The 72089-nt window shown below is 35.0% G+C and overlaps 1 long non-coding RNA gene across 1 annotated transcript; it reads left to right on the forward strand.

Annotated features, from left to right (window-relative positions):
- Positions 1-2379: 2379 nt before the first annotated feature.
- LOC107286027 lies at positions 2380-33001 on the forward strand. Its single transcript, XR_001548844.1, has 3 exons — positions 2380-2413; positions 2771-2863; positions 32408-33001. It is a non-coding gene; the product is annotated as an uncharacterized LOC107286027 (long non-coding RNA).
- Positions 33002-72089: the final 39088 nt, after the last annotated feature.

Raw genomic sequence — 72089 nt, forward strand, 5'->3', positions numbered from 1 at the left:
GTTTGTAATATGTAAGGAAATTTTAGTTATTAGTTTATATTATATTATAACATGAAGTTGTATCTTATTTTTGTCTTATAGTTTCTTCCAATGCATTTTCATTTTTAAATGAAATTACCCAGAATTCTTCCACTTCAGACTATCACTTTTTCACCTATATAGTGTGAATGATTATCATTATTTGTAGTTTCAGTTCTGCGACAAGGATTTTGAAATATTTTACTCAAAAAGAATGGCCTCTACAAATGGTCTGAATATATGAATATATATTATGAATATACCATAATCCACATATTTTATCACTGCACTTTTTAATCAGGCTTAAACATCTACCCCAAAAGGAAGTCATGCAATCAACAAAGGTGCAATCAACAAATAGAAACATTTAAAAAAAATAATGTTCTTATATGTTGTTTTGACCCAATGCAGGCATTATACAGTGGCTATATTGACAAATATTTGCTGGGTAAGGCAGAAGACGGTTGCAGCCTCAGGGCCCCATTTATGGGTTTGCTTGTTTTTTTGCAAGACTTAGCTGGCAGTTGGGTAAGAGCCTAGTTGGGTTAAGATGACTATTATGGGATTACACAAGTACACACAAATCCACAAAGTGTCTACTCAGCACACATAGAGATTATAATATATGTGTACCAACCAAACTGCCAACAGTTAGCTTTGATACTACAGACACCTATTTTTGGTGAGAAGTTGAATCTAAGGTGCTCTTTGTCCTGACCAAAAGTGCCTTTTTTTTTTGGCAAGATAATAGCATAACCTTCGGCATGAAATGGCTAATTGCTTTATATGGACTGGTGGATCAAGATAGTACTTTATTATCTGTAGAAACTAACCATTTCTCCTCTGTAAATAAATTGGTAATAAACTACTTTATCTGAGACAAAAGAGATTTAAAATTATTTCTAGTATTTACTCATAATAAAGGAAAGAGAACCTTTGAATGCCTCCACACAATTTATCAGCATATAATTGGTGCAGAAGAGGCACCAATAGCATGGATATCTTCCCATATTATGGACTCTCATCCTTTTTTTCTATACGCCTCAAAACTTAAAGAGGATCAGTACACTGGCATTAACTACCAGTGCTGAATGATTTGCACAAGAACCTTTTTGCACAAGTGCTAGCCCAGGGTATCTAATGCCATTTTCACAAATGAAACCCCACATCAGCATTTTAATTGTCTTGTCTTTCCAATGCAAATGAAAAATCTAATATTCGCAAGAATGCACATTCAGCTTAAGCATGTCTGATACTAGCATTGTGCTAACAGTATTTAATAGTTTCAAATCTGATGTTGATGTAGTAATGTTGCAAGACTGCTTTGGGCTAATATATAAATAAGGTGCACACTTCAGTGGGTAGCAATGTGTGGGAAAAATAGGAGAGGACACCATCATGATTCTTGGAGGATGAACTTGGAGCTCAACAGAACTTCTGATAAATGAGTTCTCTCCCTGTTCTTGGACTGCTTCACTGCAGGCTGTAGGTGGGGACTCAAATGATTCATATTTTCCCGTTTTTTTAAAAAAAAATATTTCACCTAATAAACATAGGTTTGGGGCCTACTGTTTACAGACCAAAACGGTTGCAGCATTTTACTTTTTTGACAACCTTCTTTAGTACTTGAGACAAATCTGGGAAAAATGTAAATATGTGAGACCAGATCAAACTGTATTTTACCTTAGTGAGCCATGACAACCCTATCTGTCTGAACGTAAGAGAATTCAGATCCAGGAGCAGTGCTTCTCTTCTGCACCCATCTCTGGTTTATTACTCCCCCCTCCCCCGTATGGCATCCTTGGATTGGTTCCAACAGAACAGGGAGACCTAAAATTCTTAGGGCTAAAACGAGTAGCCCAAAATGCGCAGTATTTAAAAAGAACCGAACTATAGATGCCATTCGATGATGATCGAGCGAATTGACAAGGTGCCTTGAATGTTAAGTAGTTTCACAGTTAGTGCTGCAAAGTCTGTGGGTGGGATACCATCCGGCGCCTCCACTTTGCAAAATCTCTTCACAGCAACAGAGCGAGACCAATTATCATTTCCCCAGCGACGCTCCGCCGAAAGAGACCTTTTGTACATGCCGCATTTACACTACGACCCCCCCAGGGGAAGGGATGGAGAGAGGGCTGCGGTGCGTGCCTACGTGCGTGCCTGCTTCTCCTCTCGCTCGCTCTGTTCCTCTTTTCCTCACAAGTTGTACAAATCGACTTGGGAGATACCAAGGCTAGCCCTTTTAGGGGATCCCGCGCGCTTTCGGCGGCTGCTTCGCGTTCGCTTTTTCACTTTTACCCCCCACCCCCCACCCNGCGCGCGCGTGTGTGCGCTCGCTCGCTCGCGCGGTTCCGTGCGCGCCCCCGCCTAGCCTCCCGCGCAATATGTACATCGTGTAATTTTATTTTCTTTTATTTCCCTCCCTTCCTTCCTCCCTTTTGCATTCTTGCAGTTAGTACGCCCAGTTGCTTCCTGGTTAGAGCTTGCTGGATGGGGGAGGGGCGGCGCAGGCAGCAGCGGAAACTCGGCGCTTCAGATAAGAGCGCGCCCTGCACAGCCGTCGGCGACAGTCTTTTTGCACTGCAGCTGCCGGAGGTTTTAGGGCGACGAGAATGCCGCTGTGACAAGGCGAGTGGCGCGTCCCATCTCCCCCCCTTTTCTCTCCCTTCCCCCCCTTTTTCCCCCAGTGCTTGATTTGGTTCTATTTATTTATGCTTTTTTGTTTTTTTTTTGTTTTTTTTAAAAAAACAAGGTTTGGGAGGGTCATCCTTTCCCCGAATACCTCCAAAATGCCTTGGTGGACCCGTCCAAGATCTGATGGTTGCCTCTGAAAAAATGTTGAGAGGTAAGACGTCTTTCCTTGTTGTCGATCAAGACTGGCGGGGAAAGGCGGGGGGGGGGGGAGAGGGAGAGAAAGCAATGCTTTACGTTTCGGTTGGACTGCGCTTTAGATTGGAGCCGCATCTGCCGCCTTGGGCTCTCCACGTCCCGGGGCTGGGGGGCAAGCGGAGGAAACGAGAGCTTTGGAGAGCCGCCGCCGGTGGAGACTCAAGGTCCCCGCCACAGTTTTAAGGATTTCTTCTCGCTCCCCTCGCCGAGCTTAAAAAAAAAGAAAAGAAAGGCAGAAGGTCGCAGTTGCAGTTCTGCTTTCAGCCGCCGTTTCCTCTCTTGCCGCGGGTTCGCCGTGTGTGTGTGTGTGTGTGTGTGTGTGAGTGAGTGAGAGAGAGAGAGAGACAGAGTCAGCGGGTGCCCCTGCTTTGCAGGGTCGTGCAGTTTTGCAATCTGCACAAACGCGCTCACGCACACACAAACACGCACACGCACACTCGCGCCCAAAGGCTGAGGCTAAGCAGGTGTACGAAAAGGCCCCCTTCCCTCGCTGACCTTTGTTTGGGGCTTATATTACTCCTGAACTTGGCGTTGTTGCTGCGTGTCCCTTATTTTAGACCAACGCCGCTCTACTTGGCTGTCGGAGTAGGACACTTGACTTTGACAGGCCTCGCGTATCACAGCGCTCCATATTGCAGCCACCCCTCCGAGTCTCAAGCGTTACCTCCCCTGACAAAAATTAGAAGCACGATTCCTCCCTATTTTTTTTTCCCTTGTTGGGGGAAAAATAAGAAATATTTAAAGTGTGCTGTAAAGCGGGAGCCCACTGTTTTTTTGTGTTTTTTTTTTGAAAAGCTGACACATTGCCTACCGCATTTAGATTAACATGTGACATGTTTAGTTGTACTTCCTTATATGGAGAGCACTATAATTTGGCATCCAGAGGGATTTGCCCAGGTTCACAAGTTCTGGAGAGCCCTAGATTATATGCAAGTGTTATGAATTTGCTTGTATTTTGATTGAGTAAGGCGCAGATAATTGTGTGGCTTTTACGAAAAATGCACTTAATGTGTGAAAAAAAAAACCCCCCGGTGAAAACGTGGTGATTTAGGTTTTTTTCTGGGAATGTTAAATGTGGTGCAGTGTATGGTAGCGTCTGCAAAGTAGATAACTGACACAATTAAGGTTAAAAAAAAAGCCAGCTCACTTGCTGTTTACCCAGAGCTTCTGAATTCTCAAGTGAGTTGTCAACAGGCATTTGGTTTTAGTTAACATGAACAAAACTCCAAGGGAAAAAAGTTAGAGGGGTTCCCCTCCCCTTTGAATGCATATGTTTAGGTAGAGTATTCCATTTGGATTGTATACAAACATATAAGGATAATTTGCAAATGTTTGTGACTCTATAGAAACAAAAAGTCTTATACTGACAGTTTATATGTGTAAATATCTTTAATTATAGGGATGAATATATATTTGATAAATAAACATGTTATAATATATATTGAATGGCTGTACTGCCTGGACATATGCTTCCAAATATATAACGGTGTCAGCCAGATGGGCAAAGAAGAGTTGTCAGAATTTTCAAAATCCAGAGAACCCTTTGAGACACAGAAAAGTTAAGTGGCTAAGAATATGGAATATGTATTAAGAGAGAACAAGGCAAAAGTGAATATAATTAGTTAATGGTTGCTATGTAAAAGGTCCGATTTGGATTGTACAGGTGTCAAGGGATGGATTGTTTAAAGAGTTTTCAATGGCCTGGAAAGGAGTTTGTTGCAAAATGTAGCATTGACCACCATGACTAAAGAGGATTAGAGAAAAGCTCTTGAGGGAGACTTAGCAAAGGTAGACAGAGGCTGCAGCTTCCAAAACGTGAAGTATGCTTGCTACTGCTGTGTAGGATATTTTAAAAATAATGGAAAGTCATTTGCAAGTCTGATTTTGAAGCAGTATAAAGTAGCAAACCCGTGGCAATCTATTTGTAAGTCTAATTGAATTCAGTGGGTTCTTTTTGTAGAGACACGTAATATATGGTAAATAGTATTTATTTTTGTTATATTGTTATATATTATTTTGGTAACAATTCTTGCACTTTTATAATAAATAATTTATTAGACCTGGCCAATATTCGGTAGATCTATAGGAGAAAGGCAAAATGTTTAAATTTAGATAGCAAAAAGATAGACGTCTTTCAGTTATTAAGATAGGTCAAAAGTGACAGAGCAAGAATCTGGGGGAAAGGAAGAAAAGATGAATGATAGGTATATTAATTATCAGCAGACAATAAAGTAGTTAATTATCCAGTAGAATATATGCTGATTGCTTTGTTGCACCAATCAAATATTAAGTGCTTCCAGAGAAATATCAAATTAAAAACCTAGTTTTTTATGAAACAAATCTAATAAGGTAACTTTGGCCTAGTCTAGACATCACACTCTGCAATTGCTAAATCATTGCTAAGAGTGAGTCTGCCTTCTTTTTCTTTTCTTGTTCTTCTTTCCTCTGAGCTTGTATATTTTCTTTTGTTTTCTGGCTGTTGGCTCCAATTGTGATTTATATATATCATACTATAATGAGATCTGGTTTGGAATAATTATATTCACTAACCATTATTTATTGATAAACCAGAATTTGAAATTGGGTTTTGGATTTAAAACAAGAGAAATAAGAAACTTTTTGTAGTTGTAACTAGTGTACATTAGTTTAAGCTTTGCAGAAAGGTGTCTTGACTGCTTTGTCCAAAAAGTGTTTGTGTGTGTGTGTGTGTGTGCTCGTGGGGGGGAGGAGAAGCTGTATTTGTACCAATTAAGGTTGAGTGTTACACTGTAACATTTGATCCTGAACATTGCTTCTTGGTATACAGTAGGAAGAAAAGTAATTAAAATTGACAAAATTTGGAGTGCTATGTACTCCAAATACAAAGCAGATTGTATTTAGCCCTTGCAAAAATCAAATGATACAGGATATGGAGAGATATATTCCTAGGATCCATGGCTAATTTATGCAGAAAAGAGGCCTGACATTGTATATATGTTTGACCTGTGCAATATCTTGACTTTTCTAGTTGAGCATATTGAGTTATATATGTTAGCCTTGGAAGCTTCTTTAGAACTATTGAACATCTTAATTACTTAGAAAAAGATTGATATAAAGAAGGAGGTTGGGAAAGCTCAACTTCGTGATGTATTATAAATGTGGCAAACCACCATTATTACCTTAAAACATTTTTTTAATGTAGCAGCTGTTTAAGCATTCATAGCTAACCAGTTCCTTCTTGAATTGTTAAAGGTATAAAGTATAGGGCTGCCATGCAAAACTACTTTTCTAAGTTTGAGATCTTGAATATCTTGTATCTTGAGCAGATTGTTTGAAAAGGAATTCAGAAAGCTGATATATAATCTTAAAGAGGCCATTTGTTGGTATTTACTTTTCACCACAACAAATTATTATGTGATAAGACCATCTTCTTTGGATCAATATCTTTAATATCAGTGATATTGCCTTTGGCTACCTAATTTGTATCATCAACCTAGCATCCTGTGACTCACAACTAGAGAAGTAACAGGATCTCTATATTTGGCCTACCTATTGAGTGCTGAATTTTTTATACATGTTGGAAAAGTATTTCTTGACTTTTATTTATGATCAGAATTCAGAATTCACTTTCATAAATTCTAAACCATGGTTCATGTCTTTTATGATATTGGGATGTTTGTTTTCATTTAAACCAGGCATGTCAAACTCGCGACATCATGTGACGTCGCACAACGTATCGGGCTGGTTTTGTCATTGCCGGCAATGGGGTGGGCGCGGCTTCCACGTGACGCGTCCGGCCCGTGGGCTGGCAGTTTGACACCCCTGATTTAAACATACCTTATAATAAAGTAGTTTTGAAAGATCCCATTTTCCCACTGTTTGCTGTTAAATGAAAGTGTATTTGTGTGTGTGCGTGCGCGTGCGCATGCTGGTTAGTATTTTTAACATACAAGTGTTAAACATGCCTTGTTAAAAACATAGTTGGATATATTTTTTAAAAAATCCTATTGTACAATTTAGCTTTGGCAATATTTTATTTATTTGTAGCATATATGGCTACTAAGTAACAAAAAATACTCAATTGCCAAAAGAAAATACTACAAAGCAAAAATTATATTGTCAGTGTATCTGATGTGTGGCTGTTGATTTCTTTATGAGCTTAGTCCTTACAATGTTTTCTTTTTCATAGGAATTTAGAAATAAATGTGAATGTCACATTTAACACAAATGTTAATGTCCACCATTAAAAGGGATTTTCATTATTTACAGATCAGCAAAATAACACTGGATTCACATAGCATAATAAGCCACAATTTAACTGGTTTATTGAATAGACCACAGTTATTTGAGTCTTCACAATTGTGAAGTCCTAAATCTAGTGGTTCTCACATGATGTAAATGAACCACATCAAGGTTTGTGTGATGTGTGAACTTGGTCATTCTGTTCTTCATTGAAAAAGAATTGATTGCAACATGCTATTTATTGAGATGGATAGAATTTCATTTGATTTGGCCTAATCTATAGAAAGTTTATTTAATAACATTTTGGATAGCATGTGAAAACCTGCCCTTCTTTGAAAGGATAGGAGAAATTGTTGCATCAGAAACACAAAGCTCTTTAACATCCCCTTATTTTGGAAGTGCTCAATGTTTCTTCAGTTCTTCAAGATAAGTTGGGAACAAATTAAAACTACTTTATGGATATACTAAATATTAGACAATTAGTATATGTGCTTTAAAGTTTTTAACTGTGCACAAAAAGTGCAAATGATCACATTACTCATTAGTTTTAGGATTTAGTAAACATCTTCTGAAATAGCATTAATTAATAACAGCCTGACTGAAAAGCAACTATTTTGGGTTGCTGAGAAATGTCATAGATTATGGATTGAAATTTGAGATTCCCAGAAGAGATGGACTATTGTACAGAAAACACTGCAAAGAGTTTTAAATAAAGAAAGCTGCACCACTTCCTTCTTGGGACTAAGAATTAGCAGGCATTCCCTAGGCTGCAAGTACAAACATACCTTTGGCTGTCTGTTTTATGTACAACCTTTAGTTGCAAATTTTAAGAGAGAGGTAATGGACAGTGCAGAAGATGGGGAAGCCCAGTAATTTGCAGGATGGCCCTTAACACCTCCTGATGTTCACAACTCTATGTTAGTGCCAGTTAGATGTGCTATTTAGTTGTCAATTATTGTCATTCTGAAAATAAGTAGGGAGAAACACACACGAGAATAGTAACAGATGTAAGCTTTAAAATATTTGCCATTAAAATGTTTATTATTGCTAGAGATGCAGTACTATGCCTTACTCTTAATGTATTTGCTACTGAAGATTAAAATATGACCTTTACGGTAAAGAAAAGAATTATGTAACATTTTAAAGGTAAGCAGTTTACAAGATGAGCTTTTGTACAGTACTTTGGTCTATTTTCTAGAGAACTATCAATTGTTCTCTATGGTGTATTATTTGTGTTACTGGATATTGTCTGTTAAAACTGCCATATTTTCACAGAGAATATTGATAAATATTTAAGCTGTTGCAGTCACATTTCCCAAAGCATAATTCTGTCCCTATTTTTCCTGGGTTTGTTCTTTAACTGATATTCAGGAACTAGTTTTTGCCTTCCATTTTCCTTCCATTTAAGTTAAAACAATTAGTTTCTTAAAGAGTGAATAATGTGACAAAATAAATACTGTTTCCTTGCACAAGTCCTAGTGATTTGGAATCTGACTGCCCTTTAAAATGCTCAACAAGCCATTAGAATGTGCTCTATTAAAGCCTGGAACAATATTCCTCATTTATATCGCTGTATGTGGAATTGCAGAACCCATGCAAATATATCTAAATGTCACATTATAGAATAAGGAAAAAATTAGGACCCTTGTGATCATTATGTGCTGAGAAGACACTCTTGGTGTTTACATGAGATAAAATAAAGTCAAATCTTTATTATGGCCAAAGAACAGGATCATACATGAGTATTAGGTGTGAGCAGTTCTTTCTAATACAAAAAAAGTAACATTTAGAGCTGCAGTGCAATTCTTAGTGTTGCAATAATTGTCCAAATAAGACTTTTTTTTCTTATCTGGCTTTAGAGTTACCGTTGCTTATTGTACTATGTGTTCACTACAGACCTCATGGTGAATGCTTCCTAATATATTTTTAGGGTTCACACATGTATGCTGGCCATTTGTGAATGTCTGCCAACTCAGAGACATTGATAGATGTGGCACGTATGTGGATACAGATCTCAGCTATTTTATATGTCCAGAAGTGAAAGGGTAAAATTTCTTCTTTTTCATTAAAGAAAAATTCAGTTGTATATATACATATATATATAAATCAATTCTTCCCAGGAGTAACATTTAACTATTTCAAGGCTTGGGGAAATAAAATGGCAGTGATCTTGTATATATGCTCTGAAAGTGTAGGGAGGTGTAGGGAATTCAAAAACTGAGAGCTGCCATGGAGAAGGTCTGCTGTCTCATCCATGACTTTTCATTATAGGTAGTTCTTGCTCAATGACCGTTATGTTGTTTGCAACTGTTTGAAGTTATGACAGCATGGAAAAAAGTGCATTGCAGACCCCCAGAGCTGCCTTATCTATGAGAGGATGGCATATACATGTAATAAAATTAATGACTGCCACAATTATGACAATTGACTGTCATGGCCCTTTTTGCACACTCTCACACCTTCCTCTCATCTTGGTTAATTGAATTATATGGTTTTTATTGTTTTAATATTTATATCATGTTTTATTTATATAGCTTTAAGCCACCTAGAGTTGCCTCGGTGACATGGGCATTATAGAAGTGGAAATAAACCCTCCCCAGCCACAGCCAGTTAATGAATGCAGAAGAACCACAAAATCATGCATCAACTAATTCAGTGGGAACTAAGGAACAATTACTGGGACCAACGTTCGTGAATATTTACTCATTCGTGGAGAATTACAGGTTGAGTTTATTTTGCCCCTCCTACAGCCAGACTGCTTCCTGGCACCGCCCCGGAATTTCCATGGCACGAGGATGGCACTGTTCAGCTGAGTGTCATCAGTATAAAGTAGTGCTTCAAAGTTTGTAAACCTTTTTGAACTTTCAACAATTTCTGCATAAATATTGGCTTGGGGATATGACTTCAGATTAGGTTAGTAGATTAGGAGATGATCCCAATTCCACCCTGTTTTTGTATTAGTCCATGTTATCTACTCTCAGTTAATTTTAATGTTTTTATTCTTAATGCTGAAAGTTTTTAATGTTCTTATCATTGTTATATTGTGTTTTTATATTGTAAGCCTTCCAGAGTTGCTTGACAATGAGATGAGTGGCACATTAAATAAATAAAACCTAAAACATGATCCATTTTCTACACAAGTCTTAAAACCAAAGAGTATCCAAATAAGCAAATGAGATGTTATTATACTTGTTCATATTTATTGAGGAAAATACATCTGTGCTACATTAGAAAGATACTCTTTTATCTTATTAAAACACATTTTCTGAATTGTGAGTAAAGATATTTTGTGTTTAGAATTTCAGGCTTCATGTGCCAGAAGATAAATATACTTAAAGTATTGTTTGTTTAGCTTATTTGGAATAACAAAGTGATTAGTCACATGACAAGCATAAATCTGACAAAGTAATATCAACATTGGGACTGTACTCCCATAATTTTTTTCCTGAAAGATAAATAAAATATTATAAACATATCCTGACTGTCTTCAGTAATCCTTGTTGAGCTGACCTTAAAAAGGTTTGATGAGGATGTCATGCATTTTTGAATACACTCTGCATTAATTTTGACTAGAAAAAAAGTAGATAAAATTATATATGCATTTATATAAAGCACGTGGCTCAATCTTCAATCTATTTCTACAAAGAATTAGTTTTCATTTATTCAAAGGAAAATAATATGTAATTTCAATGGTGTTGACATAACTGAGAAATTTGTGTGTGACACTGAATAGTGTTTTAAAGGTGCAAACATGTTTTATATCAAATGATAAAACTAAATTAAATTCTGAAGCCTTCAGAGAAGTTGTATTGTTACTTGTTATTTGTTAATAATTAGATGCCAGCAATTTTTTTCATAGGAGCTATCATTCAGTATAAACTACAGGTAACATAAATGGTCATATATGTGATTTCATTGCAAATGAGATTTTCATGTAAGCTACAGAGAAATCATACATCAAACAGATTATTTTCTTCATTTGTGACTGTGGACTTCAGAAAGACAAGAATGCACATCACTGGGTCTGCCCTTAATGCTGTAGTTTTCTGTCTTCAACATTATTGCAGTTATTATGACAATTATACACATGCACAAAAGCTTCCATGTTTGCTGCTTGTTAAATGGTCTAGAATGCAGGATAACGATTACACACAGATGTTATCACTAACCCAAGACATTGATACAGTATTGATCACTGGAAAAGTCACGTGGAAATAATTTAAAATCACTTTCAACCATATGTTAGCTGGAAAATATAGCATTTATATACACAACAAATTCAATTACCATAGCCAGAAGAGGCAGACAGAGCTTGGAACATTTGTATCATCCAAAACTCAGTGCTATGAACAGCCATGTTCAATTCTCTAAAAGTGTTTCAATCCATCAATAAATTGTGTCCACCCAACTCGCAAACAAAAAATAAATAAATACAAAAACAAAACAAAACCTAGACTCTAGATACTTTACTATATAATAGTAGTTGTATAATAATACAAAGAATAGATAAGAATATTAATATAGGAACTTACAGATTTTATATCACTAGCTCCAGAATCAATCCCAAAGGACTTCTGGGGTACGTCTCCATAAGTGTGTGTCTGCATCCTTGCCTTAGGTGATAAGCTATTCCATAGGAGGGGAGCCTTTGTTGAGAACATCTGCTTTTGGGCCTTCTCGTGTCATATGTCCTGCTAAGTGAGAACCCTCAGCATGTATTCTTTATTCAGGTCAGAGGGACAATTCATTAGAGAAAGGTGGTATTTTAGGTAAGAATGCACAAAATCTTGAACATGAAATCAGTGGACCCACCCAAGTACTATAATTGTTATGTGGGGTTTCAAATTATTTTTTTTATGGGGAAGATTGTCTAGGATATGTGATTGTATCTTGCACTTGGTATTTGCTGACCTCTGCTTTAATAGCAAGTCTCATGTCTCTTGTTTGCTTTTATGAACTGCATATCTGGGCTTATGGCTTGGCTTTTGAAATAGGCAGTCCCAGATCAAGAACAAGATCCATTCCTGAACCTATAATGTTTAAATTCCCTAAGTTTAATTTGTATTTAATTAGAACAGTGTTATTTAGTGTCAGTTAACCAAATGCTTTTCTTAGTATATAGTATTTATTTTACCTTCGTATGTATGTATATAAAATATTTAACAAATGCCTTTAAATGCACAACATCTGAAACATAGTAATACAGTAAATAAACCACTCTGCTTGGAATTGCTTATAATCTTAAGACACTACCAAAATAATTCCTAGGTCCTTGGTTAGGATTTGAATTATTAAATTTCCACCAATGCTAAACGGTGAATCTTAAGATTACCTATATATAATAATAATGGAAGGACTTTATTGATGGATTAAAATCGCCAAATTCAATCAAACATCTGGCTGACTGTGAATAACCATAATAATAATATCCATTAAAAAGTCTGGATAAATAGACATTGCAATACATGGAGAGAACATAACAGAAACAAAAGAATTGGAGAAAATCACAAAATATAAAGACCTGCAAATGAAAGTATGATTGTGGCAAAAGAAAGCGAAAAACAGGTTCCTTGGGCGTAATTCCAAAACATCTGAGCACTGGCTGAAGATCATCAGCACTGACAAATTGTCAGTCAATTGCAAAAGGCAGCTTTACTCAGAACAGCTTACATCTTGTGATGATACTTTTAACATTAAACAACATCTGCCTATCCCAGGTCCATGTAGACATTTGTCTATCCCAGAATGTATAGACAAAATGCCAGATCCAGTCTAAATGTCTGGCTGACTATGCAACCTATAATTTAAATAATAATGAATCAATATAATAATAATAAGTTGGTTTAGATAGAAAAAAGAAAAAGGATTGTCATTAAAGATTAATAATAACACTCAGGAAAACATTGAACACCTTCAGCTGTTTGTCGGCAGGAGGAAAAAGAACACTGTCCACCATTTTTAGTAATGAGCAGTCAATTTGTAAATACAATATGAGTTGTTTGCAAGTCAGAAATAACTCGGGGCTGTCTGTAGTTATCAGTTCATCTTTACTTCATTGTGAAAAATAAATTATTCCCATTAATAGCAATGTTTAATGATTGCACTGTTCTTGATGATGAAAGGAAGCACTTCATCTTTGCTGTATTCCTTTTTTTTTTTTAATGTGAGCTTCAGCAAAATAAGTCCTATTGTCTTTTCTCTTGGTGTTCCTCTGATGACAGACCAAAATAGAGTAAAAGTTTTTGACAGAGGTACACATAATGTTTCTTGAAGGAAGTTGAAAAAGAACCGTTTTAATTTACAGATGACTAATTTAAAATATTACTTAAACTGACTGGTATAAAATATGATCAAACAGTTGCTAATTATATTAAGTCAGTTGAGAGGAAATTGGAAATGAGGACACTCAGCAGGGGAAAAGAAGAGACTAATGCACCATTAAAAGCTTTAGGAGACTTAGTTAAGAAAACAGTGAAGAGTCAGGTTTGTAGATGAACTAAATTGAAGGCTTTTCCACATACTTGGCTTTATGTACTTACCTGGTAAATATACTATACACTCCTCCCTTTCCCACATAGTAGAGTAAATGATCTTTAAACAGAAAATTTACTTTTATACAGGTAGTCCTCAACAATAACAATTCATTTAGTGACAGGCACTGAAAAAGTGACTTATGACCATTTTAAACACTTAACGATCATTGCAGCGTCTCCATGGTCACATGATCAAAATTCAGATACTTGGCAACTGACTCATATTTATGGCAGTTGCACAACCGTGATCACATTTTGCAACTTTCTGACAAGCAAAATCAATGGGGAAGACAGATTCACTTAACAACTATGGCAAGAAAGTTTGTAAAATGGGGCAAAAATCACTTAAAAATTGTCTCACTTAGCAACAGAAATTTTGGGCTCAGTTGTGGTTGTAAGTTGAAAACTACTTGTAGTGTAATTGTTGCCATCCTCATTATTTCTTGTTCTTTATTTAGTATAAATAATCCAGGTCATCTTAACCCAAAAAATAGCCAATGAAATCCACTTGGAGGCAAGACTTTATGATTCCATAGGGTACAAGATTAAGTGGTTGACTCGGTCCTCTCCATTTCCAAGGATAGTGATATATGGCGACACCTAACCATACCGGCTTGTAATTTGGGGAATGTTTGCTCAATACAACTGAAGAACGCCAGGTGAAGGAAGATTGCACAGAATTCTTGAGAGTAAATTTAAAACTTACCTTCTATGATCATCTGACATTTTGTTATGTTTTTACTGAATTTACAGTTTTCATATTGGGAAAAAATAACAAAATATGGCAAAAATTACTATGAATTCTGACTTCAGATATGCTTAAATGCTAACCATGTCACATATTCTAATGTCTTAAACTGCCATACAAAGTTGTACTGAAGCCAACTTGAGATTTTAAAACAGACCTACCCAAATGTTAGGCTCATGGAATTTCTAGAATTAGTTTACAGTTTCACTAAGCGACCAATCTAAAACTTACTAATGGTAACAGTGAGGCATCTATTAGAAAATTAATAGCTCAGAGTAAGTCAGTTATCTTGAACACTTCACAAATCCGACATAGGAGTGACCATAATATGTAGTGCAAACTACAACTTGTAGTCATCAGTCATTCAGCTGTGTGGATCACTAACTGCATCTAACTTACTGTTCATCTAGTATTCTAAATTTGAAAATGTGTGAATGGGTGGGTGAAAAGCCTTTAGACTATAGCTATCTGCAAAGTATGTAGAGAAGATACTGATCTGCTTGTTGCTTAACCCTGGTTTAAAAAGAGGGTGATTTATATATACCCTCAAGAGGTTTTGATAAGTTTGGAGTAGTTGCCAGGCATTCTGCTATACAGACAGTTTACAAAATCAGGTCTGCTAACTTCTACAGTAAAACTGCATTAGATATAGTTATATCCACTTATAATTCATTTTATAAAATACCAGAAGAGATTCTTATGGTTAGGATTTTTTCTGATAAATTAATACTTTAGATCACAAATCCTTAGAAATGGATCCTTGGCAAAAAGGACAATTTATTTTTATGCTACTTTTAAGGCATCACAAAATTTGAAATTCTATTCTATATTAAATACATAAGTGGTTGAAAAATAGCCAAGCAAGGAATAGAAACACAACATTACAATTAGAAATAAGAATTTAATCAGCTTACACTAATAGAAAAAGTATAAAAAGTGTTAAATATTAGCAATTAGGAAAAGATAAAGGATCTTAAGAAGTAGGAAAAATGGGAATAGAACATTTTCTCTGCTTGGGGCAGGTTTCATTTAACAAGTTAATTTTTTCATGCTAGGTCATTTACATATTCATCCCCAAAATATAAGGTATATATTTTTTCTGCTTAGTTACTGGGGATGTTGTTGAACAGTCTGTATAAATGTATCCGTGTGTCTGTGTCTGTGTTAGGTATAAGAAAGTTTAGTAATTTAATTTGTAGATTATATTTTTATTAGGGTATTGGAGTTTCTTTAATTGTGTCCTAAGAGAAGGGAGTGTAAAATGGTATGGTCTGAAGTTGAATAGGACTTCAAGCCCAACCTTTGGACTTTGCGGATTGGTGGCAGGGAGGAGGGAGAGGAAAGGTGTGAGTGGCGGGCAAGTACACTCAGCTCCATTTGCGTGAGCCCATTGCTTGCACAAAAGGAGTTGCATGCGCTTTCACCCACTGCTTCTGTGGCCTGGGGGTATGGGACCCCTGCTCTATTTGATGAAGTTCAAGAGAAACATTTCTTTAAAATTACGTCATGAAGTAATGTAGTCTTCTGTTGGTAAGCAACAGGAGCTACAAGAATCCCTGAAATCGTAAATTTTTTTGACAAGGTGAATTATATAATCACTGCAAATTGAGAAAGATTGATGGTATTTCTGCCTAAGTTTGAAGCTTGTAAACCAGAAAACAACATAGCCAGCTAATGTCAGCCTAATATTGAATGGTGGAAGATAGGAACCCTTTCAATCAATGTATTTCACATATGTCAAATAGTATTTTATACTACAAAAACTCTTGTTGTCATGACTATTAACTGAACAAAATGGTGCATCGTAGGGCAATAATTTTTAAACATGGGAACCTCAAATGGGCTAATTTATAGAATGTATCCAAAATGCAGACCCCCATGGCCCCAAGGGAATGAAATTTGAAAACGTTGTGGCTGCTGTGCTCCTACTGTGTTTTCCCAAAAATAAGACCCGGCCTTTTTTTTTTTTGCCTCCAAAAGAGGCACCAGGTCTTATTTTCGAGGGGTGTTTTTTCAGCTGGCCCACTTCTTCTGCAGCCGAAAGAGCAGCTTCATTCTGCAGCTGAGAATGGAGCTCCGGCCTGCATTTTGCACTCAGAGGCTTATCCGGAAGGCCTCTGAAGCTGAGAACCGAGCTACAGATTGAATCCATAGCTCGGTTCTCGGCTGCAGAGGCCTTACAGAAAAGCCTCTGTTTGTGAAATGTAGGCCGGGGGCCGCCGCAGAAGAAGTGGGCCGGCAAGGAGAGACAGGTGTCGATTCATGGGAGGCCTGATAAGTGGGTGTGTGGCGCCCCCCACCCTAGCTTGATTTTTAGGCATGCGCCTTACCCCAAAACTAGGGCTTATTTTGGGGGTAGGGCTTATATGAGGCTCACCCCCCAAAATCAATCTAGGGCTAATTTTGGGGGTAGGGCTTGCTTTCGGGGAAATACGGTAGGCTGCTACTGAAGTCATGTGATCTTCACTTTCAACATTCTGTGACAGTTTCCCAGACAGTCTTGCAATCACTTTCTCCCTTCCCCACCCAGCAGCAATAACTTACCTGTCTGCTGGGGTGGAAGGAAAGGGGAAAGAAGGAGGGGTGGAAGGAAAGGGGAAAGAAGGAAGAAGGAACCATCATGCTTTCTCAACCCTTGCCACTCCCCCTCCATATTCCAGCAACTTGTGCTGTCCCTCTGCGTGCCTTCCCCAAACCACAAGATATCTCTGGTGCACACCACCCATCTTTCCTGACCTATGCTGTTCACCTACGCACCCTCCTGAAACTGTGTGGCAACTCTGGTGCATAGCCATATACTCTTCTCAACCCACATGGCACCTCTCACACACCTTCACATATCATTTCTGACTTGCACTCCATCCATTGGTTTCTTTTCTCCTCACCTGGCAGCAGTCACTTACTTGCCTATTGGCCTTGGACTTGCAATTTCCTGTTGGTTTTTCTCCCTGTAACATACCCACAAGAAAAATAAATGGGCTAGCTGCCAGGAAGTTGACAGAAGGAGAGAAAGAAGATGGATGGATGGATGGATGGGTGGGTGGATGAAAAGAGGGAGAGAAGGATAGGAAGGAAGGAAATGACACAATAACAGACGGATGTTGAGACTTTAGAAAAGGTGCAGAGAAGAGCAACAAAGATGATTAGAGGGCTGGAGGCTAAAACGTGACAACAGAATAAAGCAAATAAATTCAATTGAAAATTTGTTCCCACTACTTTTTTGCCTACCTATGATCATTCTGTTTCAATATTTAGATAAAGAAATATCTCTGAAATAATGACCCAATGGGCCACTGGATGTCTAGTATTAAATTAAAACTGATTAAGGACATTCAAAAGGGAAAAAGAAGAAAATATTTATAGTAAAGTATATTTTCCTCTATTCATGGATAAATGGAATTCCAGCTTCTCCGACAGATGGATCTCCAGTTTCTGCTTAAATACAAGACAGTCTGTTCTAGTGTCAAACAGCTTTTATCATTAGGAATTTTCATTAAATGTTTGGGGCAGCAAAGAACAATTTTTTTGTATCTTGTGATTGATAGTCATTGATACATACAGAGGTAGAAAGAATAATTCGTATTCCTAGCTAATCATAAAAAGTGTTTTCCCAAGAACTGAACATTTACTGAATGTGTTACACAGCCTTCAGGAGCTATTTTATAAGACTTCAGTATCTTCTTCTTCCTTACTCTTCCTGAGATGTTCCAGTATAACCTGTATAAACCCTAAACTAAGTGGGAATAAGAATATTTCCTCTGTCCACTGCACACGTTTTTGTCATTTGTTAATTTATGTGAATGCCCACAACAATAGTGAACTAGCATGGAAGTAGTTAAGAAATTACATCTGCAAAGAGAAGAGTGGCCTGGAGCATACTATCTTTAAAGAAATAGCTGATGGAAATATGGAACATTTCTGAAGCGTGAGCACTAATGGAAAATACCTGATTTAAAGAAAGAGAGTGCAATTCTTGAAGTTTTACATTTTCTATGAAAGACAAATGTACAATGAAGGTTGAGCATGGAATGATGGGGAAATGGAAATGTTATTATACTTGTAGCTTTATGAATTAAATTACAGATCTCATGTCTGCCAACACTAAGATGTTGATAATGTCTTGAAATTGGAGTGAAAAGCATTCATAGGGAAATGTTCTATCTCATTTAAATTAAGTGTAGAAAAAAAATGAACTTCAAAAGGAAAACTTTTTAACATTAAGGTTAACATGATATTAAGAGTTTTAGCATAGATAAGTGGCAAGACAGTGGTTGGTTATTAAAGCATGAGAGGACAGTCTTAAAGTGAATCAGATATGAGCATAACATAATTGATTCACTGAGTTTTCTATCCCTAATGGGAAATAATGAAATGGGTTACCTGTGCTTCCAGTGTGCAATCTCTGACCCCCTTTTATATGATCCCCTAGAGTCCCCTGTAATCATGTTTGTTGCAAATTGGTGATGTAATGTTTTCACATCTTTGAAAAAATAAGTCAAACAGTAATACAGTAAGATTTAGTATAGAATTAAGTAACAACAAAAATGTTTATTTATTAAATTTTTATTTATTAAATTTTTATTTATTAAATTTTTATGCCAGCCATCTCTTATATATACAAGCTGACTCTGGGCAGCTTACATTGTTTAAAACTCTTGTTCTAATTCCGGGTAAACAAAATCACCCACTGTACTATTTCACTCTCCCTTCTCTGCCGTCCACTATTTGTTTAAGGCAAAGATTTTGAGCATGTCTCTATCAATTCAATTTAAAAAACACATACATTTGCTCTAAACCTAAATAAGGAATTGTAGTACATAATAGCTACAGATAAAACTGATGATACACTTGATTTTTTTCCACTGATTTTTTCAATTTAAACTTTAATGGGAAATAGTATAGAAATCAAATAATTAGCTAGTTAACTAATTAATTGAAAAGGGAAGGAAAAGGAATAAATATGGTCCTTCATGCCAAACCTCTGATTGCTTTTCTTTTTGGATAATTAATTGAAGTTGCCTGTATGTATTTCTTGGTTGCTGTACAAGTATCTGGATATGGCTTGTACTTTAAAACAATTCCATTTGGAAATTCATCTAAAGAGGAACTTTTCAGAACACCTGTTTTACATAGGAATTGTGGTACATGTTTGATACTGAATTAAAGATGAACACTTGATGGAAGCATTCAAATGCAACTAAGAGCACAGAATAATTCATCTATAAATAGTATCAGCTTTTAGTATAACAATAGATATGCCTTCGCCTATCTTTTCATGGGAAAAGTAACACCTACAAGCTCAGATTTGAGAGGAAAATGAATTTTTAAATCTTAATAAAATGTTTCAAGAGAGATATATTCAGGAGGTTTATTCTACAAAATTATTAAAGCAATAGCTTAGTACGCTGTCTAAATAGATTTCCAGTTTTAAGCATTGGTCTCAGACCTGGGTTCTAAATCACAAATTCTTATTATTTAAAATTATAAATAAAACATGAATAAAAACACTGCAGTCTATGCCTAATAGAATGGGACACAAATGTACAATTGAAGGCTGAGATTTGACCCAGTACCTTCTTGTTTTACAATTTACTCATTAAGGTTGATACATCTTTCACACTTACCTTGAAATAATATCCATTTAATGAATAGAATCTATTGCAATCTTGCGAAGGGAGGGAGGGAGGGAGGGAGGGATGGAACTCAGATATATCTATATAAAGTATCTCTGTCTATAACTCTGTACAGTATCTATTGGGGCAAGGGTAGCCTCAATTTGTTGCCAAAAAAGTATTTTTATACAGACCTTTCATGATATAGATAATCAAGCAACAAATCAGCGAACACCTAGAGGCAAACAAAGTCATTACCAAAAGCCAACACGGGTTTGTCAAAAATAGATCATGCCAGGCAAAACCTATTGCATTCTTTGACCAGGTGACAAAGTTAGTGGACCAGAGGAATGCTGTGGATATAATTTACTTGGACTTCAGTAAGGCATTTGATAAAGTAGACCACAACCTACTAACTTGATAAAAATGTGGGTTAGACAGCATCACCACAGATGGATTCGTAACTGGCTGACCGGCCGTACTCAGCGTGTGGTCCTCAATGGCACTGCATCTACATGGAGGGAAGTGTGTAATAGGATGCCCCAGGGCTCTGTTCTGGGCCCAGTGCTCTTCAATATCTTCATCAATGATTTGGATGAGGGGATAGATGGGGTATTTATCAAATTGGCAGATGACACCAAGCTGGCAGGAATAGCCAACACTCCAGAAGATAGGCTTAAGTTACAGGAGGATCTTGATAGACTTGAACACTAGGCGCTATCTAACAAAATGAAATTCAATGGTGAAAAAAGTAAGGTTCTACATTTAGGCAAGAAAAAGCAAATGTACAGGTATAGTATGGGGGGTACCTTGCTCAATAGTAGTAACTGTGAGAGGGATCTCGGAGTCCTAATGGACAATCACTTAAATATGAACCAGCAGTGTGCTGCAGCTGCCAAAAAAGCCAACACATTGCTGGGCTGCATTAACAGAGGGATAGAGTCAAGATCTCGTGAAGTATTAATACCACTTTACAATGCCTTGGTAAGGCCACACTTGAAATACTGCATCCAGTTTTGGTCACCACAATGTAAAAAAAGATGTTGAGACTCTAGAAAGAGTACAGAGAAGAACAACAAAGATGATTGTTGCTGAAGGCTAAAACATATAAGGAACGGTTGCTGGAATTTGGGTATCTCCAATGAAAAGAAGGACTAGGGGTGACATGATAGCAGTGTTCCAATATCTCAGGGGTTGCCACAAAGAAGAGGGAGTAAAGCTATTCTCCAAAGCACCAGAAGGCAAGACCAGAAGCAACGGATGGAAACTAACCAAAGAGAGAAGCAACCTAGAACTAAGGAGAAATTTCCTGACAGTTAGAACAATTAATCAGTGGAACAACCTGCCTCCAGAACCTGGGAATGCTCCAACATTGGAAGTTTTTAAGAAGAGTCTGGACAGCCATTTATCTGAAATGGTATAGGGTTTTCTGCCTGAGCAGGGAGTTGGACTAGATGACCTCCGAGGTCCCTTCCAACTTTATTACTATTACTATATATTTTCAAAATTCTTGCTGTGCCTGCTGTTCCTCCAAAAGGATTTCTGCTGTAAATATTTCATTAAGACCAACAACCAGTTTAAGCATTCCAGTTACTTGCATAATGCCATTGTAATTCTTTATTTTCCTTTCTATCTGATATAGAACATGTTCTCAAACTTTGGAAGCCACATAAACCATTAATCTTTAAATATCAAAACCAATGATGGACACAAAACTGATCAAGAGACCAAGCTTTATTGTGTGTTTGAGTGATTTATTTTTTTAAAAAAAGCTTTCGGTTTTTCAAACCCCATCAAGTTCTTTTAGAACTCCAGGTTTTTACAGATTTATGTATATATAAAAAGATCTTTCAATATTCTGGTTGTTGAAATGTTATCAAATTTGAGGTTACAAGTTTTCTTCACAGCTAATGGGGAATTAAATTGTATGTATTAAAACACACACAAATATACATACCAAGAATATTATTTCTTCTTACTGTTTCCATAGTAATAATATTATGCATGGTTGGCATGTTTTCCATTTTCAAAATGTATTGAATTTATATAAACCTTTACAGTATTGCAGTATTATTTCAGTTATTAGTCAAAACCATCTTTGGAAGCATGCTTCTTAAAGTGTTTGAATGCTGCAGAAAAATAGAATTTGGCCATATTTAGCAATTGGAGGCATTCAAGCATGAAAAGTATTTAGAACGTCTTTGTAACTTTTGTCAAATATACTGGGCCACATAGGCAAAACATACTTATTTGGGCAGGCATCCAAAGTGCTCAGAAATCCTACTGTCAAGTGCTTCTTTAAGGAATTTGAACTTCAATTTCAACCATGTATCTAATTAAAAAAACACTTTGCCAAGTAATGGCAAAGTTTATATTTTAGAGTATACAGAAAAATTTAATACAGAGTCCTGGAATGCTCAATAAAAGTATGCTGCAATGAAGCTTGAACTTTTGATATTATTCCCTTCAAAACAAAAATCTGTCCAAGGAAAGCTCTAGTATTTACTAGGGAATAATTTGTAATGATTGTCCATCTACTTGCAGATGTAGGGAAACAAAAAGAGATCCTTATACATGGCTTTAACTGTTATCATCTCTGAATTCTACTAATTTGTCCCAATCTTATTCTGCTATAATAATAAATTAGATCTTAATAATTAAGAAACAACTTTATTTGGTATGTCAAAAGCGCATAATTGAAAGAATAAATTGTGTCCTGTTCCTGACATAATAGTATTTTATAAGAGGTTTGTTGATTTCTATACATCAGTCATATAAGTGACAAGATTAGTATCCTTTGTTAATTATTAGAACCTTCTATGAGGGGCAAGGAAGGAAACACATAGCTTAAAGTATTTCATTTTCTGAATTGTCCCATACACATTTTTTTAAAAAAAATGCCAGTGGAAAAACATTGAAAGGGTGGTTCTGCCTGCAGAGTTACACAACAAGGTGAGATTTCCTTTTGGATTTTATAAATAACTCAGAATCTTCTGGAGTGGGCAACAACACCTAAATCAAAGAATCTGATGTTGAAATGTATCTTAGAATATTTATAGTAAACGTCAGCAGGTTTAGGCATGGTCAGGAATTAATTTAGGGATTGAGACAAACAGCCCCAGCATGTTAGGAAAATGTGAAGGGTATAGTACTATATTACCCTCAGTTTGATAGAAGCTAAAAAATCCAGTTGAAATGGGCTTTGGTTCCCAGAATATTCATAAGGATGTTGTCATAGATATTGATGCTGAGTGGTAGTGCCCTCAAGGATTTGATTGCTATATATCCAATTTCAGTATGTGCATTTATAGCTGCAATGTCATATCAGCAGAATAGGATTCTGTCAAGATCTTAGGGTTAGAATCTGGTTTCATAGTTTTGGGTTTATCCTCTTCTATTTCTTCCTCCTCTTTCTTATCAGCCTCATCTCAACAGGTTATAATTGACCTTTAAGCTGGGTCTCATATAGTAAAATGCCTGTATATTATATGATGCTCAGTACATTCCGATAATATGCACAATTATTAAAATAATTTTAATTATTTAATTATTAAAAATAAAAATAACTAAATCCACACTTTTATTTTTTAAAAAACTTATTAAATATATATTCTATGTAGGTCACATTAATTTACAGTCTCAGTTTGCATATGCACTTTTTATTAAAATGATATATGTCCAAGACATGCTGCTATCCTTTTTAAAGTTCCTTTCTTTCCTTCTTTGTATGAAAAGCATAACAAATCCCTGAACTAATTAACCTCTTCACTTATGGCTCACCAATGAAAAGAGTCAGGTAGATGTTGGGAAGAAGAACACTAATATAGTGAGTAACTGCTTAGGCTCTTTTATGTCACATTATGGTTTAATGCAAGATTACCCAATTTTGTCAATTTCCATTATTCACTTCAGCTCCCAGAATTCATCAGCTGCCATGGCCGCTGTTGAAATCTGTCTATCTATCTATCTGCCTGTCTTAATGCTTGACAGTAATGATCTTTCTTATTCTCATTTTGTGTCTTCTAGTCTTGACTCCTGGTGACTTTTGCAACAAGTCTTTGCAGTTTTGTACTGCCTTTATATTTAAGAATCAAGTAGAACTTTTGTAATGACACTTTTAGTGTAAGATCTAAGATGCAGTTGAAGGTCTTTACCAGAAAGGGTGGTTTCTAGATTATTAAAAAAGTGCTTGTCCGATGAAAATGAGTCATGAAAATGAACAACAAGGGCTTTCACTTCTTCAGAAAGTTGATTTTGTTTCAATGCTGTTTTAATCTTAATACTAAGTTAACTTTCTGCTTCTATTATTTATATTGGTAATGGATTTATAGTTTCATTTAGAATGTATAAATTTGAATTTATAAAGACTTGAATCATTTACAGATTCATTACAGAATCCTTTGGATTTGGGTGGATTGTAGGATAAGAAAGTTGAGTTCATGTAGAACATTCTTACCATATTTTTGTAATATTTTTAACCTTTAATGCTGTATTTTAACCTTTAAAACTATATTCACACAAGACTCAGATATTGTAGTACCATGACCTGTCGTTCTGATTTTTTTCATAAATTATTACTCATCTCATTTTATGGGCAAATTATTTCATAGCATTATATAACTTTTATTACATATAAAATGTAATTTTGAAATGAAATGAAAATTCAAATCTGAACTTGTGGTTTGCATCAGCATTTCACATTAGATACTAAGCAGAAGCGTACATTTTAATTTGGTTAGGTTTTATCTGCTTCTGATGTTGAACTATGGTTTGACATATTGGATGTGAAATATCAGTGTACAATATTAACCCGGGGCCCCATTTCCTGATTGTATAGCTAACTGGCAAGGTATCCTGCTCTTTAATCTGGATTGACTGATATGGATGGCTATAGAAATTGAATAAATAAATAAATAGTAAAACGGTTTGTTGAATATTTGCATATTTATATTAGATACATATTGACAACCAGAACTTGCAGGTAGTGCTTTTTATGTTATTTTATATTTATATAGATATACATATTATCAGCAGCAATTTAAATCTATCCACCATAGTATATATTTATTCATCATGTTTATACATGAAATAAAAAGGTCTCTTTGTGAAGATTACCGTCCATGATTTGCCATGATGGTCCAATGTGGACTGATAGATAATTATTGTTCAAATTTTCAATGTAAGGCTAAGACTAGGCCCTTAGATGCCCAGTGGGCTTCCAAGCCTAAGGGAGCGCTAAAACCTGTTTCTTTTTTCTGCTTCTATTTTATAACAATATTACTGCAACCTTTATAATTTTAATGACTTTTTTTAGTTGGGATTTTTTTTTAAAAAAGAAAGCTTGAACTACATGCTGCATCCTAGTTAGTTTTATATATTTTCAGTATTTCCTTTGGAAAATAAAGTAATACAACAGATTTGTCCACTACAGTTGTAAAAAAACATTGTCGTGTTAGTGTGCATGCATGTGTGTTTACTTATTTAGGGCTATGCTAGTTGTTCATGCTTTATAGTATGCTTTGCATGGTGGATGTAATACGATATGCATCAGAAAGGTGCTAATATTGCTTTGAGGCCTAACTGGCAGTTATAGTAGCATCTGCACTGAAGTTACTTCCCGCTAGTTTATCAGCAGGAAAAGAGCTTAGTACAGTGCAGAGTAATAGAGGTGTTTCAGTTTTAGAAAGTGGGGGGGGGGGAGAGAAGGGAGAGATGTTGTTTCAAATAAAGTACCTCTTTAAAACTTTGAACAACCCTTAATTTTATACAAAAATACAGCTTAGATAAATAGGAGAAGTCCAAACATTTCTTTGATTATATGGGTAGGAAGTAATGTGACTTTACATAGAGCAAAGCAACTACTATTTTGCTAATCCGAATGTTGAAATAGTCTAAATGACTAACTGTAACTAAGTATAAACAAAGAACTTGTCCAATTTTTTTAAAATAAAGGTTCTTAATAAAAATGAAAATAGCATAATATATATATATTTAACAATAATAAACACATTGAAATTTTTATATATTTTTACTGTAAATAGTTTATTTTCTCCTTACCTTACATTAGCAGTAATCTGAATTAACTGAACAGTTTAGAAAAATCTGGAACTGATTCTCCACTGAATTTCTTAGTTGTTTGAAGTCCATGAGTAGAAAAAGTACACAGTAGTTTTTTCTTGTGTGGGTGATACAGAATATTAATTTTGAATTATCCTACCATGGGCTGTAAAATATAATCCAGACGTTATGTCTTCAAGGCTCAATAGGTTTCTTGCCTTAGGTTCATCCAGAACTATAAACTTTCCAAAACAAAACAGAGGCGTTGCAAGCATTTGACAAGTATGTTTGGAGGGATTCATTTGAACTTGTAAATCACACTTTGTCTGACAGCTTCACCTGGAGTATTTTTCTGTTTGTCCACAGTAGTAGCCATGATATTTCCTACATTAACTACAAGTATTCCCAGAGTGATGTGGACCATGTCCTGCATATCTCATTTAGCACGTTTTCTACTCTGCTATCTACATCCCATGGTTCCATTAAGAAGAAAAGGGTTTCTCTCTGTCCCTACAGTCTTAAGGTGTGTCATCTTCAGGGATCACTTAGTAAAGCCTTCTCAGTTGCTGTACACCTTTTCTGAAATCAGCCCCAATTTGTCTTGGAGTTTTGTAAATTAAGACTTGGCTTCTTCATGTCTCCTGCAGGGTGTGGAGTTTTTGTATTTGGCTTGGTTGTTCTATGATGCTTATATTTTAATCCTGTTACTGTGTTTAGGTATGTAAGCTATTCAGAGCAGCATAGAAGCATTGTAAAATAAAATAATGTTATTATAAAATGTTCGACCACTTTGTAGTTTCAGATCAGTTACTTGAAAATGTGGCTTAATGCTTTGATTGTTGGTGTACTGTGTCCCCCAGGATTGTTTCTTTATTCTAATATTATCTACATGAATTTTTTTTTAGAAATAATTTCAGAATGGTAGGTAATTGCATATGACATTTAACAGTTGCCTTGAATCAGTGTCAAGGCAATCATGGAGTGGATGGGTGGAAGATTAATTTAGGCGACAGAAATATTCCTGGTTAAGAACTGAGCTCTTTTTAATTTTATCTTGAAGAATCAGCTTTGAAGTTTGAGGATATTTCTATATATAATGTTGGAGTTCAAATGTATGGGTAATGATAATAGCCAGGATCCCCTTACCCAGTTTAAAATTCTGTACTAGCTGTTTCTTTTCCAGAGCATGTCAGATCTAGCAACGGTAACACACACCTTACTTGCATTTGAATGGATTATTGCAATATGCTTTACATAGAGTTACCTTTAATAATTCTGTTGAAACTGGTTAGGAATGCAGGTGCAAAGTTGTTAGTGAACTATCTAAACAGATTATACTTATCCACAGATGCATTGGTTCTTTAATTGCTGTGTGGATTTCAGAAACTGGTTAGTTATCTTTAAAACCCTGTTGCCTTAGGGCCCAGTTATGTGTCTATATGGAGATAATAGAATGAGCAGAATGGTATCTTAGATCAATTTGACTAGGTAACACCATTCATCATAGATAGTAAACAAACCAAACTGCACTGAAGAGTTTAGAGGATTGCCCTGTAAATACTAAATGTTCTTTATCTAAAGGATTGAGCACTCCTGCAGCAGAGGTTTTGCACTCCAGTTGTGACACTTAGCCCACAACCTTTACATTTTGTGCTGTTGAAGGTTTGTGACATATTGCTTTTATATTATTTTTTTGCCAGCTGAGCCTGTCCATTTTATATTGCATTCTTTGACATTCTGTAATGGAGTTTTAATATAGGCTTGTGACAAGCATTTCTAACCTATCCTTAATAATATGTAATTCAGGGGTAGGTAGTCATTTTGAGCTACAAACTCATTTGGGGTTTAGAGAGCATGAGGGAACTGGTCTGTTTATTAAATGGATGTCTCACTGGGACAGTTATAAAATATCCATAAACCAGAAAGTGCATAAGTTCTTCAGAATGCTTTGTAGTTTCATATAGAATTTTTGTGTTACCTAAAGGTATTGCCTCAAATTAAGTAGTAGGAGATAATGCTCTGTTTTGTAGCTTGGTAACTTCTAATTTTTAAAAAAACTAAAAAAAAACCCTTCAGAAAAGTAGAGCTGGGCTATCTCCTGCTAAACTTTGAGAGTATTAAAAATATAAATATAAATGCTTATAGATAAATAGCATAAATGAGGGATCTTTTGTTGTAATTTGGTTCCAAATTCATTGATACAGAGTTATATAGAAGTTTAAATTTGTTAGAGTTTTATTGAGCACAATAATAATTTACTGCTTTTGATAGAAAGACCAGACCAACAGTCATAGATCAGAGACCATTACAATTTTTATACAAATTAATAGTCAATAAAGTTATTACCTTGATTCATCGTTATTACGGTTCAAGAAGCATCTTAAATTACATTGTTAGGTAAAACTGGGAGGAAATTATGATTGATTAGATCTTATATTGTGATGTAGGACACTGAAAAGTATCAAATATTTAATAAAACAATATAGTGTTATTTTTGATATTTTCAGATCTTCACATCTAACAGTAATGTTCACCAATAAAAAAAGTCACAATGACTTTGTAAAATTTGCTTTGTGAAATATATCTAGTATAATTTCATGCCTTCTAATGATTCTCTTTTGATATCTGCTCTACTGCTTACCTTCTCTCAAGTTAATTAATCTCTTATTACTTGCAACAACAAGTAGTGCCATTTAAATGAGAAGCATAATTCTGCTAATAGAAAGTATGGACATAATCAGAACATTTTAGCACTTGGAGAATTGATTTATGCAGATGTAGGCAAAATTGGGAATGAACATGCTGTTATCCTATTAAACCTCTTTAAGTGTATATATCATTAGAGTACAACATGGTGTATATCACTAAAGTTATAGTCGTATCAGAAGGAATGGACATCCTGATGATAGAACCTTGAACTTATTTCTGAGTAATGACAGTTAAATATTTGCAGTTCAAGAGTTTTCAGACTTTGTCCAGGCAGATTTGGAATGGGGGTAAGGAATCACAAGGGCAACAATGAAAATACAGTTGTGCAGCTTAGTGCTCATTGCTGTTTTTCAGTTAAGATTGGCAAATGAAAATAAACAAATGAAACAACTGCATGGATTTGTTGCAAAATGATTAAAGTTCAATCCAGAAAGTATTGTCTACTAGTATGATAAATAAATCTTATCTTAGAGATAGAAAGCTGAAAATAACATGCAAAAATTGGTAGAGGGGGATTTTATTGTAATTATAAAAATCATAGATATTTTGGTTCTTGCTGCGTTCAGAATTACAAAGTTAAACTATATTGTTTCTTGATTTCATATAGAAAAAAGTTCCAGTTAAACAATTTAATGTTTTAAAATAAAAATAAATAAATAAATAAAATTGCAGGTCAGGGACAGGTGGAAAGAAGATAGTTCTGTTTTATGGGTATTGTGCAGGAATTTGGATGCTCAGTTTTGTTTTAGAAGCTGTATACTAGAGTAGATAAAATGCTTATTTTAGAACATTTGTATTACAGTCTTAGGTTTATTAAGTTTAAACATAGATAAATTCCACTTACTTTGTTCAAATAATTTTTATTATTTAACATTTATATTAATACATTTTATTGTTTAGAGTGCAAATGAAATTTCACTGTATTCAGATTCCTGGTGTTCTTAGGCAGATGGTAATTGTCTTTAAATTGTATGCCAAAATGTTACAGATAAATGCTATTTTTTTCTCTTTCTTGTGTTGAAGAGAAAATCAGTATGAACCATTGGACTAGTATTATTTTTAAATGTTGAGGAAGCTGAGTAATTGATTGATAATATCTAAAGTGCCATTATAGCAGTATTAAAATATAAAGGGACTTTTTCAACAAAACTCTCTCTTTCACTCTTTTTTTTTTGTTGCAAGTAACATATTACACATTTTATGGTGAGGATGTATAAAATCTGTTGTTTTCCAAAATACCAGAATGGAGCATCTGGACCACATAAGTCTGGCCGTTGCTGTACACCGTGTTCCACATTAAATTGACTTTTTAGAGGCAAACCTCCCCTGGAAGATCATAAACAATTTCTAGTTGGAGGATTAATTTCTGGAAAAGCTGGTAGACAGTCCTGTAACATCCAGATCAGTGTTATCTGGAGGATAAACACAATGATCTTAACAACAGCAGACTTTCTAATGAATAGTCAGAAATTGTCAGCCTGTTAACTTGTATCTCTGAAAGAAGAGAATATTCTAAAGAACATTTAAACTAAATGGTTAAGACACTAGACAAGAAAGCAGGAGACTGTGACCTTAGGGTTGAAAACTGGCTGGGTAACTTTGGGCTAATGTCACTCTCTCTCTCTGCCAAACTCACCTCACAGGGTTGTTGTTGTGAGGAAAAAAGGCAGAACGCGTATTACATATGTTTGCTACCTTGAGTTATTTATAAAAATAATAAAAGTTCTTTTTTCTAAAAAATTAAATAAACATTGCCAGTGGTCCTTAATGATTGTAGCACATTTCGATCCCCCCAGCTGTCACCATGTGACTAAAATCTGAAGATAGCACTTTTAAAAATGTGTGCCCTTGCTGTGCAAAAATATTGCCAATTCCAGATAAATAAGCACAGACAGAAACATAGGAAAGAATTGTACAATAGTGGTGTTCGTATCAATGGTTTATGTTCACTTTTAAAAATGCAGCAGAAGGAAAAGAGCAGGACCAAAACTATTAGTTCACTATTGGTTGTTGTAAGAAAGAGATGACAGTATTTAACATGGGCTTCAGTTCTGCATTTGCTGGTCTATTTTTTTAAAAAAATTGACAGCCAGCAAAAAGAAACTTTTTGAAGTTTGGATAGAGAATTAGAAAAACATTTTCATGCATGGGTCTGCCTTATATAAAAGTGCCACTCTTTTCTGAAGTTTTAGATGTTTTGGTCTAAAGAATAGGTAAAGAATTTTTTGACAGGGACAATGAATCCTGAGGATTAAGCACAGTATCAGTGAGTGTGACAATGCACAAGGAACAGTCCTTCTCCAGTTAACTAAACAAACAAATAAAAAAAAAAAACCCTATACAAACGTTCTGGATGCCCTTCAAATTAATTGGGTTTATAAAAGTTACAATAACTGTTCTTTCCCCCAAGGGCCAAGAAATTGGCAACTCTTGGTCATTCTGAATAATAATAATAACACTCATCAACTTTTTCTTCATTTCTCCCCTCCCTGCTGGGCAAACAGTGACCTGTTAGAAAAGTGCAAAGTGAACTGCTCCCTAAATAGAAGCCATTTTAAGTCAACAAGAGCAAAGTTACGGGTTCTGCTGCAAATTAGGAAGCTTTGCTGGCATTTGCTGCTGCTGCTGCTGCTGAAAATGATCTGAAATCCTCTCCTGTGGTTCAAAGTAGATTGCCAGCTTCAAGTATAAGGTTATTTTAGTCTCAGATACAGGCTTGTCGCTGCAAGTTGCCAGGTTTCCTGTGGCCACCTCCTCTTGCTAAAGCCGGCCTTTTGCCTAGTATGGTGGGGAACATGTTTTTTATTTGTTTCCAGCTAACCTGCCTTGGTGCTGTTGTCAGCGCCTCTGCTTACTGAAAAGACTAGTTCTCTAGCACTTGAAAAAAGTGTTGCCTTCTCTGGAACAAAGAGGCAGGACTTGAGCATTCGAAGGAAGTGAATGGGATAGGTCAGGAGACTGTACCATTTCTGAACTCCCCTCTTCCTTTTATATTCATCTGTCAGATACAGTAGGCGTGCTCTGTGCCTGTCGAGCTCGCTCGATGCAAAGCAGGGGGAAAACAATCTAAAACGGAGCTGCTGGGACGAAGCTTGCTCCCCTCTCACCCCGATCTTTCTTTCCATTCCCTTCGCTCTCTCTTTGGATGCTATAAGAACTTGGGCTCTAGTTGGGGGCTATTTAAAAACTAACATGGTTTAATCCTCTAACTGCATGTTGGGTAAATTCAAAGCCCGCACATGGTCATCCTCTTGCAAGCGAATAAGTAGCATCCGATGGACATTTTCTCTGCTTACAGCATAGTAATGAATGTCTGACAGGCGCGACCTTTCATAAGACAGCCTACATTATTGGCTTTCTGCCCAGATTATTGCTGCAATCCTATCTGTGATTGGTTATCTCTCTATCATGCCTTGTTTCAGAGGGGAAAAACAGCCCCTTTTTAATAAATCTGTGATGGCTGGCTGCAATATGCTATACTGTAAGTATTTTATTGGAAACGGAAAAGAGTATCATGCTGTAAAGTAGTAGACTGAAGGAGCACATGGCAACGTGATTATGCTGTGAGACATCAGTGAAATGCTGCTTGGTAAATTTTAACCTATCTGTTTTTTCTACAGGTTGGTACTAAGAAGTGCCTTTCCTGACGTCTCTGCTGCTTGGAATCGCTTCTAGAGCAGTCTCTGCTTTTGCCTTGCTTGCTGCCAGCTAGACTGCGACGACACCACATCCACCCTCACCTCTCGCCCAGCCACCCCTCCCCTCTAAGCATCAGGCATTGCCCTAGGCTGCTTTAGTTAATCTTACAGAAATAAAAGTTTGCTGGAAAAGTGAGCAGTCTTCTGCCAGGAAAAGAAAGGGGGTAAAAAATCCAAGAGGAAAGGAAAAAAAGATCCACACCTGTTTCTTGATTTGTTGCTCTAAACTGCTGTATCTGTCTGTGCCAAACTAATCATTACCAATTGCACCACACCAAAAATTAAGAACAAATAATTATTGCAGATTCAGCTGTGTGTGGAGACAACTTTTCCTGAGAGCAGCTTGAAAAATTCTGTGTCCGAGGGTCTGCCACTTTTTTTTGCTGCTTGCGTTTGGGGCTCCAATTCGGCATTCAGAATGGGTTACTGAGAGCACAAGGGTAGTTCGAAGGCACACTTTTAAATGCTCCTCTTACTTTTGATCCTAGCATTTCTCTAAGTTTAACTCCCCCCCTCCCCTTTTGATTGACAGTTTCATGCTGTGACTTTCTAGAGGGAATATCTCTTCCTTGCTGTCGCAACAACACAATTTTACATCTTTTACCATTGGGCTCGGGAACTGGGGAAATATTTTGGAGGTGACATTTTTCATCATTTCCAATCTTATCAGTTTGGCCTTTTTTAATTTGTTCATTTCATTGACAATTTTAACTACCTGTAAAATCTAAACATGGCTGTAAGTGTCACACCAATCCGGGACACAAAATGGCTAACACTGGAAGTATGTCGAGAGTTCCAAAGAGGGACTTGCTCACGACCAGATACGGAATGTAAATTTGCACATCCATCAAAAAGCTGCCAAGTTGAAAATGGACGCGTAATCGCCTGCTTTGATTCATTGAAAGTGAGTAAATATTATCATTCTTTTTAAAGATTTTAAGGCAAAAGCAATAACTAGAACACTGATATTAGTCAAATTATTAAGTTTAATGTGATAGTTTCAGGTCATAAAAGCATCCAGATGTTTGCTTTTATGAAAGAGTATATGATGTAACAATTTTGTTTTAAGGCTGTAGGAAATTTGCAGAAAGATCAGTTTCTATCTTTTTGAAAATGCCCTTATTGTAGAATTACATTGTATTTTTGGTGGAATTTTAAAAGTTGTTTATTTGCTAATCTAGAAGAGGAATCGTGTTTAATCTGTGATAGTGCAAAACAAAAACAAACAACAAATAAACAAAGAGTCAGGTTGCATCTTAAATACTAATGAACTGACGGAAGGTGTGTGCTATTAGAGGCTGCAGCCGGCCTTCTCAAAGGGTCATGGTAGTACTATTTTGAAATCTCATGCTGCAGTAAATTTGTTAATCTTAGGGACAGCACAATTTTCTTCAAAAAGAAAAATGGAAAACTGGGCTCATACAGTGCTTTGTGTGTGCTGGATAAAAATGAAAAGTGGAAGTAATGTCTCTTAATAATTAGTTGCTCCTTAGTGCCATTATGTTTGGATTTCTGCTGTGTAAGAGGGTTGAAGTTCAAGATTTGAGAATACTTCCTTTCCTGAAATTGTGTAAGGTTTGAATATTTTAGTGATATTGTCAATGGAAGAATCATTTGTATAAAAGTTAGCTGGGAAGATCATGGACATTATATTATATAATATATAGTTAATGCACTATTCACTATTCCTTGTTTTTTCAATGGGAGAATAATTATTAAAATGTTTAAAGCTACTGTTTACAAATATGTTTCCACCTTTATTGGTTAGATGACAGTATTTTCCATCCCTGTTTTTTGACATTGGTATCCCAGAATTGTTTCATCCTGCTCTTGCAGACAGTGTTCATTTATGAGAGCATAAACTGCATTGGCTAACTGGATTTGGTTGAGAGACAGGACAGCCCTGTGTGTAATGATGTGGTTAATAATAAATGAATGATTCATGTAGCTCCTTTTCCACTGGTTGAATAATTTGCAAAGAACTGATACTTGTAATATATGAACATGCACTTAGATAGACTGGAAGAGAAATATGTGCTTTTGCTTGTTTTCATTAAAGTGAAATAGTACTACTATTACAACCACATGTTTGGACTTTGGAATTTTACTGCAATGGGGCAGGTTTTCAGCTCAACCTCATGTATGACTGGATTCATTTATATTGACTGGACAGTAGACATCCCCAGTTACACTAGGAAAAGCAAATTCTTTCATCTGTTTGCTTTAGCTAGGGGCTATAGTTGGGTGTGCTATGCTACCGGATAATGCTAAGCAAGATATATACATCTCTATTTTATATACATTGCCATTTTGGAATTATTCATACATAACAGATGATTTTATAGTTCATACGTTGTTGAAGTGCATTATAATTTTTAAACAGATTTAATGCCACAGTTTTAAAGTTTCTTTTTAAGTCAAACTCTGCAGTAGAACTAAATATCTTATTAGGACTGGACCTGCCCTTCCAAAAATGAAAATGTAATTTGTTTATTGCCAGTCCCTCTCCGGGCATTTTTTCCCCAAAACACCTTCAGTAATGTAAAAACCTGCTATTTTGTACCAGGTGAAAAACATTTGTAAATATAGTATTTATTTTACAACTTATTTCCAGTTCAGCTGAGATTCTTCAATGACTTATAATTGTCTTAAGAATTAACTGTAATGCAGAAATATGTGTGTGTGTACATATATATGTATGTATATATATATAGGGGAAGGAAGATCCCTTATATCAGGGGTCTTCAAACTCGGCTCTTTTATGACTCATGGACTTCAACTCCCAGAATTCCTCAACCAGGCATGCTGGCTGAGGAATTCTGGGAGTTGAAGTCCATGAGTCATAAAAGGGCCGCGTTTGAAGACCCCTGCCCTATATCATCTTCAAATGATAAATATTGTAAAATGTTTTGAAACTAATATAAATAAAAAAACTGTCATGTGATCATATAAAGAAACTGCTTGGTACCTGGTATGCCAGAAAATGGAGTGCTACCGGTACTACTGAAAAGAGCATTTAAGCTCTGAGTACTTGTTTCAGCTCAAAAAAGCACAAACTTCATGTTAATATTAAATAGGTTATAGGAGAAATGAGGAAAACAGGATCATTAAGAAGGAATGATGGGAGTTTCTGTTCTACAAAATCTGGAGAATCATGGATGCTCAGCTCTACTTTATTGGAAGGCCAACAAATATAGAATACTCAAATTAAAATTAACAATAACTTGGAAATAAATTGATTATTAATGAGGCTTTGAAAAATTCCAGAGTTTTATAGCCTGTCTGACTACTCTGCAGTGTAATGATGTTAATGTTTTAGTTTCTCTCATTCTCTAGTTAATTTCTAGTCCCATGTATATCACATTACAATAGTCAAACATTAAGATAATCAGAAAATATCTGTTTATATTGGTTAACCTCTTGGCTAGGAGGAAGTCTCTACTGAAATAACAGAAATTCTGTGGGATTTCCAAAGATAGGACCCAATTTAACAGCACTCTCAAACTTCCAAAATAAATCTTTCAGAAATCACCTACTTTGTATATGGATAGGAATATACAAAGTAATAAATAAGTTTATAAATATTTAGATAGGCTGAATGAAGCTTTTTGGCTATTTTTTAAAGGGCTCAAATAATCTGTCACCCTGAGAAGTTGCTGACAATCTTTCATTGTTGACTTTATTTTCATTTATTTTCGACTTCACCTGGGTCAATGTTGCCGACGTCCATGCCCCTTGCCTCGTCCACGACTTTCATGCCCGGTTCCCGCAACGTCCCAGTCTGCATGGTCCCAGGGAAGGGGCCTTGTGGGGGATAGTGTGGGGGAAGGGGCCTTGTGGGGGATAGTGGCGGAGCCTGAATCTGCTGAGGAAGGTGAGCTGGAACTGGAGCCAACGGAGATCGAGGGAGAGACATTGTTGGCTTTGGAGGAATATGGGGAGGAGCAGGCCAAGGCAGGCCAGGGCCTTTCAGGATTGAAGACAGGGAGGAACAGGGGCAGGATGAGCATGAAAGACAGAGCTCAGGTGATGAGCAAGGGCCACCCCTCCTGATCCTTGAGCATGGAGAGTAGAGAGAAGGAGGGAACAATGCAGGCAGGCACGGTTACTCGGGAGGAGAGCGCCCCACCCCTCTCCACAAGGCACACTTGGGGACTGAGACTTAAGGAGATGCTGTGGGGAGGGGCATTTGTCGGAAACAAATGCTGAATTATTGAAGGTTTGTGTGCTGTTGCTGACGTTGGAAACAACTCTCTGATCTCCTGTTCTGTGTTGTGATTTCTACTTGTAAACCCTGAAACTCTGACCATTAGACTGGCTGACAAACTTGATTTGGTGCTCCAAACCTCAGATTGAATTTTGGCTTCTCTTCTGAAACTACTCAGACAAGCTTGTATTCCCACAGACTCGTTAGATTTTGATGTATGCTCCTTTCTTTGTTTTCTACTTGGCCTTGAGTAAATTACTGTTCTAATCTAGCAACTGTGTGTGAGTTGAAACCTGAAAGAGGACTGCTTGTTCCATATACACACTTTTCCTGCCTGAGTGAAAAATGTTTGAAACTACTTGCAGCCAGAGGCTGCTGAAGGTGTGTGTGTGTGTGTGTGTGTGTGTGTGTGTGTGTGTGTGTTGTTACTTACTTTGGGACTTGCCAGATAGTGGGAGCGTTTGAGGAATAATTGGAGCAATAAAGGGGCAGTTTGAACTGTCAGCTGACTATGTTGCATCTGTGCCGTGCCTTGAGTCATCACACTCACCTTGTTGTGTTACTGCCGCATCACCAGCCGTCCCATTAAAGTGAATGGGACTATTGGTGAGTCAACAGCGGGTCAGAGGAGGAGCTGCTGAGGGACAGAGATGATAGTTACTCTTTAAAAATTATGATTTAAATCGAGTTGATTTAAATCAAGCCTTTTTACTAGTGATTTAAATCAAATCCACCCTGACTGAAATTATGTATGTTATGGTGTCCTTATGCTAATCCTAACATTTATGTACTTGTTTCTGACATTATGATGTCATGAGGCATGTTTTGTCATTTTTTTCCCATTATCATGATTATGTCTGGATGCCTATGCATTAAAACATCACTTTTCCTACCATAGACTACCCATATTTATCATAGATGAGTGCACTTGTAGTCAAATAATTGAACTTTTTTTTATGGATGTCTTCACTATCATTTCCTCCTTTTTTGGAATTATTATAAGACTCAGCTGTCTTAATGTGCCTGTGCAAGCAATGAATTTACTTATGGAAAGAACTTCCAGTTTTTGTATTAGTATGCCATTACCACAAGCATGCAGATGTATAAGAAAAGTGATCTTCAGTAATCAATGCTAAAGACATAATTCTAGGATGCAGAGGTTGGTGAAATTAAAAATTGATGAGAAGCATATAGTAATGTAGAGCTTTTATTCTTTTTATTGATTCAGTAGTGTTTTATCATTTTCAGTTTCCCTAAATAATTTTGTAAATAACTTTTCTATAATATGAGGTATATATATATATTAAAAATAAATAAATCCAGAATAAGCCAGAACTTGTGGCACAAATATCAAACAAATGATGTGTGTTAGCTGCTGTGTTACACAAACATGAGGATTCATGGATGTAAAGATCAGTATTGTGCTCAAGAAACATGTTGAAATAATGTCCATACCTTGTTTTGATTGCAAGGCCTTTGAGAAGGCTCTTCATTGCTAATTACAATGTTCTCAACATAGATATAATCCCCAAATATTTTCAGATTTAATATTTTTATTTAGTTACTGTCACTTTCTTGCTTAATCAGAGCATTAGATATAGAATATTCTTCTTTCTCTCCCCCCCCCCAATAAAATGCAACAAGTACTCTAGAGCTATGCCCAGTTCCTGGTGGGCCACAGACTGGTGCTGATCCACTGCCTGGTGGTCAGGGATCCCTGCTTTAGAACTAGAAATGAAAGTGTATAAAAAATCATATAGTTTACTCAAAGCTGAATCTCTCTAATCAAAATGTTAGCATTCTTATGTTCTCTAAGATGAGGATATTTGTAATAAGCCATTCAGTTACATTTTTTATAATTCAGTTTGAAGGTGAATTATTTTACTTTATTTTTGTACATCAGAGCATACCAGATGCCAGTCAAATGTGATTGTCTCCCTGCTAGGCCTAAAAAAATATAATAGCTCAGGTATTTGTTGTTCATAGAAACTTGATATTATTGTAAGCAACTCTCAAATTAACTTTTAATGGTCAGGCTGGTTTGTAAAGGGTTACTATTTTGAACAGATGAATGGCTGCTGAATTAAATTACAAAATACTTAATGTTGTGGAAAATATTGTGAGTAGGTTTCAAAGGTTGAAACAGTTTGTACCTTAAGTTTGGACAAACAATAATTAAGATATACAGGATAGTTAATCTAATAAATTTGATGAAGGTGTGATAAGCATGCAAATTTGTTTTTTTCTTGTACCATCAATTAGAAGTAATTCAGTAGATTAAAGGAATAGGGACTTTGACTAAATTTAGGAAGATATTCCTCATAGTATTAGCTATCTGAATGTGTATGTTTTCTAATGCTGTCTGACTGGTTGTGATTTTCCTTCAATAGAGGCTTTTAAGTGGAATCTGGGTGGCCCCCTATCAGTGACACTGATGTGGATTTCCTGCCTTTGCATGAGGTTAGATTAGATTTCATCCAGCTCGGCAATTATGTGTCCACTGTACTTAGTGTTCCAGGTAAACCAACTCCATTGGCAATGTGATACAAATAATATCTTTCTCTCATGGATATTTACACTTTCAGTGTAACTGCTTGTACAAGTGAAATTTTTAGTGAACCAGGGTCTTTTGTTTTTATTTTGAACATGTACATGTTTATAGAAGAAGGGGTTATTTGAGTTGAATTTAAGGAATATTTGACTTAGACAGAGCCCATTAATGCAGAATGCCTGAGGAGGGCTGAAGTTTTATCTAATTTAAACATTGTTCCTTTCAAGACAATGACATGAATTCACTGGTAATCTTTGGCTATCAATATCCTCTTGTTCTCAGTTGAGGAAATTGTTGATCTTTCTGTTTCCCCATATCCCTTATGGAAATCTAGGTAAAAGTTTGTATTCATAAATATATCCAAGTAGATTACTGTCTTTTACAATGAAAAGCGTCATATACAGGAAGATATAGAGGTCACCAGATAAGTACATAATTTATTCAGAGAAGGAAGTTATTTCTATGCTATTTTAGCAAACACGTTTGAAAGGCTCCAGCAGATTAAAATGGAACAGATTTTGTACCAGATGATGACATATCAAATCCTGATTGATAAACACACAAACACAAGAATAATAAATAAAGTAAATAACAAAAGCGGGAAGAAGAGGTCAACACTTTTGCAAAGGTTTCAATATGTCTTAAATATGTCTTAAAATAATTTCAGGATCTCTTAAAACAAAGCCAGTTTCAAAATTCTTATATGAAATCTCAAGTTTAAGGGTTAGGATTACTAAAATATCATGAAATGTATGAGTGCACTGGGCCTACCTAATAGCATCACCTGAGTTCGGCAAAAGTTACTATTTAATTATAAAAAAAAATGTATATCAGGCTAATACATCAATCCTGGATGGTTCACATAAATTCACAGAATCAGGACAGGAGGACATTTTGCCTGAGATAATCACATTATGCTGCTTAAAGACTAAGAACAGCACTTTACATTGGCCTTTACATTGGCAGCCACTGCAGCTGTCTCAAAATAGGTGAAACATGAGAGATCCTGTCCAGCCAAGTGGTCATATTCAGCAGTAGCCCAGTTTTCTTACATATATTTAAAGGCAGAAGAGCAATTGGTTGTAGGCTAATGTAAAAGTTATTAGCTGAAATGTAGGGTGTGCATCAAGTTAATGCTATGTCAGATTCAAAATTTGATGCCAAATATTGATTTAATCTGTGTTGTTTACTATTAAGAATCATTGGGATTTTTTAAATCTATATTAATACAGTCTATATCTGTAAATTACAACACTCACGTTATGTTCTTTTGTAAATGTTTTTTATGTTAAGTGAAAACTATCTAGCACATTTTTCCTGCAAATGCATCTGTTACTTAAAGAAAATTAGCCTCTTTTGAAGTAGATTTGACTTTACTCGATAATGATAATAAATTATATATTCCATATCATGAAAAAAAGTTTAGTGATGAGTCATTTTCTTGAATTGTATTTATTGTGCTAACGCTCAAGTAGGAAAATATATTAATCTGTTAAATATATTTAATGGAATGCATGACAACATAACAAATAACAAACTGTGCCTAAAATTTACCCTTTCATTTTAGAAAGAACAGTGAAAATGTTGCTTTATTTATGTTACTTGGATTTAAGTAAAAATAAGCAAATGAACTAACAAAAAATCCTGTCCCTATGAAAACAAAACTATGACAAGTTTATTAAACAATATGCATTAAAGAAACCTTTTGAAATCTCTGTAGGCTTACAAAAGTGAACAAGCTCTAAAGCAAAATGTGCTTCTAACTCTTGCTTAGAAGGTACATTTGAATTATGAGACAGATATATCTCAATATCCTTTTGCTATTTTTAGAATATTTTACACTTTCTGAGTGGGACTCTCAAATTGCAGAACTATTAGCTGTGCTGATTTCAGAGCTTGACAATGCTCATAGGTATCACTATATTTAATATATGAAGGCAATCATAGGAATTTCTGTTCTGCACGATAGATAGGTGTGCATTTATATGAGAGAGCATTGATCACAGGTTGATCAGCCAATATTTTGAATGAAGAAGGCCCCAGATTCATTTGAAAAATATTTCCTGAGATGTTGCTCACTTTTGCTAGTTATAGAATAGGTGGACTAGTGAGAGGTGATACTTTATATTTTTAATTATGATGTCCTGAATATTATCATTTGACTAAAAGATGCTTAATGACAATGTTATTGCTTATAAGAGTAGTAATAGGCAACCCTGCTTAGGTGTGTACTTGCATTGAAGTCTCTTTCTACCCAGCCATTAACTTTAATTTTGATCTAATTCTGAATATACAATTGATACAATGCAGGGAATCTTACCTGTATGGAAGCTTCATAGCTGAATCACTCTGTTTGAAACTTTAGTTCTCTTATTTGTGATATGGATGATAATGCCAGTGATCTGGTTTACATCAGGGATAGATAACTTGTGATTGTAGGTTAGTAGGTGATGTACACTCAAGCTTGGGCATACATCAAGGCTTTTCTAAAATTATCACCAAAATCATGTATTCATTCACTTACTAAACATATTTTCTGTGCCACCACAAGAGAGAACAACTCTTAGTGGCTCACATAGAAAAAAACTGTATAAAAAAAGTCCTTATTCAAGAATAAAAGCATAAGTCCACTGCAAGAATAGAAATAAAATAAAAAAAGATGATAATTTCAAATAAAATCAGGGCAAGGCTCTCTGAAACAGATTGATCTTTAATAGCTGACAAAATAGTAGCAAAAAGGGAGTCAGACTGATCTTCATAGAAAAGCTGTTCCACAGTACACAAGTACACAGTACACAGTACACAATCAGATCATTACCAGCAAATTCATAGAAATCGATAGCAAAATATTAGAAAGAAAAAATATGTTTCATGGATTTTTTTTTCTAAGAACCACATAAATTAGTAAACAGTTAAAAGAACACCAAACACGTTCATCATAGCTTGAATTATTCAGGAGCCAATGAATGTTAATTATATTGACAGCTACATTCCATAAATCACAATATGCCCTGGTGAGCAGGGACTGATATCTCTGCCTGTTGCTCTTTATTGGCGTATTTCAAATTCTTTTCCATCATAAATGCATTAAAACAATAAAGATAACATTGTGAGATGTAGTGGATCAGCTTCCTCCATCTTAAATACAGAAGAAGCCTAAGTTCTGTCTTTTCCTTTACTCTCCCCATCTGTCATACTGCAACCGTGAAATGAGCCTATGGCTCTTAAATGTTCAGGGTTTATCTCATTAAGGAAAAACATTACAAAGGCTGAGTTTATGCTAGCCAAATAACTGTCAAGGTTTAGGATTGAATTCAAGTGTGAACTTTTCTGTTTCAAATTGACAAGTGAAAAGAGCCCTTGAGCCTACTCAAAGTAAACATTTGGTTCCATATTATTCTTTAAGTACTTCTTGGACCAAAACTACTTAAAAAATAGTTGGAGTAGTATATTAGACCTTCCATTTTAGAGGATTTTTATATTTTTGTATGACCAAATTTTGCCTGTTTGTCTCTCTCTTTTTTTGCTCATGCCTGAAATTAAGAAAAACTACGTTATAAAAACTAAAACCTGCAATCCATGCATTTCTGATTTGTAAGAGATGTTTAAAAAACACTCAGTGTTTTTCAGTGTATTTGTTTCCTGATAAATCTCATTTTCTCTGAAGCAGTTGATACATAACAGATACTCCAATGAATAGCCTAATCACTACTGTGTTTATTGATTTTAGTAGAGCTAGTGTCCTAGCAAACATATGTAAAGAAACCTCTTAGATATAATTGAACCATAATCTTAATTTTAATTTGTTCTGGTGACTTAACTAGGCGGCATGGAGGTCCATGCCTCTTCTTTGTAATAACAGGAAGAAGAAAAGAACAACTTACATGCATTTCATGCCTAGGTTCTAGACCTGTGTTTTCAAGCCTACCAACTTAAAGATATGTGGACTTCTTAACATGGTGGCTGAGGAATCCCTGGAGTTGAAGTCAACACATCTTAAAAGTTGCCAAATTTGAAAAACACTGGTCCAGATTGTGAATCCAAACCATGAGGACATGTGCGCTCTCCAGCATCAATCCAAGTCACCTTGGATTGTACTTCTTAGTTAATTGAAATAAACATAAAGTATAACTGAAACCTCTAAGAGACTTAATGTCATTTACAAAGTAATATCTGTCTCTGCTCTCTGCAAAAAGAATAAAGAAGATCCAGGTCAGAAAGTACTTGTTTACTTAATGCCTTGCTAAGGTAATATAATTTTCAATATATCATAGTATTAGACACAGATTTATAATTGGGTACTACTACTCTTGCTGACTATTTACTAGGTTTCTGCAAAACATTTGAAAGAAGTGTTACACAGCATATACATGAAAGAAACACTTCTGTTAAGATTGGTAAAGCAGCTGTATCTTTTCCAGGACATAGTAGCTGGTTTGAATGGCAGTCCAAGCTGTCTCCGCATACTTGTGACTGTGCAATCCCTTTACTTCACTGCCTCAGTGAATGTCCTGTGTATGTGTACATATACACAGAGAACCACAAACAGTGCTATATAATAACAATTTATTAAAATTGTCATTCTTTTATACTGAAAATCTGCCTGACTCAAATTGGCAGGAATTTGATTTATTAACTATTTTTTAAAAAAGTGAGAAGCTTTTTAAATTATAGAAATGGGAGCATAATTATCAAATCTGGAGGAGAGGAGACTTGCATGATTAGAAGTACATCTTGTTTACAAGCAGTAAATATCTTTGTGGTGGCAGCACTTATTTATACTGATATGAGAATTCCAAAGAGTGCCAAACAGCAAAGTTGATATCTGTAACCTAATCCCAGAGAAATAGTCCTATTTTTAATTTGTCCTGAATTTCAAATACACAACACTTAAGCCAAATCAGTTAGTCATATAGGTGGACAACAGCCAAATATGCAGCACATTTTTCCTTACACTAAATAAATCAGCAAAAAGTTTCCTTTAGTGAGAGCAATTGAAGTCTGGAAAGGACTGATTGTTGAAGTTCTGCCTGGAAATTATTTTATCAGAGCATCCTCAGGCCATGTGCTTGGGGCAGAACAGCTCTGCCCTGATGCAGTCCATCTAACATAGCCTTTCCCACAGCATTTGTATGTACTGCCAGATTTCTTGTTGGACTGCATATAGAGATTTCCACAGGATGTGGAATGCTCTGCTACCAGAGTTCTGAATTGCTGTGTGCACAGATGCATGGTATATTTTGTGTCTGATGTTCCAAGTTAGAGATGGAATGTAATGTCCTCAAGATAATGAATTAAGATTAACTAGATAAGATTTCTAAATAGGACATCTAACCAAAGGAACTCTTGATGAAAATATATGTTTGATGTTTCCAAAGGTAGTGAAAACTTGGCTGTTCTCTCAAATCTTTGGGCAGGGTAATAGGGTGAGCCTTTGTAAGCTTTATTTTTATTGTTTTATATGATATTTCTAGTCATGTATCTTCTGCTTCTTTTTTATTGTTCTGACTTTTTTTTATTAGGAAGACACCTAGATTACGTTGGAGTAGGACATTCAATAAACCTGTGTAATAAATAAAATAAATACACTTAATACCAAGAATCACTTTAGATTCTCAAGTTGTTTGTAATTTAAATTTTAATGTGGGATATATCCTATGAATCATGTTATAAATCCTAGAACAAAAATAATTATCTAATCCAAGTGATAATAGATCTTGGCCAAGTTCAAACAATGCACTCAACCTAAATATTGAAATGTTCTGTTTTCTGGATTTAACACAATTGTTTGACCAAATAGATATAGTTTACGCTACTAGCGAAGCCAAAATACAATACAAAACAAACAGCATTTCCAAAATTAAAGTTGGGGGAATGCTGCTATATAAAACCTTTAGTTACTTGACTGTATGTGTTGTTCAAACCTTAGAGTACATTAAAGGCATTTTGAAGCATATGCTCAGATTTCAGTATCTTCTTTCAATCTATGATCTTACTTTAGGTTATGAGTGAAATGGGGCCAGTGCTTTTCTTCTGAACTGAAGAATTACTTTTCTGAATATGTTCCCCAAGCTATTGTTTGCAATGTTTTCTGTGTTGTAACCTTATCTAGGTCAGCCTCCATTATTATTTTAATAAAATAATTGGACTCATTTTACCATTTATGTTGTGAAATTGATTTGTTAAAAGCATGAAATATCCTGATGGTAAGTAGGATATAAATCATAGATATGTTTGTTGTTTGCTTTCCCACATTCATAATTTGTAAATAGTATTGTGATGTTAAGAAAATACTCATTGAAACCTGAGTATTTTCAGGAATTTAGTCACATGTTGAAGTAATCTTTAGCACTGAGCTAGGACAGGCTCTACCTCAAGATTTCATTTCATTTCATTGGCAAAATATTGTGCTTTTATTTAAAAACTTGTTTTTGTTCAAGTTTAACTTAGTGTGAGATAAAAGTACATTTTCCAGTTTCTTACTTCTAAGGAAATGTGTGTCCTGCTTTGCATTTAAATATAAAAACTGGACATATTCTTGAGTTTTCAAAGACATTCGAAATAACATACAACTATGTCTACATGAATAAACTATTTTTGTTTTCTTTGAGGAGTTAGACTTGCCACAAAAGTTACTAAATATGTATAGAGACATATATACTATTTCATTTTTGATTTTTCATTTATCTGATTAAATCAGTATTAGCAAATATCAGTACATTTGCTTTAAGTAAATTTTGATACATTACTAGCTGCTACTACACTTTCCTCCTCACTCTGTCCAAAGATTGTTGACCTATTCATGTATAGACAGGTCATCCTATTTTTAGAAATGATATTCCTGATTATCCTCATGGCTTTCCACTCCCCTAGTGTGAATCTGATTTGGAGGTCCTTTTGGGCAGCTTTGCTTGCCATGCCATCTCATCCCTGACCTGGCTTGTTCTGCCATTATTACAACACTGTAAATTTTGAAGGAGAAAGTTAAACATTTTAATCACAAGAATGCATTGCAGAAGAAACATGCCTAATTTTACTTTTCTGTTTGTTGGAATCATTCAACTTCCTGGGAGTAAGCACTATTGACCTTAATGGGATTTGTTTTGTACAGTGTTTATGACAGCTCTGTACTAATCCAGAAAATCAAGCAAAATAACTTGCTTCTTGCTTCTTTTAAAGTTAAAATTGTATTTATTTACTTATCAAGTTTATAACACACCCATCTCTCAAACAAGTGACTTAAAAATCATTTACATTCTACCAAGCCAAACTGTGTCTTTTCTCATTTGATGATAAATTAATAATAGTAATTTATAATAGTAACTCCCCTATTATTTATTTCTGAAGCCCAATTTCTTGCTGTTTTATTCAGATTAATTCCTTTAAAAGCTGAATGGGCAGAAATTGAGAACCAGTTTATCCTCATTTGTAATCTGTTATCTGCTCACCAAGTAGAAAACTGATCCCTTACAGATTAGTTTATGGTTGTATTCAGTCCAGTGAGAGTTTCTTTAGTTTCTTGTTAGAGCTGGCAGCTCTGTTAAATTTCAACTCACCTGAGGAAATAGGGTTAAAATGAGAATTATTATAAGTAATTAATCATATAGGTTGAATGAGCTTCATCAGATAGCTACCCTAACAATTTTATCTAACACTCCATTTAATCACGTTACTGAAATAAAGGCTTTAAAAAATTAGAAAGGATGTCAAAAATCAGAAAGAGAAAAAGAATGAATTTTTCCATTCTTAAAGATTGTATTCTTTTATACAGTGAATATTCTAGGACTCTATGAGACATTCATTTTTTGCTCTTGCCTGACTTGTTATAAAATGTGTAGATTAGATTAATGTTGAGGTTTATACCTGCACAGGTTGGGTGCAAATTGGGATTCTTCCCACCTTCCACATGCAGTGGAAGAAAAGCTGCCATTACAAAAGGTGTGTGTGTGTGTGTGTGTGTGTGTGTAGGTCCCAAATGTTCTCTCATGTCCTAGTCTCAAACTGGTTTGGAAAGCCCATGGCTTTTCTTAAAATAAAACCAAAATAAAAGTTATGAAAAAACTAAAATGCTCTTCTCTCTGGGCATATAGAAAATCAGTGGTTTGAAACTTTTAAGTGAGGCAATACAACAAGCAACATTAAGTCTAGTGTTTATTTAGGTGTAATATTGCTTTTGACATGCTTATATGCCCCAATATAGAGGTATCACAATCACAATTGTGATTGTGTGTTTGATTTATAATAAGGACAGATTTGACTGTAAATGTATATTTTTCAGGCTACTGTATTAGGAATGAATAAATAGGGTTAAAAAGAAGTAAGACCATCTCCATGCAAAGCATACTGGTTTTTTTTAGTCCTTATGCATACTTTCAGTTCTTATACAAATCAGACTTTATGGAGAGAGAGTTGGTAAGGGAAGGAAATCTGCAGACATACAATTTTTTCCCTTTCTAATCTATGGGTTCAGAAGAGTACCAGATATGTTATTTCAAATCATTCTAACGAGGTTGGACTGGCAGACTGCAAAACATATGGACATAAAAAGTGTCATTAATGTTATTCCATCTCAAGGTCAATTCTGCAATGAGGAATAGCCTTGATAAGTGTCCAGTGATGCATAGTATTTATGCTACAGACATAAATTTCAACTAACTTTTCCTACACAGTGGTAGTCTGAAATTGTGGTACAGGTGTGCAGTGTGGGAAAAAATATCATGAGTTCACAGTTATCTTCCTTTATTTGCTTAATAGCTGAAAGTGCACACACTATACTAGCTTGGAGTGGTTCCTGTTGACCTTTATAGCATTATTCTGGAGTAAGCAGAATACACTTCCTTTAGGACTATAACTTTACTTCAAGGTAGACAACAACAATTATTTATTTTTATATGTACCAAGACTATTTATAAAGATAATCAGATGAGGGAAACTTAACTCCATTTTCTTCTGGAATGTATTTTGCTGTGCTTCTGACATTTCCTCTTTTCCCAGCATGGCTTCAGATTTTTGTATTGTGAACCTAATTAAAATTTCATTTTAAATATGAATGGGGTAAGCATACAAATAATTCAGCATAACTGACTATGTCAAACATACTCAGTTTGACAATTGTTACAAATAGAAAATAAAAAAAAATAATTGGGAGTCTGCTACCACTTTTCCAACTCACAAATTTTGTAAAAAGGCATAAGCTTTTGTGAGCTGAAGTGAAAGACAACAATTTCCCAACATATGTGTTTTCAAATTAGTTTGCTGATGGTTCTAAATAAAAAGCATGTACTGTGAAATTACGCCACATATTATATGAAAAACGAGTGCAGGAAAATATTGAAGCAAATTAAAAATTAATCTAAAAGATAAAGTAAATAAAATGTGCTGTCAACTTACTCAGAACACATGTTTTGCCATTTTGTTATTGTAAGCGTAGCATATTTTTTAAAAAAATGCCCTCTTTTAAATTTCCTATAAGAAGCATATTTCAGAACTCCCTGCTATCAAATGGCTGTGATTTTTAAATGCAGATATTTTTGAGGAAATTTGGTTCAGTTATATGCTCTTTAATATATAGGAGAAGTGGGTTCTTAACCACGTCAAAAACTGGCTCTCTTTCTACTATGTAGTAGTTAAGCTTATAACGCAAATATTTGTTTCCTTCAAAATCAAGTTTGACTGTGGATAAAATTAGTTGGAGAGTCATTGAAGCTGCACGGTATGGATGTTAGTTAAAAATAAACATAATGTCCCAGTTAATAGGATTTAACTGCTTCTATAGCTACAAATGTAGCGTGATAAGCAATATCTGCAGATATATAGTATATTGCTACCTTCATTGTTTAAAAAGTTGGACAATATATTGTATGGCTATAGAGTAAAGCATTACAACAAATATTCTATTAGTTAAATTGGTACTTTAAAAAAATTAAAAATATTCAGGACTCACCTATATTTATGCTTAGTTTTATACCCATAATAATATTCTTTAATACTTATATGGTTGGGTTAAAAACATGTGGTTGAACTAGGTGTGGTACATTTCTGAGTGGGCTTGTAAAAGACTGCACTATTGAATGGACTTAGAAGAGACAGCACTATCCTTGTTAATATAAAATAAATGAGAATAGATCTTAGGAATCCTCATATGATTCCAGCAAATGGCTATTGACTCTTTTCTTGAAAACTTCTAGTGAAAGAATGCCCATGACTCCAGAAATCAGACTGAGCTTTCTCAGTCAAAAAAATCCTCCTTGTTTTGAGTTGGATCTTCTTCTGTTATTCTTCATCCAAGTTCAATCGACTCACATAGTGACTTTTTAATAAGAATGAAACCTGAATCTGCATTTTCTAGATACAAACCCATTGCTTCATCTACTACTTTTTTCTTTTTTGGGTGCTTCAAGTCAATGTTGATTCCTGGTGACTGCCTGGACTAGCTCCTCCAGTTTAGATATCAATCAGAGTCTGTTTGGTAACATGCAGATGTTAACACTGTGCATTACTTTTAGTGGGATATAGTTGCAGTCTTTCTCTTGTAATAGAACATAGATTTGTTTAAGAAGCACATTTATAGGCCTTCCCATCTGTATTACAGAAAGAAATGGAATCAGATAGAAGGCAGGTTTGGGATAATTATCAGCACTTTGAAAATCAATGTGCTTGATTACTATAGGATTTATACTTTAGAACAATTCTAACTATTAATTAGGTTGCAGTTCAGAGAGCCAATAGGCAAAAGTTTCAGGTATGGAAAAGATGTGTCATTTGCTGCTAAGCTGGTAAAGTACTGTTCTTTCTTATATCTTTCATGCAGAGAGTCTCCTGAATTTACTCATCCGGATTTGAAAAAAAAAAATCACTCAAGTGTTGTTGCAGATGTTGGTTATTTGTCCTTTTTATGTTGCTTAAAGTTGAAATAAAAGCTTGGCTAGACCTTAGACTTGTAAATACGCATGCCTGGGAATGCTGTGATTGATTTTAAAGCAATGCAGCACCACACGTCTGCATAAACCGTTCCAAACAAAGTATATTTTAACTGAAAATTATTGGGTGACTTTACTGGTACAATGTGTTTGCTTATGTATTTGGGGGATAATCACCCAACATTCGATAGCTATCACATTAAGGTTAGTTCTGCATGACAATAAGATTAGAGGATCAGGGTAAGGGATTACTGAGATTTTTCCCATTGCCTGCATCTACTGTGTTGTAAGGTGCCCTGCTGTGCTTCTTTAAGGAGAGATCTAGACGTAAAAGCACCTAATCAAACTTTTCTAAAATCTATAATGTCCTCTGTTTAACTTAGGGCCCTCAATACAATAGGGATTAGGCTTGCTTGTAACTTTATCCCCTTAGATTCTGGTTAAAGCAAACTTTGGGAAGCCTCCTTGTTAGTTAGACTCATTTCAAAACAACATGATTTATCAAGGTATGGTGTGTGTATATATCTGTTCGAATCTCAGAAGGGTATGTCTGGCTGATGAAAACCAAATAAGGTTAGAAATAGCTATCCCAGTACTCCCTTAATTCTTTGTTAGCAATCCGAATTTTGAAAAACACACACACACACACATATATATATATATTTACATTTAACATGTCCACACAGGATATTTTTCTCCCTGGTGCAAATTGATACATTATCCTTCTGATGAAAACCAATACACTGGTCTCCTTATGAACATCATGCTTGTGTATGCTCGGATACAGAGGTTGGAACCATATCTCATAAATTATTAAAATGCCCACTTTACATACAATTGTGAATACACCTTATATATCTACTGTTAGAAAGCTTGCTTCTTTTTATAATTATAAGATGGCCCTTCTTCATTGTAACCAATTTTTAGATTGGTCTAAGAAGCTTCCAAATTTTTTTATCAGAGGAAGTTGTCTGAAGCAGTCTTTGAATTACTAATTGTTTGAGGTCTTTTTTGTGTGGGAGTTCTTCTCTGTGTTTATGTTTGTATGTATTTTTGTTTTATATGCTTATTGAATACATTATTGATCTTGGACTGTAAATAAATAAACTAGCCATATGTTATGCCTTAGTCCATTGAACTTTGTTTCTTACAGGGCTATGGTAGCAGAGTGACAGGACTGGTAGTTGTGCTTAATGACTCCCTTGTTTATAATGGAGTCCTTAACACTTTCTGAGCCCCAGGCCTGTGTACATAGGTGTTGTTTTGCCAGTGCTAGAATTGGTTTTTCCCCCTCCTTTTCATATTGGGAAATTATGGAGCATTCAGGTTTCCTATACATTTACTTTAATTACATGGGGTTTTTTTTTGTTGAAAAAGGTACTTTTTGTGATTCCAGTTGACTGACATTTGGCAGTAAACTGCACACTTCTTCTTCTACTTTTATAGAGCCTTTTAGGGATGCTGTAATTCTAATCTCCCATAGTGTCTCAAAGGACAAGATAAGAGTAGGGAAGTTCCAGACAAAAAAAAAAAAAAACGGCTTCCCAAGTGCAAAGTAAACAATATGAAACGATCATGACAGCTGCATTTCTGTAAGATTGCAAGGGCCGCTTAGGAGCCAGTCAATACTTCTAGGATTATGAAACAGATGACAGATATGCCCATTAAGGAGGAATAGGGCCTCATTCCTGTCATATCCTCTATCTGTTCCTCCTAGTATGTATTATCTCAATCATGTCCAACTAACTAGCTGTTATTGATGGCATGTTATATGTCTGACACTAGTTAGAAAAATTACCAGACTAAAAATCAAAAGTATTGTTATCTTTACTTTTTGTTCATGTATACATATGATGATTTTTTAAAATTAAGTTATTATCTTTAAATTTTAGATTTAACCTTCTATTATATTTCAAATACAGCTCCTTTGACAGTTTCTGCTTAAATGAAATATAGTTTGCATCTACCAAGATAGACTGGTACACTGTTGAAAAGCTCTTAACTTTATGAAGTGGTTCTTAATGTTTAATTTGAATCTGCTTGTTGTATATTTGTATATTTAGGAAGGTATATGTTTCATCTTAATATATTATGTATGCATTTTTCTACAATTCACTGGACAACAATTTTTTTTCAAAAGTTTTGCTTCCTGAAAAACTGAATCTTAAGAAATATGAAATTAACTTTTAATGACTGTAAGATATTTAATTGTATAATGTTTCTGACACACTACATGAGTTCAACAGGCAAAAACTATTTTGCTGCTGATTTTCATTTGTATTACGTGTCCAGTGAATCTAGCTGCAATATCTAACAGTATTCAGCCAGCATTAATCAATTCCAGTTTCCCTGATACTGTTTTTTCATCGTGATGTGCTGGTGAAAACCTTCGCCATGTTCGTCTCTTACTGCACCTAGATTTTTGGGAAAGAAGTCCAAGTGTGAATGTAGCAAATGAATCTTCAGAGATATGTTGCACTTCATGGTCTTTTATGCTGTAAGAAGTTTGTCAACTAGCTGAATGTAGTTTGGTGCTCTGTAATTTTCAAACAAATTCCCAACAAAATCCTTTAATGCTTTCCAAAGGCCATTTTCTATAGCCCCACTAATAGATCTTCAAATCTTTTATCACTGATGATGTATCTGATTTGTGGATCAACAAAAATGCCTTCCTCAATCTTGGCATCAATTATTCCTAGAAACTTCTCAAATAGTGAAAACCTTCACTTTCCTTGTTCATTGCTTTCATAAAATTTTTCATCAATCTGAATTTTTATGTGAAGTGGAGGCAAGAATATCTTTGTCGGGTCAGCAAGTGGTTCATGTCCATGTTTTTCTGCTGGAACCAAATTCTTTTGGAGTGGCCATTTCTTTTTAATATAATGCAACTCCCTTGCACAGCTGTGCCATTTGCATATGTAACAACAGTACTTGTATATCCAAGTAGCATACCACAGCCTTTAGATCTCCACAGATATTCAGAGGTACTTGGTGTACCGGATGTTCTTCTACAGCAGGTTTCTTTCATGCATGCAGCATAGCCAACAGGTGCTGAAGGGGGTAATACATTGCCGTTGTATAAAAAGAGAAGATTTTTATAAAAAGGTTTGTGATAGGTTAAATTACAGGCTGTTTTCATGATTAGCAATCAAAAGTCTATACAATACAACCAAAAGTATTCAGGAAGCAAATTTCTGCTTTGAGCATCTCCTTCACTAGGAATTCCAAATCATAACTGTTTCAGTTTTTCCTCTAGCTTCTCCTGCGGTGTGATTCTATGTATCACTGGTATGAAATCAGTACAGTCTGCTTTTTTGAAGTCCAGGATACATGTTTGATTATATCTACTTTTTTGTATCAAGTCAAAAGATATCTAACCTGGTTGTGCTTTCTTTTCTCTTGAAGGAGTTGACAGCAAAACGCATTGGGAATTTCTTGAAAGGAATTTGCAGTAGAGTTTATTTTCTAATGAATGTTGAAGTGATTAAACTCTTATAATGTTATCTCCCTTAGAAAGATCTACAATTCAACCACATCTCCTGACTTGGTTGGGTGATAAGAGACATTAATTTATTTTTGCCCACATGCTTTCTATCACATTGCCAAGTTCATTCGTTTACTGGGTAGGAGTGAATATTTTAACATAGCATACAACATCTTGCTTTCTGTTGCTTCTGTATCTTTTGAACAACTTACTTATTTTAAATGCTATGTTCCACTCATAGAAGTAATCATTTCATGTATCTGTTACATCTAGAAAATTTTACATGCATTTCTGAACTAAGACTTCAGGCTCATCTTTGTTTCTCATAAGTTGAGTATTAGTGCATAGGTAACAAAGGCTTTGAATTTTAGAAATCTTTTTTTTTCTGATTGGCAACACTCACTACTTGATATGATGCAGAATCTGAGACTGGGGGTTTATTTCTATCTGTCCACCCCCTCCCCACCACCGATCACTTTGAAGTTCTCCAATCAAGATTATAACAGAGACAACATTCAAACTGAGAGGTAATGATTTATAGACCACTCTCTGAGCTTGCTTCTACATTACACCATAATATGTCTAGTTCTTTTTTTAGTCCTGTCTTTCAACAAAAATCCTCAAGGTACTATTCAATCAATATCTTATGATTACATCAGCTTTACTCAACCTGGAATATTCCAGATTGATCGAACATTAACTTTCCCAAACACTATGACACATTTCCATAATATTCACATTTTTGGGTACTCAGCTTCTTCCCTCCCTCTGTAAGAGAAATTATTACACATAATTCATATAAAATTTTAGAGCAAATGAATTCCTCCTCCACTCTTATATAATATGTAGGAAAGCACAAAAAGACCTATTTTTGTGTGGGTGAGTGAGGTTCCAGCAAGAGCATTTGATCACAACACCTCCAATCGCCTGCATTTGTCACTGTATTCTTAAAAGGGGTTTTTTTTTGTATGCTGAACAGATAAAGTAGTGGGATGAAGTTATCTACCTCTGCTGCCTTGTCTCCATGCATTCAGATTTTTAACACAGTCTAATTTTGAGTAAGGGTGCTACGGATATTTGAAGAATATAATGTTTGTAAATTCTTGTGGGAGTTAAAACTTCTCTCCAAACATAATTACACTTTAGATCTCACACGTCTTACTTTTGTGACACACTTCTAAAAGTTGTATTATTCTATTATGATATAAAATATTATTATTAAGTGGAATTATGTAAATTATGTTTAGGTATACATGTAGGGATATGCTGTTATCATCATCATCATCATAATCATTTTAGTCATTGTCTGTCTACTGCAGGATGAAGGCCTTTTCCGCATGTTTCCAACCAATACCTTCCTGAGCTTTCTTTTGCCAATTGGGCCCTCATACTGTATAATATATATTCTACACACATAAATGGGCATACATATATATCTATAGATTCACATATGAATATATATATATATTTACATATGTGCATTTTGTGGGATTATGGAGAATATATGTATATGTATGTATGTGTGTGTGTTTGTGTGTATCCTTGTCTCTATAGTAATCTGTTGACAAATAGATTGAAATTTTAAGACCAAATATCTATCCTCTGTCCTGGGTATCACATATACCCTAGTAATATATTATGGTAGTTATCCAATTTGGCCATAGAGAATTGCTATTTTCTGGAACAAAGAGCAGAGTTTTTCTGTAAGTGGTAAGTAGGCGGTGCTGCTGCTGCTAGTTATTTTTAGGGAATGTCCAGGACTTTCAGGGTTAAGGACAGTTTAGGTACTCACAGTTTAGGTTACGTTGCTTCATTACTATAGCTTATTCTAAGAATATGTTGCAATCTGTGTCTTCCTTTCATATTTTCTTCAGTTAACTGAAGTTCAGTTTGCAGGCATCATGAATGGATGCTCTGTGTGTGTTCATTTATATGGAAGCATGCCAGTTTGTTTAATAAAATATAGATTCTTCAAATTTAACTTGCTTAAATATAATGTTCGAACATACTGAGACCCTAGTTAGATATATTAAGAGAGAATAATAACCTATTGTATTCTGGGTACTCTGTACTTCAAAATCTCACTTAAATCACTCAAGAGTAGAAAATATAAATTTCATACTATTTTTGGGTGAGGTTGTCCCTTATATATTTGGCTTAAAGTGTGGTAGTAGGTGCTTATTTTTTCATACCAGAGTGATTTTCTTTGAAAAAAAGCAAGAAATAATTTCCATCATGAAATGCTTCCCTTTCTGGAAACAGGAAGCTCCACAAACCTCATAAGGAAGCCTGCTCTTTGTGATTTCTAGATCTGTCTATTGGCAATAAATGTCAGATAAACATCCTGAGGGTTGTATGGTTATCTCAGGCTAACAAAAATGTGGCTCCCCCTCCTATATTCTTTCTACGTTTGTTATAGCTTGAATTTATCTTGTTTTAGTGAGTGTTTATTTTTTTAAAATTCTAAAGCTGAATTTTATTATGTGTAAAATGCATTATTTATAGAAGAATTTGTAAAAAGTATAGCGACACACAGACAGAAACATATATTATACAACTTTGGTCCAGCTTGTGGAAGAGTTGTATAATTTTCAAGAATTAACAAAACAATTCCTGACAGTTTAAAAATATAATCAATTTTTAATTAATAAGTTAAAAGAGAATGCTGACAGGAGAATCATTCATGGTCTATTCTGTTGTTTCCTTCTAGATGGATTAGTTGGTTTTAGGCAAGGACTGGTTGAATGCATTTTTTTCCATAAGTGTACCATGAAAATGATTGAAACTATTCATTCTGGTTCTCTTAACTTTTGTCCAAAGGTGCTGAGAATTACAGCAATAATAAGCTCAGTAGTGTGCATTAAATGGGATAATGCAGCAGAAGATAAACTCAGAGAATTTAAGTCTCACATCTCACTGGATGTCTAGTATTTGCTAGAAATGGAAGTGTAGACATGTCGACCCTACCAAGAAAATGTTAAACGTCAAATAATAATCATTCCTTGTTGAGAGCAGCATACAATTTAGACATACAATGTTCCAGTTTGTGTTAAAGGCTCTGAAGTCACAAATGTAGGAAGAAAAAAATCTAGAAACGATAGGCAGTTAAAGAAAAGCTATGCTGGCAATTTTACAAGTTTATGTCCAGGAGCATATTTCTCTCTGAGTTATACTTTGCCCACTTTTCCTTACATTTGTAGATTGGGAAAGAATGTTAAGCTGCCAAATTCCTTTATTTTGGTGGTTCAGTTTGGTTTAGTTTATTACAACCATAAAAATAAATTAAAAATTAAAAAAAAATATAATTCCCAGTATTGAGTTGTGAAAATGAACAATAATATTCAAAACTGTGAAGCCTATATATGGCTAATTAAAAATAGAATATCATTAACAATAAGTAATCAGCTTCTTTGGGCAAAGAGATACCTAAAATTTAATTTATTGATATGCCGTAGCAGATAATATAGACAACAAAATTGTATGTGATAATTCATAAGGTAGCATATTAATTAATCATATTAATTTGAGATAATAACTGAAGATAAAATGAATCTGAGATAACAGGATATTTGTCTAAGAGTTGAGATGACATCTCATGTGAAACAACATAATAGGTAGAGTACAATACAACATATCTCAATGTTTTAATTGCTCCTATGCCACAGCTTATGCTGGTAGTATTGGGGGTTAACTTTACACATTTTCAGCATGTGATCTACTATTGAACTATCTACTGCTGAGTGCAAGGATCTTCAGATTCAGTTTCATACATTAGTCACAAGTTTGAGTAACCCAGCTCTGAAGTACCAGTTTGGAAAAACAGCAAGCACCTTTTCATTTGCAGAGAATAACATTTTGAATCCACCCTGCGTCATAACTGATGGACTGGAGTTCCCAGGTCCTTAAATCAGTCTCAGCAAATTTCTGATATTGAGTTCCTTAATAAAATAAATAAAAGTTATTTTACTATGTGCATTGCTGTAATATAAATATTCAAAGATCTGCTAAATAAAAAGTTGCTGAGGAGCGTGCAGTCCATCATCTAAAGTTTGTGCTACATAATGGTATGCAACTCCCTCCCCCAATTGTTCTGTAGCTGTGGCAGAAAGCCAGTGCAGTTGCTTGAATGCAGACAATGTTGTCTTTCCTTCCCTCTGAGGCATTCTGAGCAGAATGGAGGTCACTGACACAGTAACTTGCAAATCGCATTGCAGAGGGAGGCAGAGAGGGAAGTAGATGGTTGCATTCATTTTCCGAGCTTTGTTTTCTTATAAACACTCTTAATTGGTTTCAAATTTATACAGCAGAGGCAAAAATGAAAACTGCATGATAATTAATATATTACTAAACATTTTAATAAGATTCCTTTAGTATGAGGATGCTTATCTTTATTTGAATATTGTGGGTAATTAGAGTAACAGTGTAAACGTGTCTTAATTTTTCCCATGTGTTTTTGTCTCATCAACCTGTCATTTATTCTTGTATCTTCTGTAGATGGAAAAGTGTTAGGAAAAACATCTGTTAAAAGTATACAAACATTACTTTTTAAAATTATTTCTTCCATTTGGGTTTATAGTCTATGTGTTTGTTTGTGTTTGCTTGTTTGATATATTTACATTCTGTCTTTCTTTCAGGAATTCTTTTCTGTATGTGGAGTCTGAAACACAGAAACACAGTTTCTTCAGGTTTCTTATCGCCTTAACTGAAGGGACATTATTTGGCGATTCATTGTATAAATCTTTGTGTTCCGTGATAGGGTATCCCCCTTTCACTATTGTTTGCTTTAATTTGTATGTGCTAAAACTGATTCCACCATTCTGGTGTCCTATGAAGTAAATTTTTCCACAGCAGCTGGATGCTCTTAAAAGAGATATGGCTGATTCAGTGCATTGGGCACCAATCTTACATTCTTGTTTATTTATTCAATTTCCACATTTCATACCTACTGCATTCCAAGCAACTTCCAGTGGTGTGCATAGATAATAAAACCAAATAAAACATGCATAGTAACATCCATAAAAGTAGTAAAACAACTTCACCCAAGCATAAAATTACAAACAATTAAAACAGAAAATAAAGATGGCCTAATAAAATTCAGAGAAAGATTTTCTGGAACAACTTCATATTTTTTAAAAAAATTGGAAATCTTCTCCTGTGTTCTGAAGACTTCTCCCAGCCATATCAACAATAAAAACATGTTTAGTCATAGTCCAACATAAAATATAAACAAGATTCATTACATCCATTTCCACTTTATCAGAGATCTGATAAAGACTTTATCAGAGATCTGATAAAGACTGTAATAATTTTATTTGTATTAAATTTTATTTGTATTAAAGATGTAATTAAGGACATATTATATGAAGTAATATCTGCTTTCAGCCTTTTGGATTCTGAAACCTGATTTGAGGATATGTAGTTTGTTTACATTTGACATGTTTAGAAGAATACAAAGTTTCATGTGTTAATCTGGTTTCTAAGGGGGAGGATGATTTCTATAGTAGAAACAAATTAGGATTCTAATATCTGCCCATTTAAAAAAAAAAAACTGTTAGGATTTTCCTTTGAAAGAGGAAGAAAAACCCTTAACAGCTTTTTTTAAAAAATGGGCAGATATTAGAATCCTAATTTGTTTCTACTATAGAGATTATCCTCCCCTCAAAAAAACACATTAACACATGAAATATGTGTTTGAAATATTGGAACAAAGAAAATAAAGTTTTATAACAGAATCTACATATGTTTGTGTATTTTACTTTATTAAATTGATTATTGCTTTTTTGTGTACTAGTAAGCATTCAACTGAGAGTTTAAATCTGCCTTTTTCCTTCTCTTTCTTTTGTGGAGAACTGGACACTTTTATCCTTTAAAATAGTGCCTATCAGTAGCCTTGTGCTCCTTTTAAATCTTAATGCATAGCTTAATACAGGATATTTAAAAAAAGAGCAAGAGAAAGATATTAGCTTGCAGCTAAAGATATTTCCAGTCAATTCTTACTGGCTGAGCCAGAGGGAAGTTCTCAGTATAGAAACCAGAAGAAAACCAGGTTAAGTTTATCTTTGACAACTTGCTTCTGAATAGCTTACAATATGCCCCATAATTGTTCATTAATATTGTAATTCTGTCTTGCTTTCAGACCTTGGATTGAACTATCAGCTGGCAATGAACATTGGGTATATTCCAATTCAAATCAATCCATTTATGGTTCAGTTCAAAGTTTATAGTTAAACACATAAGGCAAAACCAATAAAAATAAAACAGTGTTCCATGCTTCATAATTCTGAGACTAAACAGTGCTAACAAAAGACAGTACAGTAATTATCATTAGAGAATCTATTGCATTTTCATTTAGATACTTTAGGCATGCTACAATTGAATGAAATAAATGAATTTCTTTCAATTTATAATTACATCCATAATTTAATTACATCTGTTAGCAGATAAATAGTCAGATTTGTGTCCTAAAACTAATAATTGTTGTAAGGTAATTGTTGGTTGCATGTTTAATTATGTCTTTGTAAGTGAAATAATCAAATAAATAATGGGCAGTTCATGCACATAGTCTATTGATTTCAGATATGATTTGAGCACCTCCCAGTTTTTCCCATTGACATTCTTGATACTTGAAATGGTATCTTTTAATGGGTAATACATATTGTTCAGAATAAATACCAAATATTAAATTTATATTCTACTTTTTAAAAAATATTCTTGTATTTGTTATAATACTACAAGCCTTCCAAAAAGGTGAATTATTAATAAAATTGGAAGTATAGTGATACAATTTTATTTTGATTTCAGTAAGAATACATCTCACATATGATTTATAGTTTTTCATAGATGAAGGAATTATTTCCTGACATACCATAGTATTTACTTACTAAAGTTTATAACTTTTGGTAAGCCTTGTGAGGTCCAGACAAGAAGTACACCCAGATAAACTAATTCCACTTTATTGTAAAGTTACATTAACAGAATCCTGCAAGCCTGTAAGTACAATTTCCCTGCCCTTCCACCCGTGATCTTTACAGCCCAAGAAATTAGAGAGAGTCCCTTCTGAGTTGTTTTGTCACACCCACATTTCTTCTATGGGCTAACCCCCTCTTATTCAAGAGACTGCAGCTCTTCCTTCTATCTCAGATGGTCAGTCTCACATACCATTACTGAATTTTCCTATTTGAAAAAAGTACCTGCTAATTAATGATTATCCATTCTAAAAGTGAATGGTGAAAATGCAAGCTCACTAAAGCATTTTGTGTAGACACAGAATTTCATTGAATTCTACTAGTACTGTATGTCTGCAGTCTCACATTTTAGTCCATGTATGATCTGGGAATACCAGATTCCACAGGAAAATAGATTTAAGCGGTATCTTTTGTTTCTGTACTTCTATATAGTGGAAGCTAATTATATAGAATATTGTCATTTACAGGATTGATTTCTAGTATCCTGTTAGCTGTGGAGCTGGGCTTGCTCTCCCCTTACATTCCTCATTATTTAGGATGGAGTTTAGGCTGGACTGCTGAAGCCTTCTTTGAACCCTTAGGAATGAAAAGATAGTAGTCAGAATAGCTGCAAATCCCTTGCATGCCTACAATTTTCTCTGCTAGATTTGGAGCATATACCAGAGTTGCTTGATATTATCCCATTGCAATGCGCATAAGGATTAGGCTTAACATATGTTTTCAATTCTTTTTTTTTTCTATGCCCTTTCTGACATTAACTTAAATATTTTAAATATTTCTATGTCTTATCGCACCTGAACAAAACCTACTAGAGTGAATGGAGAATCACATCAAGCCTATGACCATCTTGTGTGATATTTCTTAGAAAATCAAACCAAATGGAAAATGACAAAAGTATTTATCAGTCAGGATTTTTGTACTCAGTTTTGAAAGTACTAAATGGGATTTTTGAATTTCCAAAAGTTTCAATTGACAACTGACTGTACAGAAGACTATTTCACTGTCTCTGGTGTTCTTGCATCATGTGGTCTTGTGACCATGTCTGGCCTGGTGTGAATGTGTCCCTTGACAGCTCTTTAAGATGCTCAGCTGGTTTTGAAATAGCTCTTTGCTTAAGCAGATTTCACACAGATGTCTTTCTCTGTAGGGATGCTTCTGTTTAGGAAGCTCCACATGTTAGAGATTTACATAGAACTCTTTGTTCCCCAGTTAACCATGGATGAAAATGTTGTAAACATGATCTTTGAAGATAAACAGCTTTTACTAAAAATCTGAATTCTCTTTTCAGGTCTACAGAGCTGTCTACAGTTTTTGTGCTATCCTATTAAAAGATAAGCTTATAGGTTATCAAGCAACAGTGTTTTCTTTTCAACTTTTTCAGAGTAAACAATGCTTCAATTATTCCAAGTTTCATTGTTGTTTCTTATCCCATAGTAAATCTCTTCATCATATGTCCCAAGGTTTGATTTCAGCTGTAATTCTTTCTGTGTGCTTACTATTTTCAATGAAAAGAAACTTCTCTTTGGCACCAATATTTTAAATTCCCACCATTGTGAATAGCAGGCATAAGAAGGGGTACAGTTGTGATTATGACTAAAGCACAACATTCTATTAAAGGCCCTTCCTCTGCATTCTGTTCTAAATCAGGCCCAGCCCTCCTTCTCATGAACAGCCATTTCATCTATAGATTATTTTGTCTTCCCTATAGGAAGAAAAATTATGATAGATCTAGATTTTTTCACTTATTCATGGACTAGTGATGCTGATTTTAATCAAAGTCTTGTACATGGCAAGTTACTGTACACTCCATATTTAACAGAACAGTTGGATTCTAAAGCAATGGTTTTTGTAAGAATAGTTTGTTGACTATGAGGTTATGAATTATAAACAGTTGACTTCTTTATAGACCACAAAAGATGGAGACATTCAGTAGTTAATCTGACCGATAGGACTACTTGAATCCTGTTCTTATATTCTACAGTTTAAGTAATTGTAGTTCCTGTCCTTCTTTCCCATTGAATCTAATTATTGCTATGCTTATATAATTGCCAAATTGATTTTGTAGTTATGGTCTGATTTATACTCTATTTACATTTGTATTAAGAGTAACACCAAAATAAACATTCATACTGAGAAAGTGCAAAACAAATTGGTGCAATTACTTGTACTATTTGTTGGAAACAAATGGCATTAAATGGATGACTGAAGCAAAAGGTTTTTTAGACATTTGTCCTATTTCAGTACTATCTCCATCTCTAGGACACTATGAAGAATCATTTCGCAAGGGATGAAGATGTTCTCGTTTTTCACTTGTTAAGACGGGTGTCAAACTCGCAACGTCACGTGACGTGTCGCGACGTATCATGACTTTTTTGCCATTGTCGGCAATGGGTGGGCGCGGTTTCGCTATGATGCATCCGGCCTGTGGGCCGGCAGTTTGACACCCCTGTGTTAAGATATAGAAACAGAAAGCTGTGTATTGCATTTATAATATTAGGAATTTCAGAAGAATATATAGGTATGTAGATTCTCTTCAGAGTCATCTAAAGGCACCCAATCTAATGCTTTCAAGATGTGTTGGATTTCCGATAATAGGCATCATATAACATTATAGTAACTCTGTGTCACTCATAATGGCTAACAGTAATTAAACCTCTATAAACTAAGTATCATACAAGAACTATTATAAAATGGTATATAATAAAAACATATTTGTTGTGGTTTGTTGTTGTTAGTTGCGAAGTCGTGTCCGACCCATTGCGACCCCATGGACAACGTTCTTCCAGGCCTTCCTGTCCTTTACCATCTTCTGGAGTCCATTTAAGCTCACACCTATTGCTTCAGTGACTCCAGCCAGCCACCTCATTCTCTGTCGTCCCATTCTTCTATTGCCCTCAATCTTTCCCAGTGGTTAGAGTATGTCAAAGTATGTCAAAAGAGTTGTGAGTGATGCTCCATTTCTGTATTTACTTCCCTGCTTCCTGTTCCTATAGAATTCAGAGGTATTCTCATTTTAGAATTAATTTAGAAGGATTTGTTTCTGGGGAGACAAATGTGAGATGACCCAAGAGAGATTTTCTGTAGAATATTCCCCTGAAATGCTTTGGCTTGGCTGGAGATTTTATTCTGAGAGATAAAAATGCTTACTTTTCTTTTTTAAAAAGATATGCTGCAATCTAATGTACACATATGACCTCTATGGAATGTGCCCTCTATGCAAAACAAACAAACAAGCAAACAAAAACCCAAGTGTATTTCAACATTTCTCTGAATCTCTGCTTTTCAAACTTGGCAACTTTAAGATGTCTGGACTTGCTGGCTGAGGAATGTGGGCAGCTGAAATCTGCACATCTTAAAATTACCAAATTTGAAAAACACTACTCTAAATCTATCTGATGTATATCCAAGTTAAAGGGGAGCCCTTAAATATGTTTAACACTGATTATTAAAAAAAATTCCAATAGAATGAAGATTAGTGAGTTTAATATATATATGAAGTCATCCTTAGTAAAATTATTTGCTGCAAAGTTGTTTGTCATTGTCACAGACTACTATCAGACACTGGCTGCAATTTGCCAGCATTCTAAAGTCATAACCGTGTTTTAAAAATCAAAATAGCTTGGTTCATATAAATGCTTAGGTAAGAGCGAACACATTGGTTTAGTATAATGTTATTATACAAAGACCACACAGAATGGCCTTTGCAATAATTCTGCTTCTGTCTTTGAAATCACCTGGAAATTTCTTTGCAGGATTTCAAAAACAAACTTTCAAATCCAGTGCAGGTGCAGAGAAATATTTCTGCCAGCTTTTCTCTGCTCTTTCTTTGTTTCTTCCCCACTGTCACTACTATCACATATGCACATTCTTAAACTAATCTTCTGTTTGCTTGTCTAAGTCTGGGCTTTATTTTGGTTTTGCTTTTATTGTACTCAGTAAATACATTATTTATATTACTATTTTTGCACTGAGGTTTACAGATTTCACCAGTGGCAGCTTATGCTATTCAGATGACAGGAAAATAAGTTAGCTTTTTTTTATGCAGTTGATACCCCATCCAGTTATGAAAGAGATCATTTGAATCAGTAATTATCCCGTAGTAGATTAAATTAGAGCTCTGCAAAACATTCCAAGGGGGCTTTGACAAAGCATGTTAGTATTAGCAGAGCACTCCTCTGAAACATTGAGGTAGTTGTGACTTTTGTCAGGTGTGGTTCTGCTGCTTTAAAGGGCTTTACCACTGGAAGTTCAGATCATTTTTGACTTCCAATAGCAGTTAGAACTGGAATTTCCATATCTAAGTGATGTGGTCATAAAGTGCAAAGTCAGGTGGTTGCATTGCTTAGTAATGGAAATCACGGCAGTCCCAGTTACATAGTAACCTTAGGACCTAATAGTTTAGGAAGCGGGGTGTGCATGGATGCCACAGAGCATGGGGGGGGGTGTTGCAGGCAGACACTGTGGAGTACAGCCAGGCTGGGAGGGGCCTTGGCTGAGGTCTTCTAAGTGTGGACAAGTGATTAGACCAGTGGGGTCCATGGGAAGATTGGTGGGAGCTGTGAACAAGAAGGAGCACTAAGATATGTGAGTGGGCAGGAGTGCTACAGCATTTGAGAGATCCCTGGACTCTTGTATTCCATAACGAGGTTGCTCAGAAGGAAAAGCAGCGGGAACAACTTTCAACCTTCCCTGCCAACTTCCCCATGAACTTTGCATTGGGGAAACTGGCAGGGAAGAGGGCAAGTCATGATCATGTGATCGCAGCTTGCTGTGATGCTGCAATTATGAACCAGGCACCGGGGTGCCATAATTGCTACCCAGATGATCATAGGGATGCTGTGACTGCTGCAACTTTGTGGACCAGTCGTAAGTTCTTGTTCAGCTCTGTTGTAATTTTGAACAGTTGCTGAATGAGTCAAGAACTTTATGCCAATAACAGATTACTGATTCGTGCGTTTTGTAATCTCATCTGGTGGTGCTTCAACCTTTTCTTACCATTTAATATGCGTAACATGCTTTATAAATTACATTAGAGGATAATCTTTTGTGTAAAGTCATTATACTAAAATTTTTAATTGTATGGCTGCAAAGAATGGCTGCAGCTAGCTAGGTAGTTCTGATGACATTTTTCAAAAGTGAATGATTTGGCCACTGCTATTGAATTTATATGAGTAATTGTATGTGAAGAGCTGACCAAGGTAGAGCTGTACCTTATAAGATACAAAGGTGATGAAAAACTAAATTTAAATCACACAGAAGGCAGTAAAATTATCGTGCTGTTGATATTTTAATATATTTAGAATTTCAAATGTTCTCTTAACTAACTACAAATGGTAAGTCCCATTTAGCTGTGCTGATAACCTCATGGAAGACCTTACTAGATCTCACCCCCAAAATTATAATAAGGAAATTATACTTTCCAGAATAGTGAACTATGATTCTGAGATTCCATAAAAATGGCTTGAATTCAATAAAAATAACCTTTTCCTATTTCCTACATTTCTCATAGAAGAAAACCATATAAATGCTAAAATGATATGACTAAACCAAGAATTGAAACCATGTTTTGTTGCTGCATTTCTGACTTGAAATATGGCTTAATGTAGCAAGGTAGCCCTCTAGATATATGGGTTTCAGTTTCTAAATTCACAGCAATGGCTATGCTAATTGCAGAATTCTGATTTGAAATCCACACATTTGGAGGATCTCGAGGTGGTGGAAGACTGGCTTAGTATGGTTGAAAGTGGCAGGATTGCTTTTAACTTTCTGGCTTATTCAAACTAGGCATTAACAATCCATGAAATGTTGCTCAGATGTCATTTTTTTTTTGCTGATGTGGTTTATTGGATTAAAAACATTATACTGTTAAAAGGATTTTACTAATCCTTTAATTTAATATTTCCTTGTTATAAAAACTATAAACTGGTATTTTGCATACTATGGTTTAGGCAGAGCAGAATTCCATATGGTAATAATTATGTTATACAGTATACAAATTTATCATATTTGCTCTAGCAGCAGAGAAATTTGTCAGTTTAGCAAAATTTCTAATGTTTTAAAATATAAATCCATTTCTGGTTCTGTTTTTAATCCTTTATATTCCAACTCTCTTTTCACTGGACCCTTCTTTCCCACCTGTGGCAGTCCTTGTCTGAGAAGATGTTTCCAAATTTTATTTATTTTTAAAACAGCTACACTCTAGTTTTTGTAGAAGAAAAAAATGTAATTTGATATAAAAATAGAAGAAATTAACAATGAATGGTTATAATGCATTTCTGCTTGCTTTAATGTACATTAACATGTTCAAATACTATTTATAAAATTTAACTATAAAGGCACTTGCATCAAAAAAATGAAATTAAATCAAATTTAAATTTTTGCCTTCGCACTTCCTCTTTGAACTACAGGTAGGACTACAGATACGTAATGGCAATTTGAAGTTATAACAGACCCTTCAAAAACTACATACAATCCTGTTTAAAACTTAACAGCAGCTGCAAAACCCCCTCAGTCATTTACCCTTACAACCAACCACAAGGGTGCTGCAGTGCCCCCACTCCTACATCCCATCCCACCAGGATTCTAAACTCTTGGGCCTGCTCCCTACATCTCCTGAAAGCAATCTCCATTTTCAGCACTCCAACAATTCCTTGCAGCTGCTTTCAGAACTTTCTGCCCCTATCAGCCTGCCATTGGGAGACTGCAAACTTTCCCTGGGCTTTGGGGAAGATAGCCACCTGCATGCAAAGTCCCTCCCAGTTTTTTTTTTCTTTATAGAAGAAATGTGGGTCTCTGGGGGAGGGAGGGAGTTAAGCAAGGGAAAGGTTTTTGGGAAGCGTGACCTAAGCTGATGCCTTTGCATGCAGGTTGCTGATTTCCCCAAAGCCTAGCAAGAGCCAGGAGAAGATTGCAGGCACTAGTTTCTAATTTAACTGGGCCCTTCGGCCTGGGTAATGGGTTTCCCGGGCTTCCCCCAAGCGTGAGGTATATCATACACCCTTAATGACCTGCATGTTCATTTAATGGTGGCATCACGGAGATTAGGGGATGGTTGTTAAGCAAGGCTCTCCCACTTGTGACAGTAATGGGAAGCTCCCATTATTAAAGAATCTGGAATAAGTTATGATGAAAGGAATACAGATTCTTTGCTCATATTTTCTCTAAACAAAATAAAGCTTAGATGTCAGAAGTTACTCAGACTGTAACAAATGTTCACAGAACTGTTGTGATAGTTTTCTATTTAGCAGAGTTTTTAGTGATCTTACAACTTTTAAAAAAAAATACATTTAAATATTTAACACACATATACACAGTGTATGAATTCTTTGTTATATGTTTTGATTTCTAAGTGAAAATCTGGAAAGCCATTTTTTAGAAGAAGGAAATAAATTTTGAACAAAAGATTTGCCTCACTTTTCCACTAGTACATATTTTAATATATTTACCATTGACTACGGTAAAAGGTACAATTAAGTGTCATCATATTGAATAAAAATTCCATGTATTTAGGGAATAATTAATACTATAGAACAGCCATATCACAAATAGTTGCTGTTGTTACACTAATGTAATTCTGACATATGCATTATGTAATACTGTAGATACATCTTTATTGAAGAATTTTATGAGGAATTCTAGGAAAAGAAACAGCAATTTTTTTGAATAATTTTTGTTGTAGCTCCATTCTACTAGTATGGGAAGACATTTCTTGTTAAATAAGCACTTGACTTAGTTGTTCAAAAATATAAATCAAAATTTATTGTTGAATTTTTCATTTTAAGAGGCTCTTTTGCTATTGCTTTTAATTTATTAATGTATTTATGGTGTTTTAATATAGCATGAGCACCTTTTATTTGGACTGTAAAGATTTGGTTAAGGGATCGAAGTAGAAGTGGAATTTTAGATACTATTTTGTTTGGCAGTATTGGTTTTTGTGTGGAGCTGTTTGTTGCTCACTATTTCTGTGTATTTTATGCCTTAAGCTCTGCTCTTTGTACCTTTTAAATGCTGATACTGAAATCCTGCTTACTCTTTAACTTTTTATCTGTATTGTCATTGGTTAAAATAAAAAACGCCACATGTGATTTTATTGCATTTGCAGCAGTTATTCAGCCTATCTATATTTTATAATATTTTGTACTGCATTAAAATGATCTTGATGATCAGAAAATTCCTGTATTTGCCTAGACACCACAGATGACCAGAGGGTCCATACAGGTGAACACTTAGCCTGTTTAGAGCAATATTACAGATTAATTTATTCATTTTTTTGCTGTACAAAGGTTCCTTGACCTTGTACACTAAATATTTTCTATAGTCCTTTGGAAGAAATTTAATAAATTTACCTGTTTGGGGAAAATTGGCAGGAAGGACTTCTGTTGCTGAGCAAATACGGCAGAGAAAGTTGAGATAATTTAGAAATAGGTTATAATGAAAAACAACTCTTTGTATTTGTTTCTGTATAGTAAGAGGAATTAAGTTATTACTACATTTAGCTTTCGAGAATCTTCAGTTTAGTATTTTTATTAGAATGTGTGTGGCTGGTATTTTGCTTCTGAAATACAGATTTTACGTTCCTGATGTTGGGGTCTTACTTTGGTTTTTCCTTGAACACATAAGTACAACGAGGAGGGAAACAGGCTACAGCCCCACGTGCATTGGATCCATTTCAGGCTTTTTCATGTTAATATGGAAAGAAGCTGGAGAGGTTTTTAAGTAGCTGAATAAGACAACTTGATCAGACTACTTAGCTGCAGGGAGGCTTTTAAGGCATTGAGCCAGATATACTCAGCAGCACCATCAGATTTTCAGTTCTTAAGAGTTACCAGTCTTAAGTTCTCATGCATTCACTGGAAGACTTGAACAGGATTGTTCTCTTTACTCAATTACTCTCTAAATCAAAGATTTAATGTTGCTTCAGGCTAAGTACAAAATTCAGGCAGAAACTGCAGGAAAATAAAGAACAATTAAAGCAAGTGTAATTAGAAGATACAAAAAATAAAAGATACAAAATGAGAACACAACGTCTAAAAATACTGAAATTATTTAATAGAACAGGAAGCCTTCAGCACTTTATTATGGCATAATAAAGATGAAGTAAATTTGGAAAAACATAATAAAAGTGGACTACTGCTACACAGTATGTTTTTTCAATTTTTCACTTACTCGAACTCACAATACATATCGGAGCTTTTATTGGTAATGGCAGGTTAGGGGAACATTGTTATAGGATGAGGCAATCTTTCTGATAAACTCCAAACCATTGTCTTTATTGCTAAAAAAAACCCCATTAGCTTGAATTGATCTTGCAAACAAATTCTGCTTGTCTTTCAGTTCACATTTTAGTTCATTTCAATCTATTTTAAAAATAAGAAAATAAAATCTGTCAGAAATATATATAATCACAGTTGCAGTGTTTATTATTGCTTTGTTAGTATCTTATTCTGGAAGTTTGTCAGTCAAAATTACATTCTATTTTATGAGTCCCTAAGAACATAATTCTTCTTTTGCTTTCTTATTTGTGCCATCTGTGCTCTCTTTAGATTCAGTTATTTCCTATCTTATGCTAGCCAATATCTATTCTAGTCCAGTGTGATTAGTATTCTAACATTACAATTTAAGCAGTGGTGGGATTCAAATATGTGAACAACTGGTTCTCTGTGTGGATGTCGCTTGCGGAAATCCATTCTGGGCCTGGGCAACAAAAAATAGGCTACTGGTTCTGCTGAACTGGTGCGAACTGGCTGAATTTAAGTTGGTATTTAATGGGTATTCTTGCTTAAGAGTACAATATTTTCCTATTTCTGCCTCACAAAAACATAAACTTAATTGTTTTTTTAATGTCTTCCAGAAATGACTAAGCTTCCTGTTATTCACTCTTGTCAGTTTTTCCCCAATACTGTATACTTCTTATATTGTGCAAAATTTGCTTTCCAGCAGCTTTCTTCAGAATTTCCCTGTTTTTCCTTCTACTTTCTGTTTTAGCAAATTTCTTTCATCACTTATTTTTTATTAGTAGCATACTCTGTGTCTATCTATATATGATTTAGCTGATTTTTTTTTTGTGATCTTAGTTGAAACCATTTTTCTAAAAAAAGTATTGAAGAAATTTTACATCTACTGAACAGCAGATATTCAAATGTTAATATAGTATAATAAAAATATTCATAGTTTTACACATAATTTCTATTTTCTGTATCTTTTGAACTTTTGCACTGAGACAATAGAATTCCAGTAAATCAGTACTGAGATATCCTCATTTTTGTCATTTATGAGGAATTAGCATTTATATTCAAAATGTGAGTGCAGTGGCCATTGGTTGTGTGAGTGTCACAACTGAAATATGAAATCAATTTTAAACTTTTGCATCATGGAAGTATAGGTACTAGGACTGTAGAAATCCCACAAAAGAGGGTTTTCAGAACATTTGGGTATGTATATAAAGTTCTCTTAAAGAACCCATAACTTTAACTAGAATTGCATGGATGTTTCAGAAGCTTCTCTGAATCTTTTCTCTTATATGTTTGTGCACAAAGACTTTGCTTGCATCTCTTTAAAATGATTTCCACAGATTAATAGATAACAGAAGGCATTCACAACAGACACCAGGAGCAAAATCTGGGGTCAACATAATGGTATGTTTCTTTTTTCCCCTTCTTTGTCCTTTGCCAGTTTCAAACATGAGTGAGAACATTATAGACCTATTTTGTTTCTCCCAGCAACCAACCAAATGCCTTTGGAATGCTTACATGTAATGGCATCTACATAATTTAAGTGAAAGTCACAACCTTACCACCTGCACATTCTTAGCTATCAGGCAAACTAATATCCTCTTCATAGATTTCCAGAGAGATCATTAGTAAAAAAACTGAAAAAAAATGACATTACAAGCTGAGAGATACACTAAAGCGAAAGCAATCCAGCTCCTAAGATTTCTGTAACTTTGTTTCAATTCAGTTCCTTTTTTAAATACAATAAAACCTCTGAAAGTTGATCACCCAAGGGACTAAACGAAATGGCTAACATACGGAGGTGGTCAATATACGAAACAACAGGGAAGATATATTTCCCCTTACTGTATTGAGTTGAAGAAGTGTCCCATTGCTTTAAGATAAATACAGTCTATTAAAAAAACTATCCATCTCTCTAGCTAGATATGTAGTGTAGCAGTAATGCTAGTATACAATAATATCAGTGTAAACAAGTTATTTTTGCATACTAAGGATGACCATGCAGAATGACTCATGAATCTGCTTTGATACATATGACTTAAGTAGCCATCCTCATGGCTTAAAATAACTGGGTTTTTCAACTGCTATACTAAGAAGATGTATGTGTTCCCCAAAAATGTTGCTATCATTGGACATTTTACCAGCTATAGTCATGTGAAAAAGAAAGTACACCCTCTGAGTTCTATAGTCTTACGTATCAGGACATAGTAAAAATAGTCTAGTTCTTAATAGTTCTTAAAAGTAGGTA

The sequence above is a fragment of the Protobothrops mucrosquamatus genome, unplaced genomic scaffold (assembly GCF_001527695.2).
Source record: "Protobothrops mucrosquamatus isolate PMUCROS unplaced genomic scaffold, P.Mucros_1.0 scaffold237, whole genome shotgun sequence".
NCBI classification, from domain to species: domain Eukaryota; kingdom Metazoa; phylum Chordata; class Lepidosauria; order Squamata; family Viperidae; genus Protobothrops; species Protobothrops mucrosquamatus.